The sequence below is a fragment of the Platichthys flesus genome, chromosome 1 (genome assembly GCF_949316205.1).
Source record: "Platichthys flesus chromosome 1, fPlaFle2.1, whole genome shotgun sequence".
NCBI lineage: Eukaryota > Metazoa > Chordata > Actinopteri > Pleuronectiformes > Pleuronectidae > Platichthys > Platichthys flesus.
In genome coordinates, this window is record NC_084945.1 from 24,618,126 (window position 1) to 24,678,483 (window position 60,358).

General features: G+C 41.1%; 3 protein-coding genes across 3 annotated transcripts; 1 reads left to right on the top strand and 2 right to left on the bottom strand.

The window, feature by feature from the left end:
* Positions 1-510: 510 nt before the first annotated feature.
* mmp15b (matrix metallopeptidase 15b) lies at positions 511-27,368 on the bottom strand. Its single transcript, XM_062389804.1, has 10 exons — positions 26,719-27,368; positions 18,909-19,057; positions 18,521-18,643; positions 18,057-18,364; positions 13,934-14,095; positions 13,211-13,407; positions 9,136-9,274; positions 6,279-6,429; positions 4,914-5,032; positions 511-4,007 (listed from the first exon to the last, which is right to left on the bottom strand). The coding sequence occupies exons 1-10, from the start codon at positions 26,833-26,835 to the stop codon at positions 3,493-3,495; spliced, it is 1,980 nt and encodes a 659-aa protein (XP_062245788.1). The 5' UTR covers positions 26,836-27,368; the 3' UTR covers positions 511-3,492.
* Positions 27,369-31,378: 4,010 nt separating this feature from the next.
* On the top strand, positions 31,379-42,317 carry LOC133955136 (adhesion G-protein coupled receptor G1-like). Its single transcript, XM_062389816.1, has 14 exons — positions 31,379-31,421; positions 31,511-31,558; positions 31,646-31,712; positions 31,872-32,013; positions 32,562-32,681; positions 33,387-33,512; positions 33,676-33,721; positions 33,853-33,947; positions 36,914-37,029; positions 37,202-37,470; positions 37,857-37,953; positions 38,267-38,396; positions 39,765-39,921; positions 40,398-42,317. Exons 2-14 carry the CDS (start codon positions 31,525-31,527, stop codon positions 40,484-40,486), a joined length of 1,488 nt encoding a protein of 495 aa, XP_062245800.1. The 5' UTR covers positions 31,379-31,421; positions 31,511-31,524; the 3' UTR covers positions 40,487-42,317.
* Positions 42,318-55,507: 13,190 nt separating this feature from the next.
* LOC133955142 (gastrula zinc finger protein XlCGF57.1-like) lies at positions 55,508-58,014 on the bottom strand. Its single transcript, XM_062389829.1, has 2 exons — positions 57,628-58,014; positions 55,508-56,944 (listed from the first exon to the last, which is right to left on the bottom strand). The coding sequence occupies exons 1-2, from the start codon at positions 57,920-57,922 to the stop codon at positions 55,977-55,979; spliced, it is 1,263 nt and encodes a 420-aa protein (XP_062245813.1). The 5' UTR covers positions 57,923-58,014; the 3' UTR covers positions 55,508-55,976.
* Positions 58,015-60,358: the final 2,344 nt, after the last annotated feature.

A 60,358-nucleotide genomic window follows, 5' to 3' on the forward strand; every position in this document is an offset into this window, starting at 1 on the left:
GTCCTGCCCCTGCACCACCCCTCACCTAAATCCTCCAGAGGGTTTGTTGCTATCGCGAACGTGTCTGGGCGCAGTATCCCCCGGTGTGTTGTTCAAGTTTGAAAGGAAAACTCTGGACCCAATTCTCCGGGGTTCCTCCAGAGGTTATATCTGAAAACCGCTTCACTACCACAAAGGCAGCTCTAAGTACGCAAGGGCCGGTTTGTTTTAAAAAGTCAAAAAATCTAACGGTGCAAACTGACAACTACAAGCAGAGCACTTACAGCGCACATTCCTCAAAAAGGTCTGTCTCCTACTGTAAGCTGAAGTTTCCTCTCTGACCAGCACTGTTGTTGAGCCAGCAGAGAGAATTTGGGTCACATGGGCGGTTGCCAGTGGGATAGAGACATCAGAGTCCTCTCTCTTTCTCTGACCCCCCCCCCCCCTTCTTGTTCCTGAAATCAAACTTTGCCACCTCAGGGAGGGGAGGTCAGCCTCCCTCCCCCATCCCCCATCCCCCCTTCCCTTGTCTCGGCTGCAGGAAATTTGGCCTCTCCTCGTCCTCCCCGTCCACATCTGTGTAACCTGAGCCGGGGGAGCTTAGCCCCCTCTGGTCAGGGTGGCAGCCTACCTAATGCTGCCTCAGATAAGCCTTCTTCCCATTCCTATTTGAAGTCACTCTCTCAAGAAGTCTTCCACCCGCTCTCACTCACTTCAGCCTGGATTCCGGAAAAAAAATTGTAAAAAAAAAACAAAACAAGGATGGTCTTATCATTTAAAAACTTGAAACATTCCTTTCAAAATAATTTCTTGAAAATGTATCAATAATGAGCTCAGAAAATTATCATACTTTGCCACTGATGTATCAAGGACAAGCTTTTACAGGACAACACCACTGGTTTGGCAGGTATTGGCCCTGCTGTTTTAAAAACCTCTGGTGACCAGTTACGCCAATCATTTTGCAAAGCATGTCTTTTTTTAAATGTTTTCATGGCAGCAATTGGTTTTCATTAATTTTGTCACAGCATGAAAATCTATAGGCAGATTTGTGACTTTCATATCTTATATAAACTAATGGAAACCAAATGCTGCCAACACCAGTAAAGAATAAAGACAACACTTTATAGCATGTATTTGAAATAATTGGCAAACGTGTATTTAAGTAGCTAAATGTTAAAGAACTTGATACAATTTGTCCTGCGCACACACTCCCCTTCATCCTATCTCTGTTCGTGGGAGATGAAACAGGAGTGGGTAGTGTTTTCATTCTGGAAGTTCAAGGTTTAGTTTAGGGGTCACGGGGGTGAACAGCATTTGCACACACCTGCTGTTTTTTAATGAAGAGGATTAGTCTGTGATCACATGATCCTGCATGGCCCGAGCCCACCCTAGTGCTCACAGCTTCGCTATCTTTATAACCAAAAGACCACAGGTTGTCAGGGAGGTTTCTTCCTTTTTAAAAAGCACGAGCAGTAAAAAGGCCGTTATTAAGTCCTCGGTACATTAGCTGCACCCTGTGACTGCTGGGTTGTTTTGTGGTGAAACATCCTGCTCTGAAATTAAAAGCTGTGGCTTTGCTTTGTCTCTTGTTTTGTCACACGCACAGAGATGCAATAAATGCGGCCTCTCCTGTGTTATTTCATAGTGAGCTGACTTTAAATTAACCATTAGTCTGTCTCCTCTGGAGTCTCACTGTTGACAGAGAAGAGGCTCTATGAGAATTAGCCACATAAATGAAAGCTAAAGGAGGATCTTACCCTCAAACGTCTGTTTACCTTTTCAGCCAAAGAGGTCTTTTATGGTTTCCAAGCAAGGAGAGGACAAGAGGTAGACTTATTGTCCAGCTGTGTCGGGACAAGATAAAGAAGGAAAACAAGGCATAAGTAGTCTGACTTCAAAAGATAATTAAAGTGTCTAGGATTTATTTTTGTAGATTTGGCGTTCGTGTCTTTTTTATCAAATAGGGCTTATAAAGATGACTGTAGATAGTGAATATTTAGGGAATTATTTAATGAGTAGTTAGTGAACTAATTTATGTTTGGGTGATAGTTTTCATAACTGTCCTCATTAAAGCCAAGTGTTTGAATTCCTTCTGGAAATAATGCTGCGTGCCCAAGTCACAGATCTCAGGATTTAACTAGGTGTGATCATGGCAAAAATATGGACCTGGAGACATAAAGCTGCTTTCACACGTGTACTGAACTCTGGAGACACTTAGGAGTTTCTCTGGAGGGGCTGTGTGTGTGAACGCAAATGTCCGAGTGAGACTCTCCGGAATTCCGGCTGACTTTCTCTGCCTGGAGGAGCCGATGTGAGCAAAGCCGGTGCGTCCATTTAGGCAAACTAGGCACTTGCCTATGTCTGCACTTTGGCAAGGGCGGTGAGAAGGTGAATTGCTGAGGAAAGTGTCACTAACGCTGCACCTGCACCTGCTTCTTTCACCGCCTCCCACCCACAGCTCTCAAGAGCCAGTAGTTGATTAAATTTAACTAATAAACTCTAACACACATCACAAGTTATTGGGACTTGATCAGTACATGAAGATCACTTGGTGTTTGTTTGATTCGCTCCAGAGTTTATGAGGCTGCATTTAAACATCATGAAAAATGAGTCTTCAACATGTTACGGCTCAGTACAACACAACAGTGCAAGATGCTCTCATGAACTCTACAAGTTTGTACCTGAGTATGTCAGCAGACGTGAGTGATCCCATCACAACAAGAACTCTAGCAACTTTGACAATCAACGGATAAAACTGCAAAATTAAGATGTGAATTGACTGGAATTATCCCTTAAAACCAAGGCAGTGTCTGTATGAACAACAAGCAGAACTCCAGATTCAGCCTTCAGACCATCAACCACGTCAAAAGTGAAATGTCTGCTGTTACCAAACCCTGCTGCATTCTATCTCAGCTCTCACATCCGGAAGACTGTGCTCTACGGCAGAAACAAGCGAGGAGATGAAGCAGGGTGGAGAAGATGATGAAAGGAGGAAGGAACACAGCTAAACCTCATGCGGACGTTCAGTGACCCGTCTGTTCGAGCCTTTTACATGTGTCTTTCTTTTGTGGCAAGACTGATAGAATACACAGACGTCAAGTTATCAGAGAGGAAAAAGCCCCCACTGAGATTGGGGAAAGGGGGAGGAAGAGAGAACAGAGCGGCCTTCCTGGTTTAGAAATAAAAATAATAATAACAAAAAGTCACACAAAATGAATCCAGACAAAAAGAACCCCCCAAAAAAAATGTGCAAACTTCTCTCATATAAATAGACTACAGTCAACGCATTGTAGAGCACCATGGGAGACAAGAGGAGGTTAGGATGATGTGTGTGTGTGAGTGTGTATATGTAATTTATGCTTGATTCTATTTGTGAGTGTATGGATCTACTACCACAAGTATTAAGAGTTTCAGGAGCCACTGAGCACAGATATGGAGGGGTTTGGATTAGACGAGGCGGGTGTCTAAGGTCCGATTCAAGTTCAAAGTTCAGTGTCCCCCTAATGTCAAGGGTCACACCCAGTCCTGCAGTGAGCGCTTACAGTGCACCAGAAGCCGCGGCGCCCCTTTGCTCTGCAGCGTGTTGATGATGGCGTAGACCAGTCCCAGGATGCACAGCACCAGGACCAGTGGGATGGTGACCATCAGGATGTTCATGGTCCGCTCCTCGCTGTCGTCCACCTTCAGCACCACGTCAACCTCGTTGGTGCCCTCCTCCCGACCCTCGCGGTAGTCCTCGTCTTTGTCACTGTCTGATCCTTTGCCCGTGTCTTTGTCTGTACCACCTTGATCCGTTCCGTCCCGATCTTTGCCCTTGTCACCTTCACGTCCTGCGTCTGGGTTGAACGGCGGACGATTCACATCTGGGACTTTACGCCCTAAGTCTGTGTCCGTGTCTCTCTCCGGGTCCAGGTCTACACTGCAGCCCATGAAGTCTCTTAGTATGGACTTGGGGTAGCCTGGTTCGCTCTTCATGCGGTGGTTGTCAAACTTCCAGTACTTGGAACCCTTGTAGAAGAAAGTGTAGGCTGGAGGAGGCGAGGAGAACAGAAGATTCCAGTCAGTGTATACATTTAAACAAAGACTCTGTATCTGTCTGTTGAGTCTTAAGCTGGATCTGGCAGCTGGTTAGCTTTGTTTACCATGTAGACTCCACACTGGTTACATGAAAGGCTAGCTGTTAGCCCATTTCCAGATCTCTTGCTTAACTAAGGCTACATCCTTACTACAGTTTTCACATTAGTTTGCATCCCTCCATACTAACATGCCAGAACGTGCACATCACAAGAACATTCACGTACATTGTGCATGCGGTGCGGTGTAAATAGGAATAATAGCTTGACTTCTACGTATGTAAGGGGTTGTATCTGCACAGCAACTGTTAGCAAAGACAACAGGGTCAGCAACACTTGTAATTGTTTATCCACATGGGCTAATGCTGGTTGTAATCTTCCGGAAGAGTGTCATGTGATAGAATTCCTCAACAAAGGCTAAGTCGTGACCAACAAGACCAAGACCAAATCAGGAAGTGGATGTGAGTGTCTACGTCATCGTTTCCAAACATCTCAGTTTCTGTTTGTCCAGACTAAACCACAGCCCCACTACTTTGTTTTAGTGGCTTTAAAACTCCGTAATTTTAGAGTGAATGTGTTTTCAAAGGAAAATGTAGTAGTATGGATGTAGCCTAAGCAACTGCCTGCTCTAACCAAGGCACTGAAAAGCACAAGACATACGCTTCACTTCCCAGAAGACACAAAGTCACGCACTCACCATCCCCTCCCTCATAATAATCGCATGGCCACACCTTAGTTCTTTGTTTCAGGCGTGTCTCTGTCTGCTTTAGCCCCTCCTTGTCCTTTTTGCTGACACACACGCGCGCACACACACACACTCACACACACACACACACACAAACCACTCTTGTCTCAGCTCACCTCCGTCATCGCTGAGGAAAGCCCCCTTGGGAGCAGAGGGCACTGACGATCCCCAGACGCTGATTGGTTTCGGGTAGCCTCTGTCAGCTGAGCGCGACTGCTCATTGAAACGCCAGTACCTGCAGACAGCAGTGGAGAAAATGGCCGTCATTGTTTATCAGCTGTCTAAACAAGAGCACGGTGGGGGCCTGCATGTTGTATATATAACATCACAGTTTATACAGGACATTCAAATTGAGCCGGGTATAAATGCACCAGAAGCCCCTGGTGTAATTACTTACTTTCCTATGAGTGTTTTTCATAAATATGTTCCCCTTTCATACACTGATGTTTGTTCTGGTCCACAGTATCTTCCAAATGTTTGTATTGTTCATAGAACTTTCTAACTTTGTTAACTAAGAGCTGCACATATACAGCTGCTGCTATTCCTCATTTACAGCTTAATCCTCATAGGGAAAAGCTATAATTAAACTTATAAATAAGTTGTGTGATCTTGAAATAATTTCATTCCATATTTGGGAGAGAGTTATTTTCTGAGTCCATTTGATAGAACTACAATAAAATACAAGCTATCCAGTTCATTAGTAGAAATGCAGAGGGATGTGCTTTGAAACATAAATCAGAAACAACAAAGTTTTTTACCAGAGTAGATTGAGATGCATTTGTCTTTGCGTAAAAAAGTCGCTTACGGATGAGAACCACTGAGAGTGAGCTTCATTATCTGGAGATCATGAATGTCTCCATAACTTTCGTGGCTTTTTTAGTATCATTGCTGAAATGAACAAGTCTGGACTCATAGTGGTGAAATGAGTGACACACAGCTAGCATGGGTAACTGTACGTGAGTCCACGCAATATATTTTAATGTTGTTTCATGGAACAATGTTGTTGTGTCGAGATCATGCTCAACTGTGCTGGCTGAACTATAAAAAGTGATCAAACTTTTGATACTCTTATAAACCTAACTGAGCCTGTACACACAGGTTTTTTTGACATGGGTAAACCCCTAAAAAGGTAATGACTCCTTTCTCCTTGCCAGTGGAAGAGTTTGCCAAACCAACTCTTTCCCCAGTGGGTCATGTTTGACGTCACAAATGCACCAACTCCAGCGACGCTCCTGCCCAATTAGCACGTTTACCTGGTTGTCACATTTCCATTGGATCAGAGCTCGAGCTGATTAAAACCTGTGTCCAATGCAGAGTAATTTAACGTGGGATGGATTGTATTCATTCCCATTGCAGACAAAAGCTAGATGTTATTACTATGACTGTTGTTACTATTAAGTCTAAAATAAGTTAGATCATAAACTAATAAAAACAGTAGCAGGTGAGTTTCCGTAATGCTGACAGGTTGTAGGCTAAATTACCAGTCTCCTTGAAAGAAGTAAGTGAAGCCGGACGGCTCCCACCAGATGGCTGTGTCTATTCGGTCGTAGGGAATATCATGACCATAATCAGTCAGCTCCATTGGATAGCCGTGTTCCAGGTTAGCCTCCCTGAAAAGCCAGAATCTGTTTCCTGAGGAGAGGAGACACAGGGAGACAAGGGGAGAGGAGAGGACCATTAGTGGACTCTTATGGATCCTGCCATGTATGTTTGGATTCACATGGGTCCACACATGCAAACAGATGTAAACAGGCCAATCCTGAGAGTGTGCACATTTTAGTTGCTGGCACACAATATGTTGAGTAATTGAAGTTAAATGAGGAATAAAAAGAGAACAACATGGGAAACCAAACCAGCATTTACACACACTTTTATATGAATGTAATAATGATTTGTTGGCAGGCAATCAAAAAGACTCAGCAAACGCGAGTACGACATCATTGACTAAGGAGTTTGGGTTTGGCTTGTAATTATCCGTTCGGAGCGGCTTGTCTCATGTAGCAGATTTCTCGCTGAAGGGAAGGTTTTATTGTTTTTATTATGTCAGGCAGGGGTACTCCATTCCTCCTGGCACCATTACATCTTTCCTCTTTGGCTCCGGTCCTTCTTTTCCCCCACCCACCCAGCCAACCATCCATCCATCCATTCACCCACCCACCTCCAGCCCCTTGCTCCTCATTTAAAATGAAAGCTCAACACTCAGCATAGAGAATAAGAGGGTTGACGCAATGCATCCCAGGGTTCCTGTGGTGCATGGCCCTGATGTAAAATCCCATGACATATTCCATGACTTTTCACCACTGAACAAGAGCTACAGTGACCTCAAGATGTCACCCCTTCCTGCTATGAAACTGCGGTTTTTCAAAAGGGATAAACAGTGTGATTTGTTTAGGATTAAAAAAACTGGATAGCCTCTGGGTAATACAACAGCTGGATTAATAAATCTTTGTTCCGGTACTGAGGATTTGTAAAATTCTCTTATCCCGGTTTGGACTACAGCTTCGCTTTTGCACCTAATAAATACATAGTCATTCCTATTCTTTCTCAATAAACACCACTACATTGAATATAGCGATCAACAAGAACAGAAGGACATGGATCTCTCAATTTACAGTAAACTACTAGAACAGTGTTTTTGTTGACTTCCCCAACTCAGGAAAGTTCATGTGATTTCACACATGACAACAGTGCCAGTGATCCTCAGTTTCCTTGTATATTAAGGATATGACATCATACACTTGTGTCTGTTAGTTTGTTTGTTTGTTTGGGATTATACAAAAAATATTGAACTGATTTGCAATTAACTTGGTGGAGGGTTGGAGCCCGGGTCAAGTAAGAATCCACTAAATTCAAATGCAGATCTCATTGAAAAGGGCTGCTCTGGGATTGACAGGTAAATACAAACTTCAAGCATCATTATTGAACACTCAATAACATTTGGGATTACCCAACATGCTTACAATGGAGCATAATGCTGGTTACTCCAAGAGGAAACATCAAGCTCACCACAGCCGGGAGTGGGGGGTAAATTCTGTGATGGTTGTGGGTTTAGTTGTTTCCTGCCGTCACGGCTGATGGATGTGAATTGTATTAGTAGATACTTGTCAACGACCAATCACACAGCGAACAAATCAGCTTAATGTGCAGAGCTTTGCACAGGAACACAGATGAAGAAAGGACTTCTCATTCTGACTGTTGCTGAACCGACTGGTCCATAGGTCTTGGGAACAGATATCCAGCTGCTTTAGCTGGTCGCCCTTTCTATTGCTCCCCCAGGGCTCTCACAGCCTTTCCACTCTCTTTCCCTCCTTTTCCCTTCCTCCTCTTATTCTTTTTTTTTGAATGGCTCGCAGCCAAGTGTCACACTGAGGGACTTGCCGATGACATCATGCTCCTCACCAACAACAGCTGCCCCAGAGCCTGTGGCTCCCCCGTTTCAAGCTGCACTGAAGACCTGAGAGCTCTACTTTTCATTCACCAACATCATTCACCTTTGTAAAAGATGAGCCGCTCTCAGTGACTCAGTGTGAATAATGAGCTGGGCTAAAGGAGATTTATACTCTGCATGTAGAACATATTATGTAGTGCTGCTTTCTTGAGGAAGCGTGGGCACTCTTACAGTATATCTCCAACATTATCTGCAGAAGATGACTAAAGCTCCAAAATCAGTTTTACCTTTAAAGTGTGATAGCATTAAGATATGGCGGTTTAAAATGACCATTGTGCAATATAACTGTGTTAAGGTTGTTAAGAAGAAACCAGATGGTAGGTTGGTTTATATAGAGGAAGAGTATACTTATGTATAGGGGAGATTTTTCTTCCATATGCTCCGATTGACATTTTTCTATAAAGATGAAAGTAAAAGAACAATTTTACCCTAAAGCTCTGACACGCTGATACAGATGTAAGACCGACTGACTTGTGATAAAACCTGGATGCAGTGATACCACACCCTCTGCTGAGTCTGAACAATGATTGCCTGTTACACACTAGTGCTGTTTGTCACCGTTGCTTTCCTGCACACTGTGTAAGGCAGCAGTTGAAAAATCCGGTATGTTCTAAAAGGCAGTTGCTTCTGGAAGACTGTCATGCTCTCAAAAGGTTAGTTGGAGCAGGCCTGCTTTACAGAAACAGTCACCAGGAGATGGTTTGATAAATGACAAACGATCAATCATCATTTGACCTTTTCCATTGAGCTGCGAGGTACAAAATTACAAGTGCAATGCAATTTTGTTTATGACTTTAGGATGCTGTCAGCATGAGCAAGTGCGTCATCATATTCTGTTTCGGAGCTTAGGCGCATGCATCCATCAGTGTTTGTGAGTATTTGCTGCTTACCTTTAAAGAAGACGAACCTGCCGTCATGTCTTTCATAGGCCGCATCGATATCTCCAGGCAGACCCCGCCAGAAGTGACTGATGGGCATGGGGTAATTATCCAGTACCCTGTTCCGACGCACCCGCCAGAACCAGAGGCCCTAAGAAGACCGAATTGAAAAAGTTGGTTTGAAACACATCTCATTAAAAGCAGACAACTTTCAAAAATAATATGGAGAAGCCAGCTTGAGGTCAACTATGGGGGGTTCAGGGGCATTATCCCCCCACAGAAAGCCCAAATATTGTGGCTTCTGACATATATAATGGAACTATTAAATCAATCACACTATCCCTATTGTTGCATATTTTAGTTAGTTAAGGTAAAGGAAAATTATGTCACTTGTCCATTTCAGCCCACACAGTCTGTAAACAGCTATTAATATTCAAAACATGTCCTGATCCGAACTTTTGTAATTTGGAATCTTTAGACCTTATTTATATTTGTATTTATTGAAATTTCAAGTAAAACCTCATTTATGGTCAATAATAACACCGGTGTTTTCAGGGTTAAAACATGACCCCCTTGGAGTTCATAAAATAGCTGGCTGGACTAAACAGGAATGGATAGCTAAAGGTCTACATGTAGCTTTAGGAAAAAAAGGTTGTAAGTCACTTTCATGAACTGCTTGCTGGTCACTATGAGCTCTGAAGTATAACTGGACCAAAACGTACAATAAACCAACAATAGCTGAACAGTAGCAGGCTAATAATAGTCAAGGCTCCGCTCTGGTGGCTCTATCACATCCTCACCTCCCACTCTCTCTGCTGATCACAGACTAACGTTGATAAAGAACTGTCATGTGTGCATCGCAGCATCAAATTTGACCCATGAACACACAAAGAAACTTATGAACAGTCATATCTACTGTAAATGCTGCGCATACAAGCCAGCAGACAGATTTACACCAGTCCCATTCATAAGTGGTGAGTCAGTAGCTCTGCGTGTCCTGGATAATGTAACGGTAAAATGCTCGGTGCTGCTTCTTTCTGGCAAGCACACCTAGTTTTGTCCTTCACGTAAGAACACCCTGGCAGACAGGACGGCGCGACGCGGGACAGAATGGAACAGAATGAAAATGTGTTTAACGAGAGCGTAGAGAAACAGAACAGGGTCCAACTGAGCGGGGAGCGTGCTCTTTGATTTGTGTGGTCTGACAGCTCCTTGCGTTGACCAGATTAAGACTGGATTGACCATATTAGTCCTCCGCAGAAGAGACCAGACCTCAGTGTGGGAGGTTCAATACTGGGAGCAGCTCAGTGTTGCTCTGCTGACTGTCTCTGTGTCCAGCCCTGGGTGCAGAATAAATAGTAGACGTGAATAAAAGAAAGGAGCCATTTCTCTCCAGAATGACAACCACTTGTTAGTTTTAATGGACAGGACTCTGTGGGAAAGAGAGAGTGGTACTGATGTCTCACAAATTACGCCCACTCTTAGAGCTCAAAGTGAGTGATTTTGCCTGTGCAGAGGAATAACAGAGAAGAATAATGTCTACCATTAGTAACTAAAATGTCTTCACAAAGGAGGCATCACTCCCACACTGGTGCAACGACTAAAAGCAGCCTGTTGGAAACTGCACCCAAACCAAGTACTAAGAAAGTAATTAAAACGCTAGGAAGAAAATGCAGCCTGAAATAATTTGCATCCCTGTAACTGTTACTAGGAAAGAAGAATCTAGTTCATATTCACTATAGTTACACTATAGTATAATGTGATTACACAACACTTAATGATTTGTCATTATCTGGGAACTTGGTGGGAGGGCTGAGGCATGGTGTGGCAGGTTGATTACTATTTTTTACACTGCACATGATAATTGTATTGCATTGATTTGTATTCACAAAATGTATCTGATGACCTAAACGAATATTATTTGCTTTTCGTCTGCACTCAATCAGATTGGAGTCATATGTATTAGTTTAGAAACCAGTGGTGGTCAGGGAAAATGTGAGTTTTGTACGCTGATTAATGTTGTCCAGACGAGCGCCGTGACTGTGGATAAAACCCAAGTACATAGACATCACTGGCTGAAATGAAATCTAAGGGCACAGATATAACTGTGTGACCATGCGTAGCACACATCCAGGCAGATGGATGCCAAGTCTTACAGCTACTGGTCAGTGTCAGGCACACTAAGGGTCTGAGATAAGAGATATTCATAGACTGATCTCTGTCTGTGTGTGTGTGTGTGTGTGTGTGTGTGTGTGTGTGTGTGTGTGGAGGGACAGGGCGCTCTGAGAGGAGAGCTTTGAAACAGTGCTATTTGCTTTAAATTGGCAATCCTGAACATTTTCATTTAAATACAAGTCTGTTAAGATTGATTATCGCCAGATAAGGTTTTTGAGCCTATGGTCCACAGAAGAATGTATTGCAATATTGATATACATGCAAACCACACATCTTCCAATTCTGCAGCTTGACATTAAAATCATTTAACTGAACTATAACAGAAAATTCAATGTGTTTGTCATTGAGCTTAGCACTTACTGCTATCGTTCATCAAAAAGGCATCTAAGAAAGAACACAATGGTCACACTCAGCATTTTCTGACAGCAGATGAGTTTGAAATACTGCAGGGAGAAATGGAGGAGTCAGGCGCGGCAGCAATGAGCTGTTTGATGAAGAGCTGCAGGAGACAGGCTGCAAAACTCCAACTTCACAGAGAGAGGTGAACAACTCCTGTCACAGCGTCCTGCTGCTCACAGCTTCACACCATGTGCCATGTAAAATAAGATCACGGCTGCTCCCCATTATTCTCTGCTCACCCCAACCGGACAAGAGAGATGGCCGCACGCACCGAGTCTGGTTCTGCTGGAGTTTTTTTTCTTCACAGTCGCCAAACTGATTGCTCATTATGGGAACTATTGGGTTTCTCTATACATTTGGATGGTATGATCTGGTGCTTAAAATTGAATTGAATTGCTTTTATTTGTATTCATTATTTTTTTTAAGTTATATTATTTGCTCACAGAATGTTAAAAAATGTAATAAACATATATTTTGTTTTGCTGCCCTCAGAGTTCTGTGAGCTGTGGTATAACTGATGCATATGAGACAAAAAAATAAACGTGAGGTTTTTGGAAGTGATTCTGAGGCTGTTCACTGTTCACTGTCCAGCTCCCTCTGTACATCTACAAACCTCCTCCGTGTTCAGCGCTGCCAAAAGTCAACGCCTCCTTTGACCTCTCCCACTGAAACACATCTTTACTTATCTTTATAGAGCGGCTCAATGTACAGGTTGTCACTGAAGTGGTTAAAATTGAGTCCTGTTTGCTGCTTCGTTCCTTCAACTGACATTGACCAGGAAACACTACTTCCATGTTTGGTGAAAACAAATGCCAGATGGCCACAGTTCTGGGTTGAATGATATCAAGGAACCTTGATTAATAATCCAGTATTTTAGTTCTCCGGTAAGCGAATGTTTACAGCACATGCCAAACAACAGCAATGTCCATGGTGTGATTCAGGACGGATATCATTGTTGCTTGTGATGCCCCTTCTCCTCCCTATATTTCCTGTCTGCCTCTCAACCGCTGACTGTCCGGTCAAAAAATGCCAATTAAAACGAATAATAAAAAGCCTACAGCAAAATAAGAGCTTTCTAAGAAATATCTCTCGGACCTTTACTAATAGCTCGCTGCTGCTTCGGCCCCTGTGAATGTTTTGTGTGGATCCAGAGGCTCTTTAAGGAAAACACCTGAGAACACCCCACCCTTTTAACAGTGTTCAGTGTCATTAAAACACCAACCCTGTGGCTTTACAATCCACAAGGACCTGATTGAAAACAGGCCGCTTGCTGGCGCTGCACACGCCATTTGTCTTAAACCGATTCTCCAGGAAAGTACACCTAATTTATTGACGCTGTTAACTTGTCAGAGCAGCTCCTCTGCTGGAGGCCGACTGAAAGACAAGTAAGGTCCTATAATAAACCATTATAATGGTACACAAAATGTTTTTTTTTGGACTTATTGTGCTCATTACTGAAGACCCAGCAAGCAGTTACAAATCGCCCTTGTATCTCAAACCTTAAAGCCTTTACCTTGAAAACAAACATCTCTCCTCGGAGCATGGCGACTGTGTCAAAGTTCCCCTCACAGATATTGGGTCCATAGTGATCTGGTCTTTCAGTGGTTCTGGGACGGTCAGGATGTCGAGGTGGTGTTTGAGGTGGCCGAGGTTCTGGGCGGCGTGGCGTCACTGTGGGCAGGGCCTGGGTGGGCCCAATGTCGGAGTGACCTGATGGGGAAAACGGACGACGTGGGTTAAACCTGTTTGATGCAATTACAATCAAATAAAACAGGTATTAAGAGAAGGTGGGGTTAGAATCAAAGCTATTTTGCGTTCTTGCTGAGGGTAAGTTACAATCACTGATACCACCCTCATACACAATATGTCTGTCAAAAACAAACTAATTCAGCATCTGGTGTAGAAATATGGAAAAACCTGTAAAATCTGTCTCTATACAAATCTGCTTCTAATATTCACTAATTCATGTTACATTTTAAATCTGCATGAGTCTCTGCTGGTTTTCTGGAAACAAAGAAATTTAACAAGATTTTATACTTCCTTAAAAATGTATGAAATATTAACTGATAACTTTAAGATGTAAAAAAGGGTTTGAAATAAGAAAGAAGAAAAACTTCTTTGAGAGAGTGATCACTTTGTTGTTGGAAAAATGCAGTAACACTACTCCTCAAAGTTCGAGAAAGTCACTAATACACCAGTTAATAGGAAAGCATCCAACGTGCACGGTCCACCCTACCGTAGATCTGCTGTATGCCCCTCTTGTCGTCTTCAGGCAGCTGGAAGTTCTCAGTCTCCATCCATTGGTAGAAGGGAGCCATGATGGCCAGTGGGTTGTTGGAGTGCTCCAAACCCAGGGCATGACCCAGCTCGTGGACTGCGACCAGGAAGAGGTCATTACCTGTGTGAACATTACGAAGCAAAGAGATGAGTTAGGGGGAGGGGAACTTCATTGAGAAAGACAAAATACACGTATGTCCATCTGCATTCAAACATTAGTGTCTCAAGAAAAACACACATAGCAACCCATATGGTACGGGCTACATATGGAAGAAAGTCCCTCAAACTGATACTGAGGGCATGGCTCCAGACTGTGTGTCCAAAATTAATATGTAACAGTTTTTGCAGAGTGTATAAGTTAATATTTCACGTGGCCGCATTTGTGTGAGTGCATGATGATCATTAGTCTGATTTAGTGCTTCACCAATTCAGGTACTGCATTAACAATTGTAGTTGAAAGCATCACTTCTTTTCTTCTTGCCTGGCTCGTCCCTGCCTGCACTTACACGTGTGATGATGATATAAGATGTGAAACAATATTTTGCTGTTATAAAAAGAGGAAAGAGGAGGAGGCTGATCCCAACTCATACAAAACTGATGTTGAGATTAAAGAAGGTCCCAGACATTACATTTATTCCCCATTCTGATGCTTGATGGAACATTACCTGCTGCATCTGACATGATGTTACACATGGCAGTGCTGACAAGAGATTGACTGTTTGGATAATGACATGACTATACAGAGGTGTGCAAGTGTTTCTAATAAGGTGATCCATGGATATCCATCATCCATTATATACACCGCTCATCCTCTGAGGGGTTGCAAGGGAAGCTCCGACAATCCCAGCCGACATATAGAGACAATCAACCATTCAAGCTCACATTCACATCTTTTATCAGTTTAGAGGCTCCATTTTACCTGGAACAAAGAAAATGCAAACTCCACTCAACATAGAAAGACCCCAGGCAAGCTGGGACTCAAACCAGCACCCTTAATCTTACTCTGAGGCACCACTGTCCTGCCCGCTGTTTATATCCATGGAGTTGTTATATCAGAATCTCTCTCACTTGTGATGTCACTACAAATCTCCACTGATCCGACACATGAATTACAAAAGGCATGCTGATGACGGCTGATATGAATCAGCATACATTCCTGGCATTTTGTAGCTGTCAGAGGATACTGCTGTCCACTGCTACACTGCAACAAGTACACACTGACAAGGCCACAACACAGCTGAGCCATAATGACCATTGCATCAACTTCCTCTCTACACAAAAGACTTGTCATGGATTTTTTTCTGAAAAGTAAAACCAAAGAAAACCTGGTTGAGAATTGACCAACAAGTTCATATATTGAAGCCAGCGCACAGTTGGGTACTTCCCCCCTCAGTCAATACCTCTTTGTTGCCCTGCCCTGCTTTCTGTGAACTTTGAACTTGCAAGTCATTTCATCAACCCCAAAGGCCCCTGATTATTGGTCAGATCTGGGACAGTGACATCACGCTGCTGGTGACTTGGTGATGTCACTAACATGCATTGAAGGGAATGGGGAAGATGGTCTCCTAATTTCTCCTTTACCACACACACACACACACACACACACACACACACACACACACACACACACACACACACACACACACACACACACAACACACACAGAGTTCATCTCCCCAACCATCTATAATTTCTGAGTCACATGAATGTCCTCATGGCATGCTAGGCTACAGCTTACAGGATAGAAAACAGCAGAGGGCAGGACAGGGGATGAATAAAGAAACAGAGAGCGAGCACTGAAAGCAGATAAAGAAGTCTTTGTGAGGTCACCGTGACAACCATTTAGTCCAAAAAGAGAAAGGCTAAAAAAACTTCAAACATCTCAGCAAAGTTCAGCGTACACGTCTAATTCTCCCTACACGCACATTTGGTCATTCAAGTCTTATTTCACTTATTCACCGTGTCTCACAGCTTTTTCACCAACAAGTGAGATGGCCCACAGTACAAAGCTGCACCCTGACAACCAGAATGCTCTGTCCACGTTGGCTCTGCCTTTTGCCAGTGACTTACTCATGTTTGTCTCATCTGACCTCAAAGAACCACAAGGCTTCTGACGTTTTATTGCTACAGGGTGTCATTGTGTAAGGTGTGTTTGAGAGAGCGTATCAGTGGGTTGCTCTGGAGGAACTATTTTTTATCAGACCACGCTGATTAATCACACTGTGCGTCACTAGGTATACACCGAAAATCTCAAGTCCAATAGAAATGTTATTCGCCAACAAATGAAACCGAGGTCAGAGAAAGGCGAGGGAAACAGTACAGCCGCAAAGGACTCCAATGGAATTGATTTTCGCTATCGTATTAATTTTTTATGTGTGACTATTGATCTCTGAGTTTAAATCTGTTTTTGTTTGTCCCTATCCCAAAGGAGGTCAGAGGTCAGGGCTGATTCTGTTTCATGCTTCAGGACACTGACTTCAGTGCAGCAGATGCTCATCAAATCTCACTTCTTCTCCTCCCTCAAGTGAGATTGTGTTTGCATTAGAATTTGAAGAGGGGCAATTCTGGAGGAATGATACTATAATATAATATTCTTGCACCACCAAACTAATATGAATTATGTCATTGAAAATAACCCAACTTTTTCGTATTCACTGATTTCTCATTTAGACTTTATGAAGATCGTTTTCTAGGGGCCCAAGAGTAAATTGAAAATGTAATACTTTTGGATGTTATTTAATTAATAGTGAAATAAGCAAATCTTTAGGATATTTGGCTTTATTATTTGATGTATAAACTTAAACAATTACCTGTATTAACTTGATTGCTGCTGTCTTGCCTTAATGGTATATTTCCAACAGCCAGATACTGGATAACTGCGTGTGTTTTGCAAGTACAGAGGCCAACAATTTAAGTGTAGGGGCTAAATCTCAACCATAATGTAACTGGACGTTGTAAAAATGCCACAGTTAAATGAAGACTGCATCTGTGAAAAGTTCAAGAAGGTAGACGTGTGTCTAACTAAAGTTAGACAGGACTGTAATTTGGTTGTACTTTGCTTTTAAGCTGTTTAAGTAGAGCAGTCTGCAGATCTCCCCGAGTGGAACACCCTCCCACTTACTGCGGGATTCCAGGGTCTCTGTGATCTGTCCTGCAGGACATCCCACACACACACACACGCACACACACACACACACACACCCACACACACAAGCTTTAGCTGTCTGTGTCTGGTGTATGTATGTAGATAACAGGGAAGGAAAGCCCATTGTTGCAAAAAATCCCTTTCTGGTCAGCAGGGTTAATGGGTGCACCGCAAGAACAGGAACTCTGGGGACTTCTCGCACTTTCTTTCAAATTTGGATATTTTCTTAATCCTCAACTCTTAGATTAGAGCTGGAAATTGGTGTTAAAAGTTGTAATTGGTTTTAGGGTTCATCTCAAGAAAAGTGGGATGAAGTTAGATTTAGGATTTTTGATAACTGTAGTCCTCACAGAAGAAAACATATCTTGGGTCTGTTTGTGTGTGTTTGTGTGTGTGTGTGTGTGTGTGTGTATGTGTGTGCGCCTGACACAGATCGTACAGACAATGATGCATGGAATTTATTGATAAGTGTGTTTCCTAGCAACATCACTGGGTTTAAATCAGACCTATGAGGAGGTACAGTTGAGTGTGACAAATAAGAGAGGATTTAGCCTGCTGAACAATTCATAGTCATGGGATCAGCTGTTTGCAATCACAGGTTCTAGGTCCATTACAGCCTCCACAACATAACACCTACACATGATCAATGAACTAATAACCCCCATATCCTCCATCTCACCCTGAAAGTAACTCTGATGCAACAGCGAAATCCCCTGACTTAGATGAATCCTTAAGAAACAAGCGAGGGCAATGGCCGATTTACCTTTTATATAGGCTGATCAAACAAAGAGGTTCACATTTCTATTTCATAAGATGGACATTTTCTTTCTTGTTGTTATCTCTGCTTTTCTGTAGCGTTTGGTTGTAGTCAAAGATAAAAACTACTGTCTCTGAAATCCAAAAGGCATTTCAAATTATTCTGACAGTCAACATTTACCTTGTACGTTCTGGTTTCCTATGGTCCACGGCTCATCGGAATCAAAGTGCGTGTCCCCGCCCATTCCAGGACCAGGGAAGTAGGCGTGGGCTAGGAATCCTCCCTCTCCATCAAAAGGAGAGCTGTCTCCATGAAAACCTGAAGCAAAGAAGATCATGATGTCGGGCTCCTTGCGTCGTCCATATTTGATCTCCTGGTAAGGGATTTCGTCGAAGGTCAATGGAGTGACCCTCTGCCAAACTTTAAAGGCCCGCCGGATGGCTTCGTATGAATTATACTCTCCGATCTTGGGAGTGTAGTTCTGGATGCTTTGGGATGAAAGAAAGGAAGAGGGAGAGGGGTCAAATAAATCCCTTTGTAGATTCCTACAGTAGCAACCTACAACAAGGATAAGACTCGATGCTCATACTGTTCAAGTGTCTGATTAGATTTTCTTTCAGAAATTTGAGGACTTGTTTTGTTACCTGTATGTGAGGTGGTTCTTGTTCCATTTATGTCCTGTGAGGGCGTAGCGCTTCCGCCTCACATTGGTTTTGATCTGGCCTCCAAACTTGTCAGGCACACCACAGCGGGGTCTCTTCATGGCACTGAAGGAGTTGAAAGAAGATCAGGAACAGCAAGAGGTATGCCACAGAGTGTTGAAAAGCAAGAGGCCCCCAAGAGAGGAGATGAAGGGAAGTACGACAGCACAACCCCCTACTTTCTCCCCTTGGTGTCTCTGTACATTTCTGTTGTTTAATTGAAAGTGTACCTGTGAGCTGCCTCGTGCAGCCAGAGTACTGCTCCTCTCAGGTAAAAAGAGAGAACATAGGCCATGCTCAACGACTGTTACTGAAGCTAAGTCCAGCTAACCTGATGGTTTGAGGGTCCATCTGTCCGGTGACCTCCAGGCCATAGAACCGCTGCATATCGCTGATGGAGTTGGACAGGATCTGAGCTGATCGCATGGTCGACATCTGTCTGCTGGCCTGGGGCAGGTAACCATACATCCTCAGCCATGACTGGAAGACAACAATAAAGAAAATGTACAAATGAGGAAGTGCCATCTACTCATATGTGATCATTGGGACTGTATTCCTGAAGTTGGCCACCGACGCAAAGTAAACATAAAATCAAAAGGCAAATGTATTTCCTGTATTTTGAGAGTATGTGACTGGGCGAGCCGGAGGGGGGGGGCGGGGTAATGGCAGACATAAGGGAGAAAACGTGATACTTGAACCAATCAAAGATGACGCAAAGTCTATCCCACCTGTTTTGCAGAAACCTTATATCATACGCACACATTCACTCACACTCATGCAAGCATATCGGGTACTCTGAGATACTAAATACGCCTACACATGGACACACACTCCCATTTGCTGGTGCAGGGAATGTAAAAACAGGGTGTGTGTCTATATGAGTGTGTATGTGTGCTCATGTATGTTGATTTGTGAACATCTGTGTGTGCAGATGTCGTCTCAAGTCGACGCCCATTCTTTTACTCGGTAAAATACAAGTTGATAAAGCTGTGTATTTACTTACCCACTCCTTTAAAGCCATAAAAACATACTCACTTCTTTCAGTCTTTCTCTTGTACACACACATTTGGCACATGAATATTATACAATTTAAAATACTCACATGTTTGCAACTAGACAAAGGTTTTTTTTCTCACTAAATGTGGGTTACACATATCCACAATCCAATTAAAACAAATAACACAGGGTCGCCCATAAATTCCTTGATTAACTTTATACACCCTCTGCCTGACCGTCCTGCTCCTTCTACACAACTACAATATGACTGGATGTACTGAAAAGGGCCAAACTTGTGACCTGTGCTCCATTCTACGTGTATGTGCCTCCAGCATTAGACCAGTCATTACAGGACTGCTGTGATTAGCTACCAGGAAATGATCAATCAATTGGCTTCAAATGCTAAGATGAGTTCTGACGGTTAAGAAAGTAGATCGCTACAGTCACCCATCTAACGTTGGTCCTTTGTTGATGTTGCACTTCTTCTCTTTTTTTTTTTTTTGCTCAAAAAAGTGTTTCAGCTTTTTTTGACAGCATAAGAAAAAACGCTGAAAATCCTGCACAGATGTCAGCTTTTTTTGAACAAAAGAAATGGACAGAATATAAAATCATTTAAAATGTCAGGCAACTTAATCATCTGACGGTCTGGACTTGTCACTTCCTTCTACAGCTAAAATACATAACCATATAGATAATATTTTACAGTTCTCCCATTGTGAAAACACAGGTACTGGTAAATTTAAAGGTACAGTGCAGTGAGGCAGCATTCTCTTTACTCTGCAACTGAGACCTCACGTCTTTAGAGTCTATTCACAGGTCGTCAGGAGGCTAAAGATGAAAACACAAAGAGTTTGAGCCCTCAGGCTTTAGAGCACTTGGCCTGAGGAGCTGAAACATTCAAAACCTGAGTCATCTTTATGATAATTCTCCAAACAGATTTACAGATACAAGGTGTGTATGTGCGTGGGAGCAGGACGAGGCACAGGGAGGGCTGAACTGGACACGACCTGGACCCACCTCTGACTTTAGATAAGGAAGCTTCAAACACGCTGACACACAGACATACACTTAAAAAACAAACACGCACTTCCTGAAACACTATCTAAGTAAGGGGAGAGCGTGGCCTAGGGGATAGAGCGGGTGCTCTGCAACAAGAAGGTTGCCGGTTCAAATCCCACTCTATCCCATCTGCATGCCTAAGTGTCCTTGGCAAGATACTGAACCCCTAGATGGCCCCTCATAAAATGATGAGTGTTCAAAAAAATGTAAGTCGCTTTGGATAAAAGCGTCAGCTAAATGACATGTAAAAAATGTAAAAAAAAAATATCTCTTTCTCTTACACACACACACACACACACACACACTCTGACTCAAGGGGAAACAGGTGGCAGGGATCACAGAACACTCTTCTCTAGTCAAATAATTTCAACATGTACGTTCCATGTTACACACAATCTAAATCTAAAACAATTGCAGTACATGTAACAGGCTGAACCAATTATTGAGCCAGATTTATTAATTCACTATTTTTGGAATTTTTCAAACAATGGCTCCTTGATTTCAAAGAGAGACAGATCAGAGTAGGGTTCTTATTTTTCCTACTGAAATGACTAAGGCTGGCAGATCTGATCAGCTGCAGCTCAACGGTGTTTGCTGGTTTACTTGAGTACGGGAAACTCGTCCTAACTCATTCAAATTTAAATTAAATTTGGAGTATAAAAAAATCCAAAGCAGTTAGAAATTGCATTCAGATATGCACTGAACACAGGATAATCTCCTGAAATTATCTGGAGGGCCTGATTTTTTGAACGCAAAATGTCTGTTAGAGAAGCTTCAAACTTTCTCCAGAGTTTTTTCCTGCCAGGTTCCTTGTAAAAACTCTGGATATGACACGAATGACCGAATGACCCCATGTGAGAACGCAGATCCTCTGCAGGATTCGTTGTTGTGAACGTGTCTGAGCGGAGATTCTCCAGATGCTTAGTTCATGTGTGAAAGTCAAACCTGAAGAAAGTCTTGACTCAATGGTGCGGACATACTCAAGAGTTCATGTCTGGAAATGACTAGAGTTGTGTTGGTCAGAGAGTGTCTGCATGTGTCTGTATATGGGTGATACAACTATGAGTTAAAAAACTAATTATTATTATTATTGATATAATAAAAAAAAAAAAGAACAAGGCACGTATTGTCTTGATTTGCTCTGATCATCATAGATCACCGACCAATCCTGCTGTAAAGAAACAGAATCTGGACGTTAGCTTCACCTGATCAGCTGAGCTGAATATAGAACAAGTCTTAGACACAACATGGAATACATTTTTTGCTTGTGTGTGTATGTATGTGTGAGTGAGTATATGTGCATGTGCGTGTGTCTGCTTGCAGCGTATACCTTGTCTATTAAATTAGCTTTCAAAGAGTCCTTGGGCTTACCTGCCAAAACCTAGACCGAGCAATATACAAGGGGTTGTAAAACCTGCCAGGACTGTATGTGTATGTGTGTGTTTGTGTGTGTATGTGTGTGTGTGTGTGTGTTTGTGTGTCCAACACAATGTCAGCCAAGATACTAACAGAGCTTTTATTCTGAGGCTTGGTCTGCTGCCATCTCTTACCCCCCAAAGTCCTACAAGGAGGATGTAAATGGAGAAGTGGGAGAGAAATCGAGATGGACAGAGAGGATGAAGGGAATTAGATTTGAATATTTCTTGAAGCACATATCACCATAGAGAGTCAAACAGAAACCATGTTCACAATTGCACAATGACCCTAGGGCACTCAGAAATAGTTCCCATCTCATGGCCGTACCCTTTCCCATCCCTTCCCTGTAGCAATGTGAGTCTTTGTGGACACGGTGATAGCCAATCACAGGGGAGCAGGGGGGGAGAGCAGGAGGACTGTGAAGAGACACCACGTTGCACATTACATGGATACAAAGAGGACATGGACTGAAGAGCGTGTTGAGTTATGTGCTGCAATGAGCCACTGATTACTCCTCCCCTCGCTGATATTACTTTGCTGGAGCTGCAGGTTGCAGTTGCACTCTTTTTCACTCCTTCTATACTGCCTGTGTTATCATGACCATGTTTCTCTCTGTGCTCTCTCATCCTCCTCCTCTCCTATTCACAAGTTTTCTGTCAGGGCAATCTCTTTTCAGACAAGAGGCTCCATTGTATTTCGCTGCCTTGGAGTCCCAGGCCCAGCATGCCTGTGCAGAAGCGTGTGTGTGTGTGTGTGTGTGTGTGTGTGTGTGCGCGTGTGTGTGTGTCCCAGTTACAGAACAGCTGTCACATTCAGCCATCACATGCTGCACAGCTGAGAGTGACCACTACAATCCCTGTTAACTTTCTCTCTCCCTTTTTAGAAATAACTCAATCACAGATTCCTCTTGGCGGCGACATGCTGTGACATTTCCTCCTTTTTTCAAATTAAGATTTCTCTGAGTCTGGTCACACTCACACATTTAATAATCCATCTCTTTTCCCCTCATTCCTTTTGACCTCCCACCTCATCCATTTAGTTCAGACAGAGCGAAGTTGAGTTTCTCAGACCATCGCCTCATCACATGGAATTTTTAATTTCAAGAATGAGAATTGGTTTGATGTAAATTAAAGGAAGGTTTGGTCATTTGTTTCTGAAACCCTAACCCTCGTTCTATTTTTTTAAATCCTCTTCATGTCTCGATGTGATGTGATGTGGTCCTCGCAGGACTGTAATAATCCAATGACATGATTGGCTGGCCTACCTGTCTGTCACTAACTGACCTGCCTGACTGTCTTTAGTCAGTCTTCAGTCGGAGAGGCATACACAGCCGAGGCAAAGACGATAGCCAGAAGTTACCAAACGTGTTGTTTACATTGTTCAAGACACATTCAGTCCCCGCACCTGTCCTTTATCTTTGATAGAAGACTGTATAGTATGTGCTTTATATACCACCTTATCACCACTGAAATTCAAGACAACCCTCTGTCCACACATAGAAGTTTCTATCACCACTTTTATGGCTGTTGTGGGTGAGAGCAAATTACCTTACCGGACTCAAGAGAAACATGCATCCGCTAGATGTATGGCCATCAGCGACTTCATAAAAGTTTAGTCTCCCTTGACATAAAGACTAGTGGGCAGATCATGGAGACAAGCGGGCCCATCATCAAACCAACTGCATGAGTTTCTATTTTAGTCCACAACAATCACTTGCAGTTTAACTGTATTCTAACACATAAAAGCCTCCATTATTTTCCCTATTTTGTGGACCACTGCTGATTTTTGGGCGTAACTGTTAATAAAAAAACACTCACACATTCAAATGACCTGAACTTGTTGACAGGAGCTTGTTCTAATTTACTCCAAGATAACACAACAACTAAAGGTCCAGTGTGTAGGATTCAGGGGGAAACATTAACAGAAAGAGAATGCGTTATTCAAACTTATGTTTTCATTAGAGTGTAATCTCCTGATACTAAGAATTTTACTGAGGCTTTTATACGTCTGGAGCAGGTTCTCTTCCACGGACAAACCAAACAGTGACTCTAGAGAGGGCGTTTCCTGTTTTTATGTTACCTGAAGACAACCATAAATGTAAAATCACACACTGAACCTTTAAAGTTGTCTGTCTCTACCACAGACTCAAGTTAACTCTATTCTTGAGGGACCATGAATCAGATGAGTGTAGATTATAATTGGAAAAAAGTGATGAGGACTGCTGCAGGACTTACAAGACTCAAGTTAGCTGGCATATGCACCCTTTTACTAAGGGAAGGCTCTGATGTATCGGATATCGATTAAACTGTCAAAAATACATGGAGATGGGTTTTCTTTCACATCACAGCCTCTGGCTGCAGCTGTCCAGGATATGGCCCATCACAATATTTCTAACAATATCAATATTCAGAGTAATGAAAGTGTCTAAACACCCTTACATGGTTTCAATCATTTCCAATCAAACAACAGTAGTTGGACCACCTATACTTGTGTAATATGTTAATAAAATGTTTGCTATTAAACAAATAGCCATCAAGTACAATATGACACAATGATATGAATATTTATGGCTTCCTCGATTTTCATGGCTGTTTAGTTTATTTCAACAACATCTTAGGACAGGGACATACTGTCCAGGAACCTATGAAGTCTCTCACTCAGCTGTCCAGCCTGTCTTTAGTTCCCAGATCATTTCTAGAATTCTTCTTGTATGGAGGAGTCCGAATGTTAAAAAGACACCACAGATAATGCAGTTGTTATAGCTTGAGCTGACACACAAACTCACACACACATTTAGCAACACATAATGAGGAATTTCTCATCAGTCCGCACATTATGTAAAACCAACATCTCTTGTCTCAGTAAGACACATTAGCACACATACGCCTGCACATACCACAGCTATGTTAATACCCCATCAGTGTGTGTTGCAACCTGAGAGACAACCAGACCCCTGGTCACTGGGTTTGGTGATGCAAGCTCACCTCTAATGACCGCCTGGCCTCTTTGTGTGTCTTTCTGCTTTTCTCTCCTACACAGAAACAAGAGCTCCACCACTAATCATCTTCTAATAGGAACACACACAAGCTAAGCCCCTTTCTCTTAGAGTCAATAGTCTATCAACACATTGATGGACTGATGGAACAAGAATCTGAGATGTGATGTTTCAAGTTATGAGTTTCGAGGTGCACAAAAAGGAATAACTATTCACAAATTGTGTCCTTAAAGGTTAAGAGGTCAGAGGATGAGGCGATTCGAGCGATATGAAAAATTAACTGGCAACGAGGAAAAACCCACTCAAGTATCTTGAGTTTTCATATATCATGCTGATTGTGCTGGGTATCGCGATGACTAACGGAGCAAGTTAAATTAACAAGACAATGGCTTGTAAAGTAACACTCAGTACAAGTGGTGATGACCACGACTATAATGCTTGACTTCTCTTTATGTTTGCACATTCATTTGAGGGGAAAGACACATGAATTGCCAGGAATTGGCTCCTGACAGGAACATTTCTGGAACCCTTGTAATGTTTATAAACAAACACAAAGGTCGTTTCTGTGGATATGATGTTATATATGTAGACATATAACCTGCAAGTCAGCTTTAATAACCAAATTAACCACATGTGAATTAAGAGTACGTTAAGGGAAATATAATTATAGTAACAAAGGTTATAATACAAATGATGATGTAAACATATAAGTATCATACACCAACTTAATAACTGGTGCTGCTATCATTCATAACCTCCCTACATCTCATTATTTTCATTGTGACAACAAATCTAACAGAGTTTAAATATGACTGTTACACAGCAGCCCCTGTACTCTCTCTTCTCTCCCCCCAACCACTCGAGTCATTTGGACGCTCACATTGTGTCTGGTTCTGCTGGAGGTCTAAACCTGTTAAATTTAACTTTAATCCAAGGTCAAGTTCTTGCTTGTTGTGGGAACTGTGGTATTGTAAAGTCTCAAAATTACTAAGCACCTTGAGATAATGTATGTTGTAATGTATACATATAGGTTACAAGTGAATTGATTGCAGTGCAGAGGGTCCTGCCTCAGTTCTGATTCGCAGGTTAATAAGATATTACACAGGTCAACATCATTCCTTTATATCAGTTACTGGAAGTGAGCACACCATTCGACCATTCAGTTATTTAACTAACTATAACTTACAAATATGTGCAGATCAAATAAGATAATCCTTTATTAGTCCCAGAGGGGGATATTGCAATATTACAGCAGCAAGGGTCAAAATAAGGCATCAGTTGGTAATAATAAGTAACAGGCAATACTTAAGTGTGAATGTAATAATACTTAAGTGTAAGGAAATGTACAAAATATAGAAAAATGTGACTAACATAGACAATGTAAAAATAAGTACATAAATAAATAATATGTTCAGGGTGTAACGTGTATTGAATGGATTGAACATGAACCCTTGTAGTTTACAGACAGAATGAATAAGGCACAGTTAAAAGAGTTGAGCCAGAGTTATGGTGCAGTCCATAATGGGTTTGTGTCGTTTATACTGGGAGCGGAGCTGATTGTATGTGTAAATATTGAATGTTATCAGAAGAATAGTCGATGTTTTTTGTACATTGTACGTAGTTTTTTGCCTTTTTCAAAGAGTTTAGTGCTAAAACAGTGAATCCAAGTTTTTACCTCCGCGTTGAAGGCGCCCTCCTCCGCTGCAAGCGCCCCGAGGGCGCACAGCCACAGCGCGAGCAGGGTCCATCTCCAGAGCAACCAGGGGCAGCGGGCCCGCGCGGGGGGGGACATGGTGTAATGATGTCTTCACCGACTTTTAATGGCAGTGCTACACGCTTTAAAGGTACAAGTACTGCTTTGAAGTGTTCGCTAACGGGAGAGCTGCCGCGGTCTTCAGCAGTGCACCTGTGTCCCGGAGGAGCGCTCCATTCCTGGGTTCGAGTCAGAGGCGCGGTGACCCCTCCATGGAGGTCGGTGGAGCGTCTTCACTCGGCTCTGATGGGATGAGCGGACTCAGACCGAGTCCACTGAGGGACGTGCAGCAGTTCACTGAGGAGCCGGGACGAGCAGCAGCTCGGCTCCGCAGCACAAAACCCCGACCGCCGCTGACATGTCCACATCCAGAGATGGGAGGAAAGTTTCAGCTGTTCAGAACAAGCGATGAAGCTGAAACTTCACCAGCAACACGTTCTGTCACCGCTTGTTTCAGATTGCTTGTGGAAAATGATGTCTGCGCCCTTTCTATCCAGTTCCTGCCTGTTCCCCGGGGAAAGACCTCAGGAGCCGGTGTTCAGTCGGTTGATCTCGGTGCTGTCGGCGTTTCCCTTATGTAGTCTGCACCGGAGCAGGACGGTCAGTGAGCCGCTGGGTCCGCGGTTGTTTCTGTACCTAACGTGACGGCTGCAAGTCTCACAACAGCAGCACCACGGCTTCCTGTCTCCACCTTCAAAATAAAATGACAGCCTAGGAAGCACGGCTCCAGTTTTACAATTAATTATCTGTTAAGGAGCAAACTCTGAAGTATTCAGTGGTGTACAGGGAACAACAACTTTATTCCTTGTGTTCATACACTGTACTATCAAATTAATTAATTATTTGTGTTACTGTGTTCTCTGCCCTTACCCATGGTTACAAATATATGAATTTCTTCATATTCTCTATATTTATCATTATTATAAGTTGTGTTTTTTTTTTCTTATTTAATGTTTCGTTTTTGTTTAGCACGTGGATCTTTGTTAGTTTTTTTAAATCAATAACTTTCAGCTTTTATTTTGAAGGCCAATCTAATTTCCTGTATTGTTCTGCCTTTCTAACTAGACGGAGTCACCACTACGATGCCTGATCAACCAGACGGATGGAGGTGGAGGTGGAGCAGGAGCAGAGAAGGAGCCCGAGGGAAAACATGACCCTCCCCCTCTCTTATATAGCTCCACCGCACACACAGACACACACACACACACACACACACAAACACATACATAAACACACACACACACACACTCAAAGTAAGGGTAAGATACTGATAAGATAAAAGACTTAAAACCACCCCTATTCATTAACCAATGTGAGAATGTAACTGTGTTGAGCCACACCTACAGGTAGAAATGTTCTGAAACACAACAGCACAGAAGCGAAGTGGTTACCCTTCACAGTAGAAGCATTGATTATATGTCTGTTTCATTCTTTGCCATGTGCCAGTAATGATAAGCAACTGCACCATTACCTCCACATTACACCATTATTCCCATCGTGATGATGTATTGAGGGCGAGTGAGAGGGTGATAAGATGATAAGGGTCTCTTGTATTTAAAGACATGGTCAGTCCATGAGGTCTCAACTTAGACTTTATATACGGATAGATGACACAACAGCTCCCCTAAAGTGAAACAAAACTTCTTGCCTAGTGGCTGGCTGCAGCATAGGTCATAAACCCCACCTCTGTTATAGTGGATGGGACATGGACCAAATTAAAAAAGATAAAATAATGAAAATAACAACAACAACAATTATAATAATAATAATAATACAAATCTCAAAGATGGTGTCTGTCATGTAAGGTAGTTCTTCACACTGATGTATGTTCTAATGCAAATGTTTCTAGTAAGGTGGTCCATATGCACAGACTCTGATTCGAAATGACGTCCTTGGTTCAAGTTGGCAGCGATAATATCACAGATGATTTGTCTATATTTGTGGAGAGTGGTAGGAGGTTGAGATATTACTATTAAGCCAATTTGGTACAAATGTCTCTGTTAACAAAAGGTGGTGGTTTCATCCGGGTTATTCCAGTTTGCCATTAGGATCAACACTTAGTCTGTTGGAGACATTCTTCTTTGCCGATCCCTGAGCAGTCTGTGACAGTATGTCCTGATCCTAATCCCTCGCCATTTCATTGTTTTCCCAGTTTACTAACTAGGAAAATAATGATCATAACATCTCGTTCAACAACAAGAAGTGTTTGTTTCCGTCAAAGGTATGTAAGAAGATTACATTATAATCCGAAGAATGTTACCTATTTGCTGCATGGATGCAGTATATGCTTTAGTGGGCTTTAGACATTTGTTCTATTGGTTTGTAATTCCAATGATTCAAAGAGAAAAACATACTTTCAGGATGCATTCATTTCTATGACTCAAAGGTATTTTACTGAATGTAGGTGTAAACAAGTCTAGTCTGGTCTGTTTTATTGTCTCAATGCCACCTGGGCCACCTGGCAGAAAGGCCACCTGCATGCCCATCCAATAAACATGCTAATGGTTAAAGCACTCACACAAAACACACACACACACACACACACACACACACACACACACACACACACACACACACACGCATGTACAGCCCCAGAATGCATTCACAGTGTCACAAGCTACAGGTGGCTCGGTAAACACAGTGTGTGTGTCTGCATTATCATGATAATGACAATATCAGCTCCAAATAGCACACATTTCTTTATCAAATACCACACACTTCACATAGCTCTGGCATTTTGTTTTTCTATTCTTAATAAGAAACAGTTTTTTAAGTTTTTTCCTCCAATAACTCACAAATGAGAAATAGAAAGTCTTGGGGATAAGAATTACCTGATTTGCAACCCAGATGTCAGAATCGGGTTTTATTATTTATTTATAACGGCCCGAGCACTGACAGTGGGAGGCCCTATTGAAATTGTAAGGATTATTAATTACTGATTCTTCCTGGTGTCGGTTTCAGCTTTTTAATCATGTAATGACACAGTAGATGACTCCCAACATTTACACATTGTCGAATGAAATGCTTGTATTCAACTGACATTGCCTTAGTATTTTAGTAATGTTCTTCTTCCCTCTGCTGGTTGTACTAGTGACATGCTGCCATAAAGTGCTGTGCAGTGTATATCAGGGAATTAACTGTAAATTCAGGATAAACTAGAATCTAAACAAAGCTGTGAATTAGAGCTGAATATGTAAACAAAATATATTTGCTATGTCCATTACGTGAGAAAATATATATGGTAGATTTATAGGCAAGAGACACACCTTCTTGTCCGCCCTCTGTCTGTTTCTGCTTCCTCCCTTTATTTCAGAATGTCATGCATGATTTGTTTTAAGTTCCCATGATGCTCTTTGGTGAGAGCAGGTTTCCCAACTTGGTTTTGTGTCACTGTCACACCATCTGTGTTCTGCTTTTCTCTTCACACTAAATTATTTCGCCAGGAACTCAGCAACATGCAGAGGTGAGTTACATTTTGATTCTATTTAGGTCATAGCTTCCTATGCTGACACTGACTTAAGAAAAATTTGATGGTTCTTTAACTAATTGTGTGGAAGTGACTTTTGTAAAGATTTCCTTATGTGTTCAAAGTTAAGGTCAATAAGGTTCAATGCATTTATTTAGGTTTTCAACATTAAAGTCAAGGGGAATATTTATTTTCTATCATGACATGCAACACAGATTCAATAATAGTCTTACATTTAAATCTAATACAATCTGTAATATATTTGATGCACGACACAGCAGTATTCTTAAATAAAATATCCCACTGCTTTGGACCTGGTGTACAGCAGAACAAAAGTGTTTTGAAATTGGGCATTTTTTTTTTTAACGGATACTCTTAGGAGAGCCTATCGCTGAAGCACCTCACCTGTGAAGTTTGTTCCCTTAGATTGTGAGTTATTAAATTGCATATGTCCGTAGAAAGATGAAATCAGGCTTTCTTTTTCAATGAATTCTGTCCACTTCACAGGACAAAGTGGTGGCTCCTCTGGTGGCTGCTCCTGTATTTGGTGTCTCATAACACCGGCTATGGTAAAAGCAATGGTGAATCATGTGAACAAAAAAATGAAACTTCTAGAGGTAAAAAACTCATCCGGGAAAAAAAGCTGATAAACACACACACTTGAAATATTAACAAATGTTTTTTTCTTATTTCAGACTTCAAAACCCTTATCGAAGATCTATGCAAAAAAAAAGACAAATGTGGTAAAACAGTGAAATCCCCCTCCCATACACATGCACACACACACACACACACACATACACACTCGAAATATTAACAAATGTTTTTTTCTTATTTCAGATTTCAAAACCCTTATTGAAGATCTATGCAAAAAAAACAACAAATGTGGTAAAACAGTATAATCCCCCTCCCATACACACACACACACACTCACATAAAACATTAACAAATGTTTTTTCTTATTTCAGATTTTGAAACCCATATGGAAGATCTATGCAATAAAACCAACAAAGCAGGTAAAACGGTATAATCCGACTCCCATATGCACACACACACACACATACACACTCACACACTTGAAATATTAACAAATGTTTTTTTCTTATTTCAGATTTCAAAACCCTTATCGGAGATCTATGCAAAAAAAACAACAAATGTGGTAAAACAGTATAATCCCCCTCCCATACACACACACACACACACACACACTCACATAAAATATTAACAAATGTTTTTTTCTTATTTCAGATTTTGAAACCCATATGGAAGATCTATGCAAAAAAACCAACAAAGCAGGTAAAACGGTATAATCCCCCTCCCATATGCACACACACACACACACACACACACTTGAAATATTAATACATTTTTATCTTATTTCAGATTTCAAAACCCTAATGGAAGGTCTATGCAATACTTTGAAAAGTGAAAGAAAGAAAAACATTGCTGAGTAATTATTTAATTATATATCAAATTTTATTCGTTTGTTATAATGTTTGTTCGAACTCTTTTGTAATATTCAGATCTAACATTAGGCAGTTTGTGGTTTAGTAATAAAAAATAATAGATCTTAAGTTATGAGTTATAATTGCTTCTCCTTTTACACAAGTAACTTTCCGGATCTGAAAGACCTTCTTGAGAAATACGAAGGGGATAACACTAAGGCCATCTTTCACCCTCATGTGGTGTTTCTCCTGCAGAAGCCAAATGGCCCCTTTGAAGGCCTGAAAATTCAAGCCAGCGAGAATGAGGTAAAGATGTGTTTAGTCTGAGTTGGAGATTTTAAGCCATGTAGAGAGGGCAACGTCTACCACTTGTACCTCTTGAGGAATATCTATACAACCGTTTAATGTGCTGAAATTCTTTAACTTTAGCGCTTTCTAAATGATGAGTAGCTCTCTGGCGATCCTATGACTCCTCACTGTAATTCCAACGTGAAGTTAAAGCTTCTAGCGAAATGTCTCACACCATCATTTTTCATTTTGCATATTGACTTGCTAACAGCAACGTGGTGTCCATACTCAACATCAGCCATTTTCTCTCATTGTGAGCATATTTGCATGCAGACATTTGCATTTAGCGCAACTTTACTGAAGTTCAGCCGGTTCTAGTAAATTCTTGTTTAATATAAATACCTGTTTTGTAACCGATACAAGCTTTTATGTGTTTAGCCATCAGGTAGTGTACTTTATTAGTTGATGTAAAATACAAATGTATACGAATGTATCGGAATGAGTTGCATATAAATACAATAATTTATTTCTCTTCTTGTTTTTGGCACCGTGCTTCTGATGTATAGGCATCGTCAGACGGGAATATCACCAACGCCCAAGTGAATGTTCAACTGCCCAGAGAGTTGGATGTTGGACCAAACAACACAATTGCATTTTGCCTGGTTACCTGGTCGGAAACAAATATGGTCAGAGACACAAATACACAAACATATGTAAAATGTAGTAGAGAAGCATCTGAATTGTGATTAAACATATTAATTCTGCACATTACAATATCACTCATGGATTTGCATCTTTAAGTTCGAGATCAATTATCCAGAAAATTTATACCGGTTTTAAAATAGAGGCACTCCTGGCTCTTGTTTTGCCCAGTTGTTGATATTTTATTTCATCATTTGATTTCATTTTCATAATTATAATACTTCCAAATATCACCACATAATGTTGTGCACAATTAGGATACTTATAGCTGCTTTTAAAATGAGTAGAATTCAATGTTGATATCACACATAAAGTGTTGGTAGTTTTTTCAAAAAGAGAATGGCTCAGAGTCATAATTTTTGCATAATTGTCCAACAACCACACAGACACATCTTTCATAAAATAGGTGTCAGTTTGTAACAAGCTGCAATATCGCCCAATGCAGTCATGGGAACAAACTGTTCTTTGTTCTTCTCTGCTGCAGTGACTTGCAAAATGTAACTGAATACAAGATCAGGATCAGGAAAGGTACTACCTCTGTGAGCACCCGTGAATGTAAACCACCACTTCTCCCTAGAATGAAAGCTGATATAAAACAGTGTGACAAGATGACTTTTTCCCTCTGACACTACGGGTTGTAAAGGGTAGTTATAAACTGTCAAACTCATGGACTGTATGTTGTACTTTAGACAACATCAGGAGCCTCAGATGAACTGTATAAGAACACAATGGTTGGCCTGAGTGTGCGTCATAAGAAGATTTCAGGACTAAAGGAACCAGTCAACATCACCATGATTCTTAACATCGGCATAAATGTAACTATATAACTTCATTTCACAGATTTCAGGTACTTTGATCTGTCTGTTGCATTGTCCTGTGATCCAATACAGCAAAAATTTGTTTACATTTGTATATGAGTAAAAAGCATAAATGTGTACATTATTAACCTAATGTGAACCTGGTTTGTCATCGTCAAAGGAGACCCGAGTCCCCAGGTGTGTGTTTTACGATGTCACAACACGTGGTGAGTAAACAAACATCACATTAGAAATAAGAAATAACAACCCGACAATTATTTCTTCAAGTTATATGTAGAGCTGACACACAATCTTTCTTATCCATAATGGATGGGTCTGTCTCTGTTTGACTTGGCAGGATATAGCAGTAGTGGCTGTGTAACCCTTTGGGAGCGTGGTCAGGAACACATCACCTGCTCCTGTGATCACCTCACATACTTCGGCGTGCTCATGGTAGGAGAGACATTCACAACAAAGTGACTCCACCGTTAGAGGACGGACGAGTTAGAAAATAATCAAGTTCTACACAGTTTTTCTACAAAAGCAGAAATACAACAATGCAAAGCCTAATTACTCGTAATCCTCATGATCTTTTCACTTATGTAACAAATTAAGTGTTTATAGCTAAATCCAAAAATAACTCACTATGTAAAAGTGTACCTATGCACTCTTTACAGTGTTATTTGCAATGCATTGTATTTATCATACAGTTATTTTTTGTAATTACTGATAACAGATGCGTTCACAAATATTGTACTTTTTATATCTCCAACACATAATAAAACAAGACACGTATGGAGATTTGCACATAATGATTCCTGTTTCAGTTATTAATTAATATCAGTCTCTACCCAAAAGTATAACTTACTCTGATCATAAGACAGTCTTAACACATTCATCACAGTTTGTATCAATAATATTTTAAGATAAAGTTAAAGTAGCTTTATTGTCAATTTCTTAACATGTTCAGAACATACAAGGAATCGATACAACGTTTCCCACTCTCCCACAATGAGACATATAAAGTGCACAGGCACAACAGATAACACAATACATTTCCTAATACTAAGTAAACATATAGAATTTATTAAGTACAGCAGCATAAGGTTCTCTCAAAGTGTAAACGTAGTGATTAAAGTAATGAAGTGCAAACAGTACAAGAGACAGTTTGTTGCAGAGTCCTGAGTGTTTTTAGTTTTTTTTGGGGGGGATTTAAGCCTCCAGTCAGACTAGAGGATATGTCTGGGGGGAGTGAGGGGAGAGAATTTAGCTTCCTGACAGCTTGGTGTAAGAAACTATTTCCGAGTCTGGTGGTGCGGCAACGGAGGCTCCTGTACCTTCTTCCAGAGGGTAGGAGGCTGAACAGACCGTGTGCGGGGTGGCTGGTGTCACTCACGATCGAGGTGGCTTTCCGGGTGAGGCGGGTGGTGTAAATGTCTTGCACGGAAGGGAGTGGGGCACCAATGATCTTACCAGCTGTGTTGACTATGCGTTGCAGTCTCTTCCTGCTGTGTGCAGTGCAGCTACTGCCCCACACAGTGATGCAGCTGGACAGGATGCTTTCAAAGGTGCCCCGGTAGAATGTTTTCAGGATGGGTATGGGAGCTCTCGCTTTCTTGAGTTTGCGGAGGAAGTAGAGGCGCCGCTGGGCTTTCTTCACCAGTGATGCAGAGTTGGTGGCCTAGGAGAGGTCCTCGCTGATTTGCACCTGCAGGAATTTGGTGCTGCTCACTCGCTCCACAGCAGCACCATCGATGGTCAGTGGGGGGTGCTCAGTGAGGCTTTTCCTGAAGTCGACCACCATCTCCTTTGTCTTGCTGACATTCAGCAGGAGGTTGTGGTCTCTGCACCAGGTGGTCAAGAGGTTGACCTCCTTCCTGTAGTGGGTCTCATCGTTCTTGGTGATGAGATCCACCAGAGTTGTGTCGTCCGCAAAGTTCACCATGTGATTTGTGCTGTAGGTTGATATGCAGTCGTGAGTCAGCAGGGTGAAGAGCAGGGGACTGAGCACACATCCTTGTGGGGCTCCTGTGCTGAGTGTGATGCTGCTCGAGGTGTTGTTGCCGACCCATACTGCTTGTGGCCTCTCACTGAGGAAGTCCCGAATCCAATTGCAAAGGGAGGTGTTGAGCCCCAGCTGGTCCAGTTTACAGATGAGTCGTTTTGGGATTATGGTGTTAAACGCTGAATTAAAGTCTATGAAAAGCATTCTCACATGTGAGTCTGCATTTTCCAGGTGGGTGAGGGCTGGGTGGAGAGCAGAGCAGATTGCGTCCTCTGTGGAATGTTTAGCCCGATATGCGAACTGAAAGGGGTCCAGGGTGGGGGGAGGATGGACTTGATGTGAGACATGACTAGCCGTTCAAAGCACTTCATAACGATGGGGGTCAGTGCCACAGGGCGATAGTCATTGAAGCAGGATGGAGCCGGTTTCTTTGGCACAGGTATGATGATGGAGGTCTTGAGATGTGAAGGAACAGCAGCCTGACACAGAGAAGTGTTGAAGATATCAGTGAAGATGTCTTTAAGCTCCTCTGCGCAGTCCCTCAACACGGCCTGGAATGTTGTCTGGGCCTGTTGCTTTCCTGGGGTTGATAGTGGAGAGTGCCCTCTTCACACTTTCGGCAGACAGGCACAGAACCTGGTCATGGGGGGGGGGGGGGGGGGGTGGAGTTTTCTGTGGGGTTGTGTTGTTTGTTGCTTCGAACCGTGCAAAGAAGCTGTTGAGGTCATTAGGCAGAGAGATGTTGTCGTCGCAGGTCTGTGATGCAGGTTTGTAATCCGTGATGGTCTGGATGCCCTGCCACAGGCTGCGCGTGTCTCTGCTGTCTTTGAAGTGGCTGGTTATCTTTTTGGAGTAGTCCTGTTTTGCTCTTCCGATGCAACGGGACAGGCTGGCTCTCGCTGTTCTCAAGCCAATTCTATCCCCGGCTCTGAAGGCTTTGTCTCTGGCCCTCAGCAGACGAGAAAATCTAAATCAATACCCCCATACTTTGATCTCTTTTTTGGCATATTTCCAGTGATCCAAGATTTTAGGGTAAACTCCCAGAATATATGAGTATAAACTCCCAGCAAAGTCCCTCTAACTCAGACATATTACAAAGAGATTTCATATAAATGCAAGGTGGCAGAAGAGTTGGTTTTCTCAATGTTATGTATGTTTCAGATGGAAGTGGAAAACATAACTTAAGAGATAATGATAGAATTTGTATGTAAATCGTAATATCCAATATGCCTAGTGATGGGAAGTTACTTGAATAAAAAAAAGCAGCATATAAGATAAAATGTAAAAAAAACAACCAAATACCTTAAAAATTATATCAAAGTTGTATTTACATACAGTATTTAGGTAATGTTACTGAGAAACGGTAAGCCATGCCGAATAATCTGATCAAAATTCCTATGTGTTTTCTCCACAGGTGTCTGCTCCCCTTACAGACTTGGACCAGGAGATCTTGACATATATTAGTCAGATTGGCTGTAGTCTTTCTGTCATTGCCCTGGTCTTCACTGTTTTAATCTTCATCACAAACAGGTTATTTACTCTTCCTTTATCTCCTCGTGTTTCAGTGTCCTTTATCCCTACTTACGTTTAATCTATCCTTCCCTATTACATGTTTTCAGTGACAGTAGCATTCCTCTGTCCTTGGTTAATGTTTTCATTTAAGTTAATGCTGAACCCAGATAATTCCTCTTTTGTTTGACAGAAAGCTCAGAGAAGATGTCTCCATGAAGATCCATGTCAACCTGGCCGTTGCGCTGATTTTGCTCAACCTACATTTCCTCCCCAGTCACATAGTGGCAGCGCAGTCCTCCACCGGGCTTTGCCTGTACATGGCTCTATTTCTTCATTACTCCCTGCTGGCCACATTCAGCTGGATGGCCTTGGAGGGTTTCCACATCTACCTTCTCATAGTCAAAGTCTTCAATATCTATATCAAGAAATACATGCTCAAACTCGCTCTCGTAGGTTGGGGTGAGTAGAGTTACCAGGACTAAGGACCTACACCATCAGTTTAAAAAAAATTGGGGGAATGCAAATTTAATTGGAGGAATTAATTCATTTCTCAAAGGTTCAATGTGTGCAATTTAGGTGAAGGGTTCTATTGGCAGAAATGTAATGTAAAATAATATAATGCTTTCACTACTGTATTTCATCTAAATTGTACAAATTCTAGTTTTCTTTGCCCTCATATTTTTTAAACTAACTTGACAAATTACTTTTTAATTTGATTACAACTTGAGGCTGCATGTCTGCAACGAGAGGGTGAGATGAGGGGTATTCAGCTGCAACATGCAAATCCAGCACTAGATGTCACTAAATCCTACACACTGAACCTTTAATCTGCGTGTTACCTCCAGGTATTCCTGCAATCATTGTGTCCCTGGTGGTCATCATAGACAGAGACGCCTATGGTCGCGTTGCTTTGCACTCATCTGAACCCAACAGCACTGCAATGTAAGAGAGAAGTGGGACACCTTTTGCATGTATAATCTAGACTAATAATTTGCATACAGAGTTTCTGTGTGTTTGACACAGGAACTCAAATTAACAACAGAAACAGAAATTCCATTTTTCTGGGTACAAAACTTGTGTGTCAGAGCTCATCCCTTCAAATTGAAAAACTGAATTCTGAAACTCTCTAGGGGTATATTGCATGGCATTTAGTGACATCTATAGTCACCTGAATCTTTAGTCCCATTTTAATTACAGATTATTCGATTTTTCAGCATATGAGCTAAAATTGCTATTATATTCCTTCTATTCACAGATGCTATATTGCCAACGACATAGTAAAAGTGGTGACTACAATGGGAGTATTTGGCTTGGTGTTCATCTTTAACATGATCATGTTTGGGTTGACAGTCAGACGTGTTGTGAGTCTCCACCATAGTAAAGAGGTACGGGTCAATCTGCACTTCTACGTTAACTTTTGTGCCATATTTATTCACTAGAATTTTCAAATGTTATCTTTTGAGGGGAGCATTAAAACGCCACATATGGTAACATATGCAATGAATCCCTTTTTGACATTTTTATGTTGCAGCCTCATGATCCTAAAGCCTCCAATCATATTGACATTCATATTCAGATCCTTGACACTTGAATTGTACATATTTTGCCTTCCATTTTTCTTGATCCTCTTCGTGATGTTTCTAAACCTTGATTACACCTGTGGCACCTGTCCACAGGGCTTAGAGACAGGATTGTGTTGAAACACAGATCTGGGGAAGGCAGAACCATTGTGCTCTAAAAAAGGTTCTCAGGAGCCTCTGTGATTCTAATGGACAAGGTTTAGAACAACAATAACTTTTTCTAATGCTGGTCATCCGCCAAAACTGATCTTTGGGCGGACATGGGTCTCGGTAAGAAATAAGACGAGGAACCCGATGGTCAATCTGGCTGAGCTCCACTGGTCTTATGTGACAGAAGCCTGACAGAAGCATCTCCTCGGTGAAAGACACATGAAAGTCCAGAATGTGAGATTCTCTGGTCTGATGACACCAAGCTTAAACTGTTTGGCCTTGGTTCTAATTGTCATATATGGAGGTAACCAGGCACTACTTCACCTTTCCAATACCATCCATACAGGAGAACATGGTGGTGGCAGCATCATACTGTTTTTAGAGGCAGGGACGGAGACTGATCAGGTTTGACTGAAAGCTGAAAAGTGCAGATGTATCATTAATGAAGGCCTGGTTCAGAGTGCTGAGGACCTCAGAATATAACAACAGGACAATGACCCAAAGCACACTGTCAAGACAATGCAGGAGTGGCTTGAAGACAACCTTGTGAAAGTCGTGGAATGCTCCAGTCGAACCTCAGAATCTTGAAAGTATGTGTACGCCACACCCACACCTAACCTGATCCATTTTGAGAGGATCTGCCGAGAAAAATAGTTGGAAAAGCTCCAAATCCACATGTGGATTTGGAGCTGCCAGAGTTGCTTCAACTAATTACTGAGTAAAGGGTCTGAATATGAATATGTCTGATAGGTATTTTTTTAATAGTTTATAAAAAACTGCTGTATGTAAATGTGTCTACATAAATAATGAATTTCCTTTTAATCCATATTGGGCTGTTCAAGCTTTGCTGTTGCGACAACCTTCAATTCTTGTTAGATTGATTGAATATGCTACATTTAAATCACAACTGTCACTCTTAAAATGTATTTATTATTATCTGATTACTCTCAGTTTTTTTTCTGCCAGACAACAAACATTTCACGGTCTCTAACTGGTGTTTTCTGATCTTTTATTAACTGACAGTTTGGGACGATTGACTTTGACAGAGCCAAGCGAGACACCTGTACCCTGCTGGGTGTCACCACTCTGCTCGGCCTCACCTGGGGCCTGGTCTTATTTTCATTTGGCTCCCTGACAGTTCCTGGCCTCTACCTCTTCTGCATCCTGAACTCACTGCAAGGTCAGCACATCCAGTGTCCACATGCTCGATTACAGGCTGATGTTACTGCAAATATGACAGACCAGGGCACCCAGCACATTCTGTATGTTGTCCACCTATAATGGAGGGACATTTATCAGGTGACTTCAGGATGAGGCACAGCAGGGTGTGACTTCACCAACTTTTGAGGAGCGGGAACTGTGATCCATGTGTGTCATTAATATAAGGTCAAAGTCTCGGGACCCAGAACCATGCAGTGTTGACATTAACTCTTGCAAACTGATGCTATTACAGGAAAAAAGGAAAAAGTTCACCAGAAGTCACACCTGCATTGTAATGAATTCATGTTGATTTTACTTGCTGTGGAAACTGGACTGACGTGCAACAGTTAGATGTTTATCATTGGCACATTTGAATGATTTGCATCATACCTGTGTCATCTCTTCTTGTGCCTGCTCTAATACTTTACTTCTCTTCCCCTCCTTTGACTCACACAGGTGTCTTCATCTTCCTGTGGTCTGTGATGTCTTTGAGAAAGAACAGAAAGTCAGCGACTGTGAGCGTAACACAAAGCACCAATAGCTAAGGCCGAAGGATATATCAAGATGTGTGTTTGTGTGTTTGTGTGTGTGTAATACTGAAATAATGAAGCAAATGTACATACTGAAATGTTAGTCATGTTAGTGACTCTGATGTTCAATTATGAAATTCAATATCTCAGTTTCCATACTGTTTTTAAAGATTTGTCATTAACCTACTCTGTTGTGCTTATACTCTATGGTGAGGTTTTTACTTATCCATCCATTGAGCAAAACAGTTTGAAGTAAAGAAGTTGATAAGATGTACAACTAAAAAGAGGGGATTTTCTTTCTCTACAGTTGCCAATGCTTACTCGTTTTGGGAACGGTTGGGTTTCTATAAATATATTTCTAGCAATGACAGTGCGTGTAGAGTACCTTCATAGAGTTTGAATGTCATTTTCAAACATTACAGATTCATTAAAAGCTGTCAACATATCCAAGACATAACAAGAGCTTCATCCTGTATTTCTACATATCATATATCTGTTGAAATAGAGATATGTAACAAACTCACCTAAAGTTATATTATTACCCTCATAACATGAGGCATTATTGGGATTTTAGTGTGAAATAACCTGTCAAATACATCATTGTAATTAGTTTAACAGATAATGATTTCAATTGTAAAACCGTGATACTTTTATTCTTTGCATTAATCCCACATTTAGAGGGAGCACACTAGTTCCCTTACTGCTGATGTTGCTGCTGCAAAACTCACTGGCTGATCAAAGTAAGAATCTTTGCTTGTCTAATAGCAAGTAATGCATCTATTAACAATTTGTAACAATTCACCTTGCTTAGGATGCCAAAGGGAAAATTACAACACTATTGTAAAGGAGCACGGGTTGTTCTGTCAATTTGTACGGGCAACACCACTTGACCATCTTACAATAAACAAATAATACCTTATAAGACCAATTACCTTTACATCTGGCCCCACCACATATGAAATAATATATATAATAACGAAATAAACCATAAATTCTGCATAAAATTACCTTTAAAGAAAATAAACCTAATCATACACATGCAGCACCTGGACGTGTGCCCGCATAAAGGACGAGAAAGTGAACACAACCCACAATTTAAAAGAAATCCCATATATCAATATTTAAACCCAAACCCCAGGTTCTTACAGTCCCACAGTTCATCCAACGAAATAGCTTATCACATATAATCCTGAACCCCATGAAACGTCACAAAGCTTCACACAGAGTTCACACAGGTATTGCGTGGTGAGATGCCGCACACAATACAAAAATAAGTCAAGCTATCCTCACCTCCTCTGACCGCCCAGAAAAACAGTCCAGTCCTCCCTGTAATACCTCAAAGTTTTGCCCAGGCAATAATACAGTTTCTTAGAAATAATCCCTTGTAGGTCCTCAAGTCTGCAGTTGACTCGAACGTAGCTGGTTGCTCACCAGCCCTCACAAAACAAAAACAAATAACGCAGAGACGTCACTTCCCCCCATTTATAATATTTGGATGTTAATGAAACAAAAATATACACAATGACACGTTCATTAAACAAATACATACAAGATCCATCCCCTATCCTTATACTTTAAGGCTTCTGACAGTTTGGGTATGCACAGACTATAATACATGTAGTTAAGAAGCGCAGATTTATCTATTGTTGGGACAGCCACCATTTTGGGAAGCACTCTGACTTACATAGACACAAACATTCACATAAATGTTTTTCTTTCACAAATGTTCTTTCATTAAGGTTGCAGAAAGAAATTTTGCCAACCTCTACACTGTCAAGAACTCCGTAAAGGTATATTATTTATTGATTTATATTTTGGGGGAAATAAAAATTGTACTTGCTACAAACCTGTATGAAGTGTGAACATGGATTATACAACGTTTAACTTGAATAGCACTCAGTTGGGAGCATATCTCAATGAAGGCCTAACGGCCCCCTCTTGAAACCGGATTTATATTCGTTCGATTTGGATTTTCGACTGGATCTTTACCAAATAGCAAATGTTACTCCCGGGTTGAGATTCCATAATCAGATAAGATTTCCTTTTTACAGGAGAAAGAATGAGACATACTGCAGGTGCTTCTGTGCAGTGCAGCTTCGCTCAGTAGAATTTAATTTACAAATATGCAAATAATCATTTTGTTCATGTATTCAAATGTTATCTTAACATTACAAATACACAAATTGATCTCTACCTCTGTCTTTACACTTCTTTCAAACAGCTCAAAACAAAACACACATTCTCAACTTCTCTATTCAGTGAATTTGGGTGTGATAATTATATCGATGACATTCTCGTTCAGCCTATAGTTAATCTTAATGTTCACATCCATTGACTTATAATCATTACTGTTCAACACGACATCGTTCAATGGATTGTCTGTTTGCTTGGAAGCCACAGTGACAGATCCATTTCAAGGTTGATTACATCATACAACAGTGTAAGTAAACTGGCTCTAGAGAAGACTGCTGACTCTGTATATAGGTGTTAAAGGATGGGCATTACTGCCACCCACAGTATGAGGTGCACACACACACACACACGTATCTCTGATCAGAATCAGAATTATTTTTATTTCCGCATATATTTGCATATTTTGGAAATTGCCATGGTGTGGTTTGGTGCACATAAAACAAAACAACAATACATATAGTAAGACAATATGACAATATATACAGTTAAAAACAATAAGTTATTGAGATAAATTATGTGCAAGGGGGTGGGGGGCAGATTCAGTGTGATGCAGGGGGCTTGTTTGTAAGCCCCACTGCCATGGGGAAAAAACTGTTCAGGTGGCGTGAGGTTTTAGTCCCGATAGCCCGGAACTCTTTTTCCCGATGGAAGTCTCTGAAAAAGTTGGTGACCGGGATAGGAAGGATCAGCGATGATCTTGCCTGCTCTCTTACTGGTGCTGGAGTGGAACAGGTCTAGGAGAGTGGGCAGGTCACAGCCGATGACCTTCTCAACTGACTGAATGATCCGCTGCAGTCTGCTGTTGTCCTTGGCAGTGGAGGCAGCAAACCAGACGGTGACTGATGAGGTGAGGATGGACTCAGTGATGGCTGTGTAAAACTCAACCATACCTTTCCTAAATATGAGAAGAGCCGAACTCAGTTTGGTTCAATCAAGTATTTATTTAGAAAGCAATGAAAGGGTATGAACAGCGAAACAATGGGCAATCATGCACAGCCTTGTCTCGATCAGTAGCACGGGGTAGTCAATAGTCGCGCCGAACAGAAGGCGTTTGTACTATTTATAACAGTCTGTATAATCCTCGATGGTGCGCAGGCGTAGTCCATCCTCTTGGCATTGGGATAAGGAAGTGACGAGGAGCCGCTCCCAATCTCACTCCTCCTCTGGTAGTTGCTAGGCAAAATGTTCATTTCTTGACCAGCCTTGACAGAGCTGATGCCATGTAGTGAGGCCAGTGGTGTTGTCCATTGGAGCAAAGAATATTATCTTCCTGCTTTATCGAAACAGTGTCAACAATGTTACTCTGGCTGACCTCCAGAACTTATCAGCTGCTTGAACTCTGTGGGATGTTGAATGAAGCTAAGGAATTTACGTTATAATGTAAAAGTTAAGTATGAGAACAAGTTAAAGTACAGTGTATAGTATGTCACAGATTTCCCAGTCTCACAACAGGCAGACCTTGTATCAAGACAGGTGTAAGACTGACCAGCATTGTTACGAATACACATTTCTAGCTAATTTCAAGATTAAACCCTAGGAAGGAAAAGGTTTTTTATAAATCATTTGTGTGAAGGCCATTCATCTGGCCCAAACTGTTCATGCCCCCCCTCCTATCTTTATTGCTAAGAGTTTCAGTTATAATGCCCTCTTCACAGACTCATACACAGACAAGCTAAATATAAAATCCCAACATGTTTTGCTGTGAAACAGGGCTTGTCGTTGTTATAACTCACCCTGGTGCATGTTGGAATATATCTGTCTTCACAGAAGCTGATATATGACTTCACAGCATCTGTGTATTCGTCCAGGCTGTTGGACGCAGTTCTAAAAATGTCCCAGTCACTGTTGTCCAGGCAGTCACGCAGCTCCTCCACAGCTTCTCTGCTGCTCCAGCTCTTGGATCTCAGCACAGCAGGTTTAGAAAGTTTGAGTTTCGGCTGGGATCAGCTGAATAAGAGCGTGGTTGGATTGACCCAGAGCAGCGCGGCAAACTGCATGTAATGCCATGCTGATGGTCCAGTGGTCCAGAGTATTCTCCCCCCTATTCGGGCATTTGACTAACTCTTTGTATTTGGGGAGTTTGTGAGATAAGTTCCCCTTATTAAAGTCCCCAAGGACAATAACAGGGGAATACATGTTCTCTCTCCTTCTCTCCACCCGTAGTATCTGCTCGACGAGTTGACGTTGAGCCTCGCGCACTTCAGCTTGGGTTGGTATGTAAACTCCAGCCAGGATAAAAGAGGTGAATTCACAGGGAGAGTAAAACGGTCTGCAGGTGATGAAAAATGTTTCCAGGTCAGGAGAACAGGATGGGGTCAGAAAGTGTTCTCATATACTGCAGCTGATTCAAATTGATGGAAATCTGCACAATGTGATTCTATGTCTGCATCTAATGTGTGAATCTTGTGTTTCTTCACAGACAGCAACTGTAAACTATACTTGTGCAAGGAGAGAAATATTGTAGACTGGGTGTGCTTGTTTTTTCGCAGCTTTCATGCATTACTCACTCACTGCTCTGCTGTTTCACCTGGATGGCTATCGAGGAACTTCACCTCTATCTCATGCTAATAAAGGTGTTTAACACCTACTACAAACACTACCTGGTCAAGCTGTCCCTACTTGGATGGGGTGAGTATTGCTATGTGGATGTGCTGTGATGACAACATTGTGAAAACAGTTTAACTAAGAAAGCTGACAGGAAACCCCAGACACATGACACAGTAAAAGAAATTAAATTTACTCACGTTACTGTAATTGAGTAGCTTTTGTGTACTGTGTCATTTTTTTAGTAGTTTTTGAAATGGGTAATTTAACTTTTACTTAAGTATATTTTGAATGAAGTATTGTACTTCGCTACATTGAAAATTACATCCGTTACTGAGTAAAAAAAAACTTCACTCCTGGCGCTCCCCCTCCCCCCCAAGGCTGCATTTCTTTTCAAATAAACACAACAACGATCGCAACGACATGGTGCACGCATTCTCCTCAGGAGAAGGAAAACATTCCATAACGTTTTAGCCAGACCTCAGATAAAATGAAAGTGTTCACCGTTCAAATTCAATATTTGTCATTAAGTTTCATTCAGTTCAACATTCTCATAAAAATGAACGTGTTCAATGAACGCGTTCTTTTGAATTTGTTCATGCGCAACACTGCCTGAAACTCAATAGTGGCCTACCTGCCTCTGTCGCCTCTGCTGGAGGCTGTTCACTGCAAAGCGAGCCCGGATGAGCTCTACCCACCTTGAAATCAGCTGCTGCTCAAACTCAACAAGAAGTTTGTAGACTAGTGCTCTAAAGGTGGACCATAGTTTAACCAAAAGTCTAAATATACATTGGGACAGCGCCATTTTAATTTTTTATTTTAGCCGTCATGTGGTTCATGTCTTGATATGATCCTCCCAAAAGTTCTCAAATGTTGTGTTGACATGTTAAATGTTTGACATGTTTACTGTCATTGTAATTATATTTGTAAAGATCATCCTTTAATAAAAAATTTCTGTTTTTGGATTGGATTTATGACCAATTGTCCTTTTTGCACTGTATAGGAGCGGCTCCCATCAAGTTGTTGGAAGTAACTAAGTAACTTTTACTTAAAGTACATTTTAAATGAACTACTTTTTACTTTTACTTGAGTAGATTTTTAGATGGGTGCTTTTACTTGTACTTGAGTAAAATTCCATCAAAGTAAAAGTACTTTTACTTGAGTACAATATTTCAGTAGTTTTTACACCTCTGAAAAAAATGTACTTGTCATGAGGAAATCTCTGTTCGACAAGAGCTGCTGAACCATGGGTTAGATTGAAGATGACAGGCACTATTGTATTGTTGGTTGTTCGATGCCTTGTCTTATAAAATAAGATAAGCTGTAACTTTTCTTGATCCTCCCTATATATCATTTCTAAACATTAGAGCACTGTAAAAAAATAGCTTGTCGCAGTATATTAGACATATTTCATTTAACAATTAAACAGTTCTTATTTTCTTTCTCTAGAAACACCACAGTATTTAACAATACTTGCTTTTATTGAGTTCCTGTCGACTTTATTGAATTCAAGAACTTAATGTGTAGGATTTAGTGAAATCTAGTGGTGAAGTTGCAGGTTGCAACTCACTTGAACCTCCCCTTCCAAACATGAAAGAGAACCTATGGTGGCTTTCAGTTGTCATAAAAACTTAAAAGGTGTTTAGTTTGTCCTGTCTAGGCTACTGTAAAAACATGGCAGCCTCTATATAGAGGACCCACTTCTGATGTAAATATAAAGTACTTCAACATATAGGCCATTCTAGAGCAAAAATGACAACAAGTAGTACAAATTAGATGAAACAGTAGTGAAAATATCACTAGGATTATTTTATATTAATTATTTGCCAATAGATCCCTTTCACTAAAATCGTACAAACTGAACCTTTAAAATACATTAAGCAGTTTTGATGTGAATTGATGTCACCAATTTAAGTTTACTTAATTTTTCTGTGGCAATGAGGTGCCATTTTTTTTAGTAAATGTAACTTATTGGATTTTAGAGTGCACTAGCAATATTTGGGATTCATATTTTTCTGCCTCAAATTCCAAAATAGCAGGTTTGTGTGTGTTTGTTTAATTATCAGGAATCCCTGGTGTTATTGTGGCAGTCTCGTTGGCAGTGAAGGACGTCAAACAGTTATATGGAGCTACATAAATGAGCATGGCCAATACAAACCAAACTAATGCCATGTGAGTATATTGTAAATTGTTTTTGGTAAGACAATATAGTCTCATCATCAGGGCCGGCCCTAGCACATTTGGCGCTCTAGGCAAGCTTCACTCCTGGCGCCCCCCCCCCCCCCCCCCCCTCCACGAAAACTTATTATAAAATGATTTCTTTCTTCGTCGAAGTTGCTTGAACATACTATCGCGACTCGCCTGCAAGACGACGCGCATGTAAAATAAACACCTATACAGGCAAATATAGCCCCGCCCACCTAGTGGCGCGAGTGTCTCCCGCCTCACTGCCCAGCGGAGTTTCTAAGTTTTTACCAGTTTAAGTAGATAATCAAAACGACATCAATATGTCTCAATGACACTTGTGGTGATCAAGCGAAGTTTTAGGAGTGTAGGTGACTCTCACCCACTACTAACCTGTAGAATACAGGATGAATGCAGCAGCAATAAAGACACGGAGCATTCACTTTCTCATGCAGACTGCATCTGGCATGTGGGCGGACGTTACCCCCAAAGAGACAGTATGGGTTGCACACTCCGGTGCCAAACGTTCCACCTGAGTGCTGCTGTCATTTACTGATTTCTCTAATGAAACCTAAACCCACGTGACTATTACGTATATTATTAGGAATAATCTTAAATTACTGTTAAAGTAATTAAATACAATATTTTGGGGCATACCACATATAGAAGGGGGCGCAGTTTTTGGTGCCCCCCTCTGAACGGCGCCCTAGGCAACCGCCTATGTCGCCTGCAGGACCGGCCCTGCACAAATACATACGTAGTTGAATATCCACAGAAAATAAGGATACAAAGATTGTTCATAAGTAACATTTCCTCTACAATAATGCCATACTTTTATGTTTCCTATCATTTTATTAGGGACGGACGAGCCTGAAGGACACAGCTGTGCTGACCGTGTTCTGTTTCTAATGGCAAAGAAGAAAAATAAAACACTGGGTTCTTATCTAAAGTGATCAAAGTGTCTATCTTTTACTTTCTGATCAAATCAGAAAGTAAAAGATAGACATTGTTCTAATAGGTGTTAATTTTTTTAACCAACCAAATAAGAATATAGGAATTAACTCTATTATCCATGACACGTAGCAATGAGCCAGTTCTTAACAGTTGCAGGCCATCTTTAGTTAAGGGAGGAAAAAATCAAGTGTTGTGCAGATGAAGCTGGTGCAGGTCGACTTCGTGTTGACCAGCCTGAAGCTGCCGATCTCCACCATGTTGCTGCTGAGGACATCAGGTGTTACAGTGCTTCATCTAATGAAAAGAAGAAACTGACTATTAGAGAATGTTTTGTGTTGTGTATGAAGCACCACAGATGTCAGACAGAACCGATGTACTGGGCTCTGGGTTTGTACCCTCATGGTTAAATGCCCATATTGTTTGGATAAAAGTACTGAAAGAAATAAAACATTGTACAACTAGATAAAATGTCTTTCTACCTCATCTGTAATATTCAAGGAAATAATCTCCCACAGAGCTGTTGATAACAGTCTACATCATGTCTCTCCACTTCCCTCAGTGTGAAAACATAATTATACAATTGATATGAGAACTGTTTAAAACACTGGTGTGTGAAGATTATAATCATATCTAAACTGTCTAAAATTGCCTAACAGGCTAAATATACGAGGTGAGAAAATATTTGTGAAACATAGTTACTATCACATGCAACTTACACATATAGCATAATGATATTGACTAATTAAAAATAAAAAATTAAGTGACAACCAAACAGATGACTGTAGTTAACTTGCTTCAATCTGTTCATTAGACGTGTTAAATAAACAGTACTTTTATAACAATTACATATTAAAAAACACTTAAGGCATGTAAGCTTATGATTATGATGATATATAAAGCAATAGATTTTGTTGTTGTATAGTTTCAAGGTTACTTACCTCTAGTTAATGGTAAATATCGCGACCCTCCGGCTGGGCAGCGCTAGCTGTTAGCACCGGCGGTTAGAATGTCGCCGGTAGCCGGTTAGCTGTAGTCTGAGCTAACCAGGAAACGAGGAGATCTGCTGCCGTCGCTCAGCTGTGAGTCGTCACTCACGCTCCTCATCCTTGCCCATTGATTGGTAAGCCAGGAACTAGTTTGAGTCAGCACCGGCAAGATGGCGCCAGGGGAACGCCTCCTAGTAGCCTCATTCTCACTCTGTAGAAACCAATGGGTGACGTCACAGACCCTCCGTCCATTTATATATACAGTCTATTGTTGATTCTGCTGAATTTTATTTGCATTAAAATCCCCACAGAAGAATTCACGAGTAAGCCAAGTGTGCGTTTGCATTGTTAATGTGGGTTGCCAACTTTGTAAAACATTGTGTGCTGCACTTCTGAGTTTCGGTACCTGTTGGCCTTGACGTCCGGCCTGTGTTTTACTTATTGCGCAGGAAAAACTTCCTCTTTCTCAACGGAGCGCCCATTTTGGAGATTTTGTCACTCTACAATAGGGATATGAACAATAGCATTTGGTGGAGAATTATCTTCCTTCGCATATTGATCTACCACTTATCTATAAATCCACAATAATTTAATGAGCAGAAACAATTAATTACCTCAACATCAGCAGCTCACAAATATTAGACTACAGACAATGGTCCTGAAACCGTAAACCACATCTGATATGAATCATTTCCTGTTTTAACAACATTAACTCCCCCACTTGGACACCACCATGCGTTGTATATGTTCTCACAGCTCATCAACCAGCAGACCAACGCTGTGCATGAATCAGTTTCATCATATGTCTAAGACATGATGTGGATTTCTTGTCGTCACTATTTCTTGGCTTTCGACAGCACAAGCTGGCAGTGAGTATCAGTAGCTGGCAATAATGGAAGTCACTCAGGAAATTGAACCGCGGACAACAGAAACGGCCTGTCTTAAATCTTGCACTGGAGCAAGATCAGTTTTATCTTATTAAACTTTCAGTCATAAAATGTGTGTTTATCCATATATTGTAGTATTATTGACTCTGTGTCTGTCACTAACAGATTTGTGTATAAATGTCCTCAAAGAGTGCTATCAAGGAGCCTTTCTTCTTCGAAATGTCCACTGGACCATGTCTTTCTCTGTATATATCAGCATTTGATAGTAGTTTATGGTAGACATTGTCTGTACATGTCAAAGGTTTTCACTCATCAGTGATGTTGTACATGAGCCAAAGACAACTTGGTCCTTTTTGTTCAGCTAAAAACACTTATCAACCCTCATGTTGTCCCTGGGTTGGATAGACTCAGACTGTGTGTGCAGGGTCATTTAGACCCATAGCTGATACCAATTGTATTCTCGGGTGGGTAAATTTAGACCCATAGCTGATACCAATTGTATTCTCGGGTGGGTAAATTAGACCCAAAGAGAAGCCGGTGTGTTTGTCCGTGTGCCGTTCTCCGTGACCAGTTCACAATGTCACGTCAAGCGCGTTTCACCAGAGAACAGGTTCAGGAACAGGTATTCTCCCGCTGACAATCCTCTGATCCCGAAGAGGACTCGCAAGAGCAAACCGAGAAACGGACGGAGAAGCAGACAAAGACGACGGAGACGACGATGCAAGCGACAAAGACTACTAACCTAACCCTAACCCAACCCAGTGGCTGATGCTGCTGCAGATTCGTCATCCTGGGAGGATGAAGAACAAGAAAAGAAGGACAAGACCATGGCACCACCACCATCGGACTCGTAGAAAGAGAGACCTTCCTGTCAAGAAATGGAGAAATAGCATTGTCCTCGAGGGAGTACGACCGAGAGGAGGGCCGCTGCTTATCCTCTGCTGCGGGTCAAAGCGCTGTCTCTACGCCCATCTGTGTCCCCCCTGGCCCCACAATGCACGGGACGTCCCGTGCCAGTGACCTAGCCTCAACGTTCGTTTTATTTTGAAGGCCAATCTAATTTCCTGTATTGTCTGGTCTTTCCATGTTAACTAGATGGAGTCAACCACTACGTCAACCTTCACGTACCCCTGGGGTACTTGAAGGCACTTCATGGGGTACATGAGATTTTTTTTATATATATTTAAAATTAGCATTAATTCAAAAATCCTTTAAAAAAATGTATATAATAAATATTCAATCAAATATTAGTGTAAGTTCATAAACTGACTTTTATATTCAGTAGGCTATTCAATTTCATTATCCTAAAAACCATGTATCTCCCCCATACCAGGATGGTTTGACCCAGCCTGGCACATGCCACATGTCATCACCTGTCATCACTGCCGCCTTGAAAACCCAAACAATGGAGTCAGGGTTGAAGCGTAGCAGCAATGCCGCTGAAAAGACGGAGGGACAAGTGCAAAAGAAGGCGAAACCAGATCCGGCAAAATTCGGTAATCACAAGAACATATTTTAATGGGATTTACGTCCACGAGTTGCCACACACCCAATGCTTTGTGTAGCATATCCCCAGAAAGAAACCGAGATGTTTTCAGGTTTATTTGAGACAACTGTTGTGTCAAAACAATTTGAGAGGGTTGCTAAAAAGTCAAACTTTTCCGTTGTGAAGGGTTAGGGTTAGGTGGATGTCAGGCGTGAGGTAGCTCAGTAGGACCCAGACGCAGAGTATAAACAAAAATAGTAATTTCAATGCACAGGTCATTAAGGGATAAAACAAAACATAAACACTAAAGGGAGAAACTGGATAAACACTATCGGGGGAAAACTGGAGAAGCAAAAAAACAAGGAAGAAAACACATGAGAACTGGGGGAGACAATCACAGAACAGGAAGTGAAGACAGAAAACACACAAGGAACAGAGACTACAAAATAAAACAGGAAACAGAACCACAATGTGTGAAGACATGAAAACAACTCAAACATACACAACAGAGTTTTTATAAATAATCAGAGAACACTTTTACAATTAGGTTGAAAAATATAAACTGAAATGCCAGACCGTGACAGTGGAGGCATATTGTGTTTTTTTCTGTTTTATTACATTCTAGGATCTGAATCTGCTTAGTGTTTAATCTTGAAATCAGCTAGAAATGTGTGCGCGTCACATTGCCAGTCTCACACCTGTCTTGATAAAAGGTCTGAGTGACATTGTTTTGATAAAGCAGGAACACAATATTCTTTTTTCAATGCCAAGAGGATGGACTATGCTTGCGCACTATCGAGGAAGAACCAAGGACATACTGTTATAAAATAATACAGACGCCGGCTGTTTGAGGCTAATTGAGTGCTGTTAGACATAATGCACACATTCAAAAAGAAATCAGTGTTATCCTGGTTATTATTTCAGGAATAACACATGGTGACTCCGCCACCTTGAAGGAAAGAACAATGAGCCATAAGGTCCGGCATCCCCTCAGTGTCTTCATCACAAATGTTTTGTGTGTCTGCCTCACCCTAATCAGATTTGTCTCTGAGTGATAGATGTCATGGATGAAATTGTTGTGGTTTCTGTACATGCTGTAAAAGCATGGTGTCATCTACTTTATTAACTAGCAGTTCTTAGTTCATAAATGGGAATATGTTTTTCTTTTTAGAAAAACAGGAATGCCCCTTTCAGATTTCATGTTCATGTCCATATTTTGTGTAATCACTGTAGGGGAGAGCGGGGTAATGTGGGACATCAGGTCATGTGAGATACCCCCTGTATCTAGGCAATGGAACACGTTTGTGGTCATGTGACCATTATGTTTTCAAGCCCCTCCCATTCCCCCCTTGACATGAAAGAGAAGTTGGTGCTGGTGCTGTGGAAAGTATGTTTTTTCACAAAAATTGTTTTTTGCTTGTAAAAGTAAATTTACTTGCTTTGAACTTAATCAACTGTTGTGACAAAACAAATATAATCAGGTAAAAAATTTTTTATCATACATGTGGGTAAACTTCCAACATATAAAACAATGTGATTGATGCTAGCTGAAGATTAACCTGTATTGCTAAGAGATGTTGTTTTTTCTAAAACGGTGGCTGTGGGGTAAAGTGGGACAAATGCTGTGGGGTAAAGTGAGACATGAAGAACAAGTTAAGTTTAGTCTTATATATATTTTAGTGTTATATTACATTATATATGTTTCATTTGTAATGTCATAAACATTGTAGAAAAGCCATCATGCCAAGAAACTATACACCAGGAAGACAACCTGGGGCCAAACACCCCTCGCAGAGATGGAGAGTGCAGCTGCTGAGGTCATGCAAGGAAAGAAGTCGTTAAGAAAAGCTGGAAGGGATAGAAATATTGATAAGACAACCCTCAAAAGATTCATAAAGAAAAAAGAGAAAGGGGAAGTAAAATCAGTAGCCTGGGCAGTAGCTGAGGTTAAGAGAATATTCACAGATGAGATGGAGGAGGAGCTTGCCAAACACTTGAAACAACTAGCTGACCAGTTCCATGGCCTTGCTCCAGTTAAGTGCCGTGAACTGGCATTTGACTACGCAGAGAATTGGATTGCCAATTGGACAGAGAAACAATGTGCGGTAAGCTAGGGTGTGCAAGAGATAACATGAATAATAATAATCATAAATGTGCTTAATTGACCAATACCCATGGTTCTGTTACTAGTCCGATATTAGTGATTGTCAATCTAGGTGTAGGGATTTTAACTATGACAACATGTGTTGTTATGGTAGTTTTAAAGTGGAAAAAGTAAGTGGACCACTTTACCCCGTAGCTGGGGTAAAGTGGGACACAAGATCACTTTTTTTAAAACAATCATATTTTCACTGCCCTTTGTCCTGAAGACTATCTGAACATTCATTTCTAGAAAACATCCTGAATTAATGGGAAATGTGTAAATTTTACTGATATATCATTTTAGCTCCCTTGAGGGGAGCAAATGTAAAAAATGTCCCATATTACCCCGCTCTCCCCTACAATTGTTCACAAGCTTTTAAACGTAATGTAGCAACAGTTCCCTGGTTTCATTACAACTGTTACTGATGAAATATCTCTCTCCCTCTGCTCCTCTAGACTTGCTGAGTCTCGCAGTACCTGGACATGGTGGTAAACCCTCAGGACTTCAACACTGAGTAGTGATTGTCCCCAGTCAAATGGGACCTGGGCGACTCAGACTTCACAGCACAAAAAGATTTGTTTGGGTGCTAATGTGAAACCTCCCCCAAAAAGAAGAAGCAACAAGGTTCCAATGCCAAAACAATTTTTGCACTCAGCATACATCCATGTTTAAAAGCATATCTTTCATTTAAGGGAATATTATGTTAAAATGTGTCAAACTCATTCAGGCTTCTGTTCTCTGCCTCTATTCACTCATCCTTGTGGATCTTTAATGTTTTATTGTTTGACAGCTTTGAATCACAGTGGATTCTTAAGGCCGGTTCAACAAAAATGTTCAGGATCACTTATGAGACACATTTTGTCAGCGTGTCATCAAACCTCATGAATCAACCGTGATTCATAACTGAATAATCAAAACATCTAGTCTAACAGTGCTAGTGTTTTATTAGCACTACCCCTGTATGTTAATTTATAAACCTGCATTGACTGTGGTGGTTTACTTTTTTTTTCCTGGTTTAAGTTCCCTGCATTATTGTTGGCAGTTTTTTCATCTATGAATTTAATTTAATTCATTAATTTACCATAATTTCAATAAAGGCAAAAATGTATTGCTAAATCTGATGTGTTAATTTTAAAGGCTGCATGACAACAGTGTTACATCTTCATTTTGGTGCATGTTTAAGCAGCGCACGTCTGCTCTGATCATTGTTGTGTGACATCAGACAACTGCTGCTCCGTGAAGCAGCAGTAGACAACTACTTCTCCCTGAGATCACAAGTCCGAACACCAACTTTTGAGTTGTGTCCATTGCACTTTTTAAAAGTTTTTTTTCTTCGCATTTAAGCACCTTTCCTTATCCTACAGATTTCGAACAGCTCTTATAATGGCGACCACTGAAATAGCGCAGGTCATTTCACTCTCAACCTTCCTGGGAAAAATTGATTATTCTAACAGAGCCATGGTCACATTGTAACTGTCTCTTCAGTTACTGATCAGTAAGCGCAGTGATTTCAAACAAACATATTTAAATCATGTGAACTGGTTAAGAACATACATATACATACTGTGCAAGGAAAACATTTTAACCATAAAGACGTGGAGGACATTGTATATAATTAGTCTATAAATATATATATATATAAAATATAAGGCATTAATAAAATCAGTAGAAACAGGGAATATTAACACAAATCTTTCATGTTATTAAATTAGTTATATTAACTAGGGACATACAAATTGTTTAACTCTGATAAAAACAAGTGAAGGGGAATTCTAAATTCTTTATTTACAACAGTGAACTATTAATATGTATAATATGAATAGTTGCAAACGATGCAACTGAAAGCTTCAACCACACAAAGCAAGTCAATTCATTCTCTTGGGTATGACTACTCAGATGCTGTTAGATTAACAATTAGTCTTAATATGTTACCACACTAGGAGCAACTAAATTACATTAGATTACATTTCATTTAGCTGACGAAAAAGCGCATTCAACCCCGAGGGTACATACCAAGGACGACAAGAATCAAGAAAGTATAATTTTTTTTTTTATTCAAGGTATGTTTTTAGTTTTCGGCTGAAGATGTGTAAACTTTCTGATGTCCGGATGTCAATGGGGAGCTCATTCAACCAGCTTTCTCTCCTGTATGTCTTCTCTTATGTATATTCAGCGTGTTTTTTTGAATAAATGCTTTACCACACAAGGAGCAACTAAATGGTTTCTCTCCTGTATGAATCCTCATATGTACAGTTAGATTGCTTTTGTGGCGAAATCTTTCACCACACTCGGAGCAACTAAAGGGTTTCTTTCCTGTATGAATCCTCATATGTACAGTTAGATCGCCCTTGTGGCGAAATCTTTTACCACACTCTGTGCAACTAAATGGTTTCTCTCCTGTATGAATCCTCATATGTACAGTTAGATCGCCCTTGTGGTGAAATCTTTTACCACACTCTGTGCAACTAAATGGTTTCTCTCCTGTATGAATCCTCATATGTACAGTTAGATCGCTCTTTTGATTAAATATTTTAACACACTCTGAGCAACTAAACGGTTTCTCTCCTGTATGAATCCTCATATGTATAGTTAGAATGCACTTTTGATTAAATATTTTACCACACTCTGAACAACTAAATGCTTTCTTACCAGTTTTACATGTCATATCACTTAGAGGCTGTTTGTTATTTTTTGTATTTAAACCAGACTGAGGTTCCCTAGTCTGCATCCTATCATCTTCAGTCTTTTCCTCAGTACCTTGTTGTAAATGTCCATCAGGACCTGAGATCCTGGCTGGTTCTTGTTCTCCACAGTCCACTCTGTTCTCCTCAGTCTGATTCTGATGAAACTGTGACAACTGAGGTTTCTCTTCATCTGCTTCACTTTTCACACTGACAGCATTCAATGTGAACTTGATATCAGCCTGCTCAAGTTGTTGAAGCTGCTCTCCCTCCTGATTGGTCCACAGTTCCTCCTGTTCCTCTTTAATGCGGGGGGGCTCTGGGTGCTCCTGGTCAACAAGGGGGCTCCACTGCTGCTGCTCAGGGGGAACCTCTTCTTTATTCACCATCAGTTGCTGTATGTCTGCAGGACACACTGAAACACAAATACACACGTTTAGCTTTTCAGAGTTTCCTGAAGTGTTTTTTATATTGAGGACGATAAACAGATGCCAGCAGAGCGAGTGGAAGTTAGTAAATTGGTTAAGCTGTTGTCTGCACAGACTCATTCATAACAGCATCAAATCCTCCTCATTATTCAGGTGAAGGTAGACAGAGTCAGGAAGTGACGTATTAACTCTGCTGCGGAGATCATGTGATCATGTTTTACATCACCCTGAAACCCTGATTGGAATACCTGGGATTATCTTAACTGCACAACTCCAGTGACTGTCCATGTTGTAAACAAGTTTTAGCATTTAAATAAAACCCAGATTATCCAGTTCAGAAAAAGTGTTGCTATGACATACAGGGATTTTAGTCATCCATGTGTCACAGCAATCGTTTGAAATCAAGCAAATAGGGTCTATGTGATGTAGAACTTATACTCATTTTAAATTAATTTCTAACAGCATATTGCAGATGATTATCAAGGACATGTGACCCCTGGCTGCAGTTAAGGGTCAAAGCTCATTGTCTCTACACATTTCATCAACTTAACCAACCAGACACCGTTTTAACCGTATCATGCCCTTTAAGGCGTGTTAGTTTGATCAACTCGTGTTAGCAGAGATGATGCTAGCTATCGTTAGCCTGTGAGCGGATCCTCCAGGGACTGACCAACTCTGTGCAGCCGGAGTTCGGGCGTCATCACGGCATCGAGCAGCCTCCTCTGACGGTAGATCTCCCGCTCCGACCGCTCTGAACGCTCAATTCTGTGTTCATACACAGCCACGATTTCCTCAAACAACGTGACGATCTCCTTTGCCGCCGCCATTAGCCTCTCGGTTAGCATCGCTCTCAGCGCCGGGAATTGAGCCGTTTCTCCTCCTTTCTCCACCTGCAGCAGAAAGTCTTCAGCGGCGGCGATGATCCGCTCACGTACCGACACCCGCAGCACCTCTATGCCGAACATGTTGCTCCTCTTTGCGCACTTTGAGTCTCGGAGCGAACAAAGCGAGCAAGTGGCTGGTAAACAGAGACACCGAGCTCACAGCCAACAGCGAAGCCTGCTGGAATGGAGGACGATGAGGAAACGAAAGTACTTTTACAGTCCCTGACAAAAGTGTTGTCACTTATCCATTTTGTAGAAACAACAGCTTATAACCTAACTTTTAATTAATCCATTTCCTTTAGAAATGGCTCATATGAAATATAAAATACTAAAATAAATTTGCTTCACTGAAGAAAGATTGATCATTAAATGAACACAGAAAGGTCAGATTTTGGCAAGACAAAAGTTTTGTCACCTACAGAGAGTATTGTGAAAATTGAACAAATAATTTACTTGTATGACTTCCATGAGCTTGAAGGACTGCATCCATGCGGTTCGACAATGATTCATACAATTTATTGATGAAGTCATCAGGAATAGCAAAGGAAGCAGTCTTACATGCCTCCCAGAGTTCATCAAGATTCTTTGGTTTCGTCTTCCATGCTTCCTCTTTCGTTCTACCCCAGACATGCTCAATGATGTTCATGTCTGGTGACTGGGCTGGCCAGTCCTGGAGCACCTTGATCTTCTTCGCCTTGAGGAACTTTGATGTAGAGATGGAAGTATGCGATGGAGCACCATTCTGCTGCAAAATTTGACCCCTTTTATAGTTGGGAATGTAAGAGGTAGCTAATACTTCTTGATATTTTAGACTATTGATATTGCCTTCCACCCTGCAAATCTTTCGCACACCCCCAGTTGGATGTAGAAAAGTAGAAAACATGGAGGACGAAACTGGACTTAATTGTAAATATATGAATAAATATATCAATAAATAAATGCATACTTTAATGCATAAATAAATGATTAAAAAACTGAGAAAAGAAAGAAAGAAATAACTTAAAAAATAAATTATTATTTACACATATATTTATTTCTGTATTTCTGTGTCCGTGTGCTAATAATAAAGCTGGTTCTAGCCTCCTGACTGTGAGTGTCTCGTCTCATGTTGTACTCAGCACAACATGATGACAAATCTATTTTCATGATGTTTAATGTGGCATCATAAACTGTGAAGCGAATCCAACAAACACTATGTTACTTCATGTACTGATCAGGTCATCTACAGTTAGATTCTGTGATTGAGTGATTGGGGATCCCACCCATACACACTCAACCAAACACACTCAGCTGTCAATCATGACGTCTCAGCCGGTTTTTATATCCCACCCTCTGGAACTGCATCTCCACCGAAATCTGCAACGTTGTGTCTCTGGACAGCTTCAAGGAGCTCTTCAAACACCTGTTCAGGATACAGGATAGAAATAAACATCAGTAAATGCAGAGGGGAGCACTAACTGAACCTCTGGCCTCAGTTAGTGCTCCACTCTGCATTAACTGATGATCTTTTGTTTTCTCTCTTGTCCCCACAGACACATGTAAAGTGACCTTGGGTCTCTTGAAAGGCACTTTATAGAATAAAGCTATTATTATCAAATAACGAATTAAAAAATCAAACTGATCAGAAACACTTGAACAAACATCAGTGTGATAAGAACTATACCTAAAATGGCAGATACCATCTGTGATAAAAATTGATTTAACCTCTACTTTGATAATTCAGTTTGGTCCACGTCCCATCTGCTAACATGGAGGAGGCAGAGTTTATGGCCTATACTGCAGCCAGACACCAGTGGGCGATCAAGAGGATTTGGCTTCACTTTTGGGAGCTGCCATTTCGTCCATCTTTATTTACATTCTCAGATTTTTACTGTTTTTTTTACTATGGCAAATGATAACGTTTTTTACTCTGATGACAGGTAATAAAACGATGTTTCTGAGGAATGTTATATTCATCAGTTCTTTACATCCGTCAGTGCTGCGACCTGAGAGGAAAGTTCACGAGTGAACCAAGGGACCAACAAACATCAGTTCCCCAGATAAACACAGATTCATGAAGCTGACTCCAGGAACTCACCAGAAAGAAGATCGGATGTCACATTCTATTTTCCTGCTCTTAGTTCTGCTGATATAGGTATAAAATGTCAAGGACACATGGAGTTTTTCTTTCCATTCTATCATATTAAAGACATTAATGTCTCATCAACACATGTTACTGACTTGACTTCTTTCCCAGAGTCCCTTTGCTTTATCGTTTGCAGATCCAGGTCTGCAGCTGTGGTCACATTGTGGTTTGTTATAGTTGGTCGTAAAGCAGAGAACATGATCGTGATGGCGGAATCTGGTAATGTGTTGGCATCTGATTGTGGATAGTGGTGGTGGATCATCGAGGTTGCAGCCGTGGACCCTGAAGCGGCAGTGGATCATGACACTGGATTGTGGATTATGGTGGCATCTGATCGTGGTGGCTTGATATACAATATGTTTATGCAGATACCATTGCTGACCTAACTGCTC

Coding starts and splice junctions, on each gene's coding strand:
- LOC133955136 (XM_062389816.1), top strand. CDS start 31,525: ATGGAAGATCTATGCAAAAAAACCAACAAAGCAG. Junction 31,559..31,645: donor CAAAAAAACCAACAAAGCAG/GTAAAACGGTAT, acceptor ATCTTATTTCAG/ATTTCAAAACCCTAATGGAA. Junction 39,922..40,397: donor CATCCTGAACTCACTGCAAG/GTCAGCACATCC, acceptor TGACTCACACAG/GTGTCTTCATCTTCCTGTGG.
- LOC133955142 (XM_062389829.1), bottom strand. CDS start 57,922: ATGTTCGGCATAGAGGTGCTGCGGGTGTCGGTACGTGAGCGGATCATC. Junction 56,945..57,627: donor ACTCCGGCTGCACAGAGTTG/GTCAGTCCCTGG, acceptor TTTGTGTTTCAG/TGTGTCCTGCAGACATACAG.
- mmp15b (XM_062389804.1), bottom strand. CDS start 26,835: ATGTCCCCCCCCGCGCGGGCCCGCTGCCCCTGGTTGCTCTGGAGATGG. Junction 18,365..18,520: donor AAGAACCACCTCACATACAG/GTAACAAAACAA, acceptor TTCATCCCAAAG/CATCCAGAACTACACTCCCA. Junction 4,008..4,913: donor TTTCCTCAGCGATGACGGAG/GTGAGCTGAGAC, acceptor CGCCTCCTCCAG/CCTACACTTTCTTCTACAAG.